A 72,089-nucleotide genomic window follows, 5' to 3' on the forward strand; every position below is an offset into this window, starting at 1 on the left:
GGCTATGCTTGAGGCAGTTTGGAAGCCACCAAAAGCTGGATTGAGCACTTGGGACACATGTTGCCTGACCCTCCTGGACAGTCAAGCAAGTTTCCCTGGGCAGGGAATATGCATGAATGAAAGCATGACCAGCGGACAGGGGCAGCAGCAGAGTAGAAGGGAGGGAGGACATGGGGAGAAAACTGTACCCTGTCAAGGCTGCCACTGCTTTGTAGCAGTCTTTGGGAATCATTAGGCAGATAGTTCAGGAAACACACTGACGTCTCTGATTAATCTGCTGATTAGTAACATCCGTAGTCTATTTCCTGGGCATGTCAGGACTGGACAGGGGAGAAATTCTGTTTGAGCAAACAGGCCTTTCCACAAAAGGAAGGGCAGGCTGGACCTCAGGATAACTGCTAGAAAAGAGAAAAACATTGCTTGCAGGGGATTTCCAGAAAGTTGCTTTGCTTTTAAGAGAACAGCTCGTTGTTCGGGGAATGCCAGAGGCAAACGCGTATGAAGAAGGAGACGGAAACAAAGAAGCAACTTTTATATAAAGATATTGATCTGCAATGAAGCGGCTTAAAGAAACATAGGGAGAGAGCTGTGATAGCAGCACAGAAGAGGCACAAGCGCTTCTCAGATGCTCAGAGCATTGTGCGTTCTTATGCACAGGGGAAGGCCTGTAGCTCACTGGAAGAACAGCTGCTTTGCATGCAGAAGGTTCTGAGTTTGATTCCTGGTATCTCCAGGTAGGGCTGGGAGGGACCCTGAAGAACTGCTTCCAGTCGAAGTAGACAATACTGAGCTAGAGAGACCAAAATCTTGACCCCATATATGGCAGCTTCCTGTGATCCTATGTGTAAGGGAATAATTCCCTTTCAAGACAATGGGGCTTACAGTACTTCTGAATAAACCTTGTGCTGCGTAATTCTTATGAAGCTGATTGTTCCATTTGTAAAAGAGAGAGAAGCTACATGTCTATGAGCAGGAGTTTGGACTTTGCATACCTTACTCAGCATTGGCAATATTGTGCAAAATTCCAGGTTTTCCTCAGGGCAAATTGGTCATCTGACCCATTCACTGGGAGCTGGGCTGTGAATAAAAAGACACACACACACACAAAAACCACCCACTATGAGTAGGATAGTCATGTGCACTTTGAGGACCTGGAGCAACACACTAAACAAGGACCTGGAGCAACACACTAAACAACTATTCAGATAATCATTTGCTACAGCTCTTTCTAGCTGTACCAATGAAAGGCTGCACATTTGAATGGTCTCCCAAATAATGATGATGATAACGATGGTTCACTGAACATAGAAAACGACTAAGACCATGAAGTTAGCCTTAGCATGCTAACTTCCTGTGTGCATGTTATATTTATGTGGGGAGCATTCAAACACGCAACCCCACCACCACCACCTCTTGTTTGTTGTTGTTGAGTCGTTTAGTCGTGTCCAACTCTTCGTGACCCCATGGACTAGAGCACGCCGGGCACTTCTGTCTTCCACTGCCTCCCGCAGTTTGGTCAAAACCAACACCTCTAGCAGAGTCCAACTGCTACCATATGCCTCTGCGGATTGTGTGCAATCACCATGCAATAAAATAAAATGAAATTGCCGGTTCTGCTCATGGCAGACAAGTTAGACAACCAATTCATGTAGTCCATTTACATTCAGGCCCTCCTCTAGGCAGCATGCATGGATTCATTTGCTCTTCACAACAACCTTCTGAGGTGGATTGTGCTGAAAGATCAGTGGCCACCACAAGATCAGTTGGTGAACTTGACAGCTGATCTGGGAATCTGGACCCAGGAGTCTCTGCTTTGAGGCCCCCAACCACTCTTTCCACTCTACCACACTAGTCATCAGCCAAGGCAGCATGACTGCATGTAGCATTGTGCAGCCCATCCCTAATTTGGGAGGGGGGTTTCATTGCCCCGCTGTTTCTTCTCATTGGTCAAGGTGAATGTTTAACTTGGGGTGTTTACAGAGCCGTCTCTACAGAGACTCAGTCTGGACAGTAGGATTGGCTGGAGACATTAACAAGCAAGGACCCTTGTTTCTGAAGTGCGGGATTGTGTGTGTATTGGAGCGAGGGAGTGAAAGCTCCTGAAGGACCCACTTCAGGGCTCATATTGGATATTTGATTTCTTCAACAGCTAGTTTTTCTACAGCTAAATGCAATGTTTATTTCCAACAAGTGGCTGAGGGAGGGGAGGAAAAGGGAAAGGAAGGAAGGACAGTTATTTAATAATTGTGCAACCTTCAAGAAAAGCCATAAATTACCCAGCTCTATCTGTCACTATAATTTCCAGCCGAAGTCCTAATGAATCTTTCCAAACAATAGTGTAAGGACAGGTCGGGAAATGTATTGGACCTTATAAGCACTTGGGTAAGCAAAGCAGAAACATTAATAATAAGCGAAAGTCGCTGAAAACCAAAACTGTGCCAACAGAGGGGGCCGGGCCGGGCTGCCAAACACAGTTAAAAAACAAAACAGAAAGCCCCAATTTCACTTAGTAACTGCCAGCCGAATTCTCCCCAGGGAATGCTGGAAAATCAAAGGAAAGAATTGGGAAGGGAGCTGGGTTCTAAAGACCAGCCATGCAAGGAGGGGAGCCTATCAGGTTCACTGCTGAGCAAACCTGGGGGACACCATTTTGCAAAGCCTTCTGTGGAAAGTAGGAATCCGTTTCCAGAAACCTGGGGACCATGAAAAACACAGGTGAGCTCCAGCAGCATATCTCTATTTCCTCACATCCAGAAATGCAAGAAGGGCTTTTACTCTTGCTAGAAGCTTGGCCTTGCCCTCACTGGTTCTGGAAGGCTCCTATAGACGGGTCCCGTACGCACAGAAACTTTGTGCCTGCCCATTAGGGGAAATAGAAAGCCTCGAACATATATTTTTTAGATGTCCTTTTTATGTTGAGATTCGTAGAGACACCATTGATCCTTTGCTGAAGAGGCTCGCCAATCTTTCAGACAAGTCTAAACTTAATTCTCTCCTCTTAGGCAAAGATCATAAGACGACCTGGCTGGTCGCCAGATTCTGCGCCCAGATTTGTAGGCACAAATCATCCTCTAGAATAAAATAGTTTACTAGGGAAATGCTGAAGTAGCCCTTTGGGGCACCTCAGGGTCAATTTTTTATGGTAGCCCAAATCTCAGTTGTACGGGTGTATGTATATATCTCAATTTTAACTCATGAGCTATTGCTGCAATCTGCTCCGATTGTATATTTTATCTTTATGAATGTTGTTTTTATTGTGTTACATTATGTGAGCTCGTCTTTGACCATAATAAATTATCTATCTATCTAACACAGGTGAGCATGGTAACTGCTACTTTTGAGGGGGTAAGCCTTAATGTGACTATTAGTGTGGATGCACCCCATAAGTGGGGGGGGGGACTCATGAAAGAATAGGTGCTTAGCATGCAGAAGATTCCACATTCAATTCCTGGCATCTTCATTTTGGGAGAGGGGGAGGTTCAGCTAACAGGTGATGGGAAAGACCTCAGCTTTACACACAGGAAAGCCACTGTAGCTGACCTGGCAAAGTCAGGGATTTGCTAGTATCCCAAGGACACAAGAAGATCCACTACTCTAACTATGCCATCACTCTCACTCTCCATAGGCGCCCAAGAAGACCAGACACTTCCTAAACGAACTAAATGCTCAGGTTTCAATTCAAAGTGTTGACGTTGACCTTTAAAGCCCTAAACGGCCTCAGCCCAGTATACCTGAAGGAGCGTCTCCACCCCCATCGTTCTGCCCGGACTCTGAGGTCCAGCGCTGAGGGCCTTCTGGCGGTTCCCTCATTGTGAGAAGCAAAGTTACAGGGAACCAGGCAGAGGGCCTTCTTGGTAGTGGCGCCTGCCCTGTGGAACGCCCTCCCATCAGATGTCAAAGAGATAAACAACTACCTGACATTCAGAAGACATCTTAAGGCAGCCCTGTTCAGGGAAGTTTTTAATGTGTGACATCTTAGTGTATTTTTGGTCTTTGTGGAAGCCGCCCAGAGTGGCTGGGGAAACCAAATAATAAATTATTATTAAATTATTATTCATCCTTCCTATAGGTTAAAGAGTTCCAATGAGGTGCCAAGTCTGGTGACTCCCAGATTCCTGGAATTAGCACTTGCTGCCAATTCCAGAGGAGACCAAATTTGGCTAAAAGACTCAATAGTCTTGCCTGATAAAACGCGTGCTTCCTTGCTTGGCAACTTGGCTGGCCCAGTTGACGAGACTGGCAATTCAGTCTTGCGTAAACACGGACAATGGGACTGTGTCCTCAAGTGCGCCCAAATGCATACCCTCCAACATTCCTCAGACGAAAATAGGTACATTCCTCACCCCCCAACTGACCCTCCTTGACCTCCCATTTTTTGTTGCTGCCCACCCCCCGAGCATTTCCTATCAAATGAAGGGCAAGTGCCACCAGCACTTGGGACACAGCACACACAACCACCGTCCGGCGAAAACCCCTTCATCCCAATTTTATTTTATTCTTTGGTAGATTTACAAAAAGAAAAAACACACGGCAATAAATAAATTTTAGAAAGGGACAAGATTAGGGGCAACACTTCACTGCACAGCCACTCCCCATCTTCCACCAGCTGTTACCTGAGGCAGGTGTTGCACTATACCTAATGATAGAACCGGCCCTGCATGGCAAATAAATTTGCTGACAGGGTGGAATGCAGATTGCGTGGCGATTCCCGCCCCCTCCCACAGATGGAGTAAATAAAGACACCGGACACCAGAATTAAGGTTAATGGGCGAAAATGGCCACAACTTTATTGATTACAGTATTGTAATCAATACTGGTATTGTAATCAATACTGGTTTTGGCTTTAGGCATTGGCCCTAACATACTATCCGGTCTAACCGGGAAGGGTTAAGCACCAACAGGGGGAGCCCCCCGAGATGCACATCCGTAGGTGCTCCCCAAGGGGTTACCGCTCGGGAGCGCGCTTTAGGCCCTAGCCTCCGTAGGTTTCGGATGAGGCGACGCCCCCCGGAGTCCTTTAATGAACTACCCTTCAAGATGTGGGGGAGGTGATGGCGTTCCTCCCCCCTGACCTCATTTGCATAACAATACCCCTGCCAATGCCTAACCGCCAAAACCAAGGAGTTGTAACATTTTGCTACGAGGTAGGTGGAAAAAACCAAGTGGCTTCAAATCACAGCCTATTAGCCAAATGGAAAAACTCCTACCAGGCCCCTTGCGGCGACCAGCCGAAGCCCATAGCAAAGTCCGGATGCAGCCTAGAGGGAGGGTGGGTGGGAAACCGCTGCTGCTGTAGAGAAGAAAAGGGGCGAGCCAGGGCTGCCCCGACCTTAAGAGCACCTAGGTAAGCCCGCCCCTACCGCCAGCTGATTGGCTGGCCCGAGGGTGATGAATATTAATGAGACTGGGGAATCCCTGAGTCCCGCGGGGCTGCCGCCAGCCCCGCGAGAATGTAGACGGGGGCGTGAGCCCGCAACCCCCCCTCCTTAGGTCGGGAGTGGCTTTGTGCAGCCATTAGCCTTGTTAGCATAGCTTTTGCCAACTTTTAAAAGGGGTTGTGTGTGTGACACACACGGCATCATCCCTCTCTTGAAAAGCACTTTGCCCAGAAACGGAGAGGTGGCACTTTGTGGTTTCCCCCAAAAAACATGTTATTTTCCACAAAGGGTGGCTTGTGGGTTCCCTTTTTCATTTCTTTTTTAAAATAGTTTTTATTAAAGGTTTTCTTGTGTTAGAAAACAAACAAGGAAACAAGGAAACAAAGAAACAAGGAAAAGTACATATAGTGTCTCTATTTTTGATTCGCAGACTCTTTTCCACAGTTTGTTTATGTTTGGTATGAGACACTATTGTCATAGATATTGTGCGGTTGGAAGGAAAGGGAAGCCGAGGGAGAGAGGGAGGAATAAAGTTATTTCATTCCATTGCATTTTGTTCAGACACCGTTTTAAGCTAGACTTAAGTATGTCTTTGTAACCGAATTACCATTTTAAGCCTGCCTGAACGAAGCTGCTGTATCTGTTGCTCTTCGGCAAGCATTCTGAGTGAGTAAATGCTATTTTTACCTTTTACAGGACTGTGCAGTTGTTGTTTTAAGGAGGAGAGAATGGGGGAATACCAGGAGAATCCAGTCTGCCTTAAAGAATCCTGGATTACTTAAACTAAAAGGCTAAAACTAGCCTATCAAAGCTTCCCTTTTCAGTTGCATAGGGATGGCGCTCTGCTGAACACACAAATGTGAGGAAGGAAGGATAATATCTAATAAATATATCCTCTCCTAGTTCCTATTCACTACACTATTGGCTTCCTGTCCTGCATGTCGGGTTCTCAGAGGGAGCTGACTAGGGTGGTGGTATTATTATTATTATTATTATTATTATTATTATTATTATTAGAAACAGAATCTCCTATACTAGGCAGTGCATTGATCCTGCAGGGCTCTTTTTATTTACTCCCGCAATCATGTGCTGAAATTTACTGCTTGCTCCATTGCTCTCTGACCTGGGGGCTCCGTTCCATCTAATCTCCCAAATGAGTGCGAAATCAGAAATATTCTTCAGGTTTTGAGTTTTTCATTTGGCCAGCAAGACTTCTGCTATCTCTCAGAAACCACATTAGGGTGCAACGCCAGCCTTATATTTATTGAGGCTGTGACATACCATCCAGCTGAATTTCCACTCCCACGTCGACTCGCAGCAATAAAAGCAATGAAAACAAAACAATAAAACATTGCAGCCACTTTGAAACCCAGCTGAAACAGCAGAGTACTTTAAACATAAGGACATAGCTGCAGGGGAATAAATCTGCCTTAAACAGTATTTAAAAGGCCTGACTAAATAAAAAGGTGTTTGTCTGGTGCACAAAAGGCATCGGAGTGGATGCCATGGGAGACTGGAGAGAGCTTCTGTAGATGAGGCACCACAACTTAAAAGGCCCTGCCTGTGGTTACTCAATGGTAGGGGAAAGCACTCTGGACATACTCAGTTATTAGGGCTTACCTAGGGTTGCCATATTTCAATAACGTAATTTTTGAGCTATTTTAAAGGAAACGCTCCAAAAACTACACTTCCAACATGGGTTGCCATACATCCGGATTTTCCCCGGACATTTCAGCAATTTCTGCCCTGACGCTGTTTCCAACGTCCAAATCCCAGCTATGTCTGGGAAATTCTGGACGTATGGTAGCCCTAGCTTGCCCCATTTTCTAAAACTGACCTGATACTGGTATTGAATCCTGAGTGAACCCTTATCAACGGCACTCAGTCCCTGTTCAGTCAAAACTAACTCCATTGATGATGGCTGGTTAGTCCCATCCCTAAGCTTAATGTATTCTGCCAAGTCTTGTTCCAGAGTCTATGTCCAAAGACCAAAAGTGGGGAACCAAGGGCCATATTCCCTTCTGGATAGCCTTCCAGGGGCCACGTGTCAGTGGTGGGTGAGGCTAGAGGCAACAATTCCAAGCTTTGCCTTTGTACAGTAGGATAGTTTCTCTACATACTCACACATCCTTCTTTGTCATTCATCCAGGCAAACAAGAAGCATTTTCAGATTTCAAAGAGACTTTCTGGTAACCTCTAGGTTGGATTACTGCAATTCGTAATACGCAGGGCTGCATTTGAAGACGGTTCAGAAACTTCAGCTGGTGCAAAATTCATTGGCCAGATTGCTCACCAGCATGAGACAGTCTGAGCATATAATGTCGATCCTGGCCCAGCTGGCTGGCGTTTGGTTTCCGGGCTCAACTCAAAGTGCTGGTGCTGACCCATAAAGCCTTCCATGGTTCAGGACCTCAATGCCTTTAGGACCACTTCTCCCCATAGGAACCAATACGGACCTTCGCTTATCATCCAAGGCCCTTCTCTTTCCCCTCTCATACCTGAGAGGTTCGGAGAACGGGCCTTTTCTGTGGTGGCTCCCCATCTGTGGAATGCTCTCCCCAGAGAGGCCCACCTGGTGCCATCATTCCATTCCTTTTTACGCAGGCCTTTGGCCATTCAGTAATCTATGGCCTGGTACAGCTGTGTGGGGACAACTGTTATTATGCTGATTTTATTATGATGCTGTCCATTATGATGCTTTTTTTTAATTCTTATTTTTATGCTCCACAAAATGTGTTCTTAATGTAGTACACTGCCCTGGGATCTTTTGATAAAGGGCAGTATATAAACTGAATTATCAACAAGTGTTGGCTTTTTGCAGTATAGTAACGCTGCAGAGAGCTTGCTGGGGAGACCATGCATTAAAAAGGACTCAAAAATAACTTAAACAAGGTTTTAATAACGAAAACAAAAACTCCTTAAACACTAAATACATCAACAACAAACCAGACCCAACCACCAACCCATCCCCCAGAGGTAATGGGAGAGCTAGGTGCTGCTCCTTATATACTACACCCAATTACCAACACAGCTTAATCAATACAACTCAACAGCACCTGCTATGTTTCACAGCTGTAAAGCTGGGTCTCATTATCTTGCTCTGGCCCTTGCTCTGGCCCCTTAAAGACATACACATCGGGTGGAACAATGATGAACCTTTACATTTAAAGAAACAATTCAACAACAAGAACAACTTAATAATATTAATTTCTACCCAGGCAAAAACATTCAAAATCTGAACCCATGGTGTGACAAGTAGGGATGGGTGGTCTGCCAATTTTGATTTCTTGTTTTTCTGGTCTTAAATTTCCACCAGTTTGTGTATTTTATTTTATTTTGAAGAACATGATCTTGAAAATTCATCACCATTATAGTGCAAATTTCTCCAATTATACACCTATATATATTCACCTCCTATATATTCTCATTATTATCAAGTGCTGGGAGGGGGGTGGTGAAGGGTGCTGTGAGCCTTTTGCCTTCCCTCCCAGCCAGAAAGACGAGACAACTTCTAGCTAAGAGTTAAACTGTGTGCCCATCCAACCATTTTATGCTGTGTGTGTGTTTGTGTGTCAGTAACCACTAGTGCGTGATCACAAGGAGGCTATATAAATATATGTCAGAAACATTTACAAATCCCGAAAGTCTGACTTATGCCAACAAGATAAAGGATTTATATGAAAAATTCATCCATCATTCATTATTATCCTGCTTTAAATAAAATTGCACAGGCTTCCAATCAGAGGGTAGGGACGAGACCACGGGACATCTGTGACAAATTGCAAGCTGTGACTATAATGAATAGATTAGTGGACCTTGTTGAATAAGCCATTGGATGGGATTCATTTGCATAAGGCAGCCAGAGAATAAATACATATTTTTATTAGCATTAGTGCTACCGGAGTATCATCTCTGGTAAACCAGCACCTGAGGGGCCTTCCTACAGTAGGAGCAAAGTGGCTTTTGATGGGATTGTTTCGGAGACCCATCATCTAGTGGCAAAGAGAAAGGGCCTGCAGCAGGGTGGGAAAGAGAGGGGGGAGGGAGAGAAGAGAAGAGATCTACACAGAGTCCACTGAAAGCTACAGGCGGAAAGATAAGACAATTAAAGAGGAGCATGACTTACTGTGAATAAAAAGGTCTCAGGGAATGCAAGGGCTTTTTATGGGTGCCAAGGGGGGAAAGGAAGGCCACGGAGAGAGCAGGGTATTAACAAACGAGCCTGGTCTGGAGTGGATGAATAGCTTTTTAAACGGCTGTTACCCAATTGCTTTTTTGTTTTGTTTTTAATAAATTGCTCTTTAGGAAGATAACTAAAGAGAAGAGGCAGCGGACAATTAGGAAGTAATGAAGACCTTGTAAATACACTTACTGATAAAAACGCACGTAGGAGAATGCTTGAGAAAGCAAACATATACATATCGGCAGTTGGTCTAGGCAAGAGGCTGCGGGAATTATTAAAGGAGTTGACTGGGAGAGCCAAGTTTCTTTTATCCTCACTCTCTCTTGCATTAAGCTGTAAGTATTGCTGGTGAGAGCTTAGCATGATTTTGTGAACCTCAGTCAAGATTTAGGTTCACAAAAGACAGACACCGGTGGCTTGAGAGGACGAGACCAATAGTGGGTCCAGTGATCAAGTAGGGTTGTTTTGAATTCCTTTTGGGAATTAATAGGGACTTCTTGTTGTTTAGTTGTTTAGTCGTGTCCGATTATTCGTGACCCGATGGACCAGAGCACGCCAGGCACTCCTGTCTTCCACTGCCTCCCGCAGTTTGGTCAAACTCATGCTAGTAGCTTCAAGAACACTGTCCAACCATCTCATCCTCTGTCGTCCCCTTCTTCTTGTGCCCTCCATCTTTACCAGCATCAGGGTCTTTTCCAGGGAGTCTTCTCTTCTCATGAGGTGGCCAAGTATTGGAGCCTCAGCTTCAGGATCTGTCCTTCCAGTGAGCACTCAGGGCTGATTTCCTTAAGAATGGATAGGTTTGATCTTCTTGCAGTCCATGGGACTCTCAAGAGTCTCCTCCAGCACCATAATTCAAAAGCATCAATTCTTCGGCGATCAGCCTTCTTTATGGTCCAGCTCTCACTTAACAGGGACAGAACTACCCAAACGGTACAGAAACTTATTCATGTATGGTACTACAGTGGCAAGAATATTACTTGCCCCAAAACGGGAAGAAGTAGAAGTCCCAGCAAAGGAAGAATGGATACAAAAACTTATGGAATATGCAGAAATGGTGAAACTTACCAGAAGAATAAGAAAATACAATAAAAAAGTTTTTTATAAAAGAATGGAAATGGTTTATGGAATATTTACAAGCGCTTCTGCGCATGCATAAGTGAGGAAACCCAGAAAAATACTTCCGGGTTTGCCGGTTTTGCAACCCAAAGTTTACATTACCTGAGGGTAACGTAAGCTGGGGGTCCACTGTACATGAATTGCATTGCCCTTGCATTATTGCACCCCGTTCATTTCAACACAATGGGAATGCACTGCAAATGGTGTGGGTGGGAATAATTTATTATGCATTGCTTACTGACGGAAAGAAACAACTACAGCAAATACTGTTTGCATTTCCGTTCTGGACATGGGATGCATAAGCAAACACCAGCGATTTCTGCTCCCATTTCAGCTGGAATTCTCCGGCATCTGTAACCAGAGTGCATTGAGTTGTTTGGGCACAGATGTGTGTTCAAAGAAGTTAGCCATAGAGGAGGACCACCGATAAGGCAGGGTGAAGGACCCACCTCAGGTAGCGGGACTGCAAGAAGCTGTGTCCTGCCCACCACTCCCGACATTGCCAGAACACCTCCCTCGTGCCAGCAAGAGGAGGGCATTGCTGCATGCTGCGTTGCCGCTTGTCTTCCCTGTCTGTGATGGAGAATACAAGCAACAATGCCTTGCAGAGCACTCCGACTCTCACCATGGTTGGCGAGAATGTGGAGTTCCTGCATGAAGCATTGCTGCCTGTCTTCTCCACCCTGGGGAGCTGAAGACAGGCTGCAATGTCTTGTGGAGTGCCCCAGCCACTCTTACTGAGTTTGGGAGGGTGGGTATTCCAGCGGTGTCAGTGAGGGGCACATTTCCCTTTCGCTTCAGCTGGCAAAACGGGATCCCCCCCCCCCAGTTAGTCATCAGGCTCAATAACAATAAGAACCACCATGCAAGAACATCCCATGGACACTAATAATAATAATAATAATAATAATAATAATAATAATAATAATAAATTTTATTTATACCCTGCCCTCCCCGGCCAGAACCAGGCTCAGGGCGGCTAACAACAGTAAAATTACAGTAAAAACATAATGGGGGGGGGGAGAAAAAAAACGAATTTAAAATACAGCTTAAAATGCAATTTAAAATGCAGCCTCATCAAACCATAAGGGGAGGGAAACATAAGGGTCAGACTGAGTCCGAACTGAAAGCCAGGCAGAACAGCTCTGTCTTGCAGGCCTTGCGGAAAGATGTCAAGTCCCGCAGGGCCCTAGTCTCTTGTGACAGAGCGTGCCACCAAGTCGGGGCCAATACTGAAAAGGCCCTGGCCCTAGTTGAGACCAATCTAACCACCTTGCGACCTGGGACCTCCAAAGTGTTGTCATTTGTGGACCTTAAGGTCCTCCGCAGGGCATACCAGGAGAGGCGGTCCCATAGGTACGAGGGTCCTAGGCCGTGAAGGGCTTTAAAGGTCAAAACCAGCACCTTAAATCTGACCCTGTACTTCACCGGGAGCCAGTGCAGCTTGAAAAGCACTGGGTGAATATGCTCCCATGGCAGAGACCCCGTGAGGAGCCTCGCTGCAGCATTCTGCACCCGCTGGAGTTTCTGGGTCAGCTTCAAGGGCAGCCCCACGTAGAGCTAGTCCACCACCTCTTTCATACAATATCCAGCCAAACCTCTGACATGCCCACAAACCAAGGAACAAAGTGCAGCAGCCCTCCACCTGGTATTTAGAGGGAGAATGGCCTCTGGACATGGGGAATATGTCAATTTATTTATTATGGTGATGAACTGTTGACAGACCTTACCAAAACAAAACAAAAACCCCAAAGCGATCTGCTCCTGATACTCAAGGGCAGGGCAGGAGGCCGGGGGGGGGGGGGAATCACCTCCACAATTTAGAAATCCATTTGTGGTCTTGGTGAAGTTTGCCACCTTAAACCCTGTACTTCATTACAGAAGCAGCAATTATCCTGGATGGCTCTGGGCAGGATTCTTGTCTAAATTGCACCCAAGGCAGTCTCCTCTTGTTTACACCATCCAGCTCTCCTCCAGGACAAAAGGTTAACCCTTTCTACTACACCGCGGGCGGGTGTGGGGGACTCCCTGGTCCTGAATGGGGTAGCTGTCCCCTGAAGGACCAGGTGTGCAGCCTGGGGGACATTTTGGACTCACAGCTGTCCATGGAGGCACAGGTCAATTCTGTGTCCAGGGCAGCTGTCTACCAGCTCCATCTGGTACACAAGCTGAGACCCTACCTGCCCGCAGACTGTCTCGCCAGAGTGGTGCATGCTCTAGTTATGTCCCGCTTAGACTACTGCAATGCTCTCTACATGGGGCTACCTTTGAAACTGCAATTAATCCAGAATGTGGCAGCTAGACTGGTGACTGGGAGTGGCCGCTCCCAGTACGTTTCCGAGCACAATTCAGAGTGTTGGTGCTGACCTTGAAAGCCCTAAAAGTCCTCGGTCCTTTTTTTTTTTTTTTTTAAAGATATTTATTAAGATTTTCAAAATATTACAAAATGAAAAAAGGAAAAAGAAAAAATACAAAATAAAAATAGTTAAAAACAACTCAATCTTTCCATTACTTATCTTTCATTGGCTTGTTTCCCGGACCTCCTCGCGCCTCCCTTTTTTGTATTCCAGTTCAGTTTGTTAGTTCAGCAAATCCTTCCCCTCTTTGTTTATCTTAATCTTTAATCTTATAATATTGTGACATTGAATTTTAACCTATTAATAATCCATTTTTCATATTCCCTTATAATATTACAGCTAAAAACCACTTAATTTCTATCCAACATCATTCTAACATTCATTAATTTTGCAATATTTCTGTAGATAGTCTTTAAACTTTTTCCAATCTTCTTCCACCGACTCTTCTCCCTGGTCTCGGATTCTGCCAGTCATTTCCACCAATTCCATATAGTCCATCACCTTCATCTGCCATTCTTCCAGGGTGGGTAGATCTTGTGTCTTCCAGTACTTTGCAATAAGTATTCTTGCTGCTGTTGTGGCATACATAAAGAAAGTTCTGTCCTTCTTTGGCACCAATTGGCCGACTATGCCCAGGAGAAAGGCCTCTGGTTTCTTCAGGAAGGTATATTTAAATACCTTTTTCATTTCATTATATATCATCTCCCAGAAAGTCCTCGGTCCTGTATACCTGAAGGAGCATCTCCACCCCCATCGTCCAGCCTGGACAATGAAGTCCAGCGCCTAGGGCCTTCTGGCAGTTCCCTCCCTGCGAGAAGTGAGGTTACAGGGAAACAAGCAGAGGGCCTTCTCGGAAGTAGCGCCAGCCCTGTGGAATGCCCTCCCAGCAGATGTCAAGGCAATAAGCAACTATTTTACTTTTAAAAGACAACTGAAGGCAGCCCTGTTTAGGGAAGTTTTTAATGTTTGATGCCGTATTGTTTTTAATATTCGGTTGGAAGCAGCCCAGAGCGGCTAGGGAAACTCAGCTAGATGGGCGGGGTATAAATAAATTATTATTATTATTATTATTATTATTATTACTACTACTACTATTATTTTTATTATTTAAAATGATGCAAGACTAAGCCTGCCTCATCCACTGTCCTCAAATCTGGCTACTCTGTAAAGCCACTACAAGGTCCCTTCCCTTTTTCAATATCATATTTATTCTGGGCTGTATGGGGCACACAAATACAATGCATGTGCATTCAGCATAATTTTGGGTGATTCCCCCCCCCCCCTTTAACAAATGAGCCTGTAGTTCCAGCAGGCAGATGTGTGTATGTCTGTCCATGTGGAGATATAAATGTAGATTACATGCTTGAAAGTTACTTGCAGAACAGCAAGGGCTATGAAATGAAGCCAAGTGGTTGTTTAGATGCACCATTAGGTATCTGAGATGATAGCCTGGTGATAGATGGATTTAACAGATGACATACTTGCAATATATTTATAGCAATATGATACAGGATATGATCTACTGTCAGGGGTACCAGAGCTTGAATCAGGAACCTAATAAGACCCCATGAGACCTAATAAGACCCCAGAGCCTTATCCAGGGAGCAGAGGAGTGCAGCATCGCCCCCTATGATTGGCCACCAACATGAAGCTTCTGGATTGGTCATGCCGCCTGGTATAAATATTGGAGGAATGGCTGGGAATAATACCTTCTGTCTGTTTGCATGAACCCCCAGCTCCAGCAACTGACCTCAGGGCAACCTCCTGGGCAGGAAAAGTGTACCCTCATGGCCTAAATTCAGGTATAGCCACTCTGAAATTAAAACAGGCTTCACATCACTGCCCAATAGGTCAATATTGCCAGATCTATAAGTGAAGATAAGAGTCTTTCATTTTTTTTCAGCTGTTGGGAGGAGAGTTAAGTAGATAGAAGAAGAAGAGTTTGGATTTGATATCCCACATTATCACTACCCGAAGGAGTCTCAAAGCAGCTAACAATCTCCTTTCCCTTCCTCCCCCACAACAAACACTCTGTGAGGTGAGTGGGGCTGAGAGACTTTAGAGAAGTGTGACTAGCCCAAGGTCACCCAGCAGCTGCATGTGGTGGAGCGGAGACGCGAACCTGGTTCACCAGATTACGAGTCTACTGCTCTTAACCACTACACCACACTGGCTCTCATGATAGGTGCCCCCTAGGAACTTGGTGCTCCCCCAAAAACTTGGGACCTGAGAAGATGGCACTTGCCACCCACCATTGACAGAACAGATGTGCAGAACAGGTGACAGGGCACCAGGCAATAGGTCAGGGAGGAGGCCCGTCCTGTAATTTAAGCCTTTACAACCAGAACAAAGCAGGAATTTTACTGATTCGTTCTCAGATATGAAGGCCACTCCGATGAGACCTGCTTCAACAAATGGAATTCTCACAGGCATTTAATTAAGAAGGTGACCCAAGACCAAAGTTCAGGGAGGTGAAGCGGCCAATGTGACTTCTTGGAACGAGAACTAATCTGAAATTTCAATTGCTCATAATTTAGAGATACGAAAGCCTTGCCTGGTGTTCTGTGCGTGCAAACTTCGCAAGTGTAATTCTCATGGGCATTTAATTAAGAGAAATGGCCAGAGAAAACAGCAGAGTGGCCGAGCCGGGTGACTGCACGGAAACGTGTTTTGAAAAAGGAATTCAGCTTGGTTTGATACTATCACGTCACATGATGTCATACCCCAATTTGCGAGGAAACGAATCAAGGCGAGAGAGACAAAACAAAAGCAAAGAGACGTTCCCTGAGGGAGGGGGCAAGGAGGGGCACGAACCCCCCAGAACTGTCAAAGTGTTCCAAGAAGAAATGTGATTATTTCACTCAGTTTTGCCTCTCCCTCCGGAACTAAACAGCTCAGAGTTCAAGGGTTACAGTGGCAATGCATTTCTTCCTCGCCAACTGACCAACCTTTGGCTCAGCGGGAGAGGGACAAAGATCATAAAAGGAGAGTGATTTAGAAAATTAATAGCCTGTAAATTAGATTCAGGCTGCTTGTGGAGGGAAAACACAATGACCTGAGATTGTGAAAAGGAAATCATGCGGCCTCTACAGACTGCAGAATTGTAATTTTTTTTTTTAAAAAAAAAGATACGTTCAGAGGAACCCACACAAATCCAACGTAATTGCTGTTTTGTGTAGTATGTATCACAATCTCTCCAGAGGAAGGAAATGGGCAGATTGAAGATTGCTTGATTTCAGAAAAAGAATTTGTATCAGCATCTTTCAAAGCCTTCCTTTGGAAAGTTAATTGGCTTGGCTGTGACATCGTCACCCCAGCTGAATTGAGGATGGAGGGGAAACGGCAAAATATTCATAATGAGATAGGGGAGTGTGGGAGGTGATGCCCCTGGTGACTGAGTTGGGGACCGCTATCAGCTCCAATTTTATGCAAAGGGTGCATTAACGATTAAAGAAGGGGATAAATGGTGCAGCAGATTCATTTGCGGCAGAAACTCAGTTGAGACCTGTCACCAGTGTGACTGAGAACTGGTCTGCATGCAAAGAAAACCACCTCTAGAATATTCAAAACCTGGAGCTATTTGAAACACAAATGCCGAGTATAGTGGGACTGTGGAAGAGTTCGTGATCAACTTATCCTTGAATAAGAATCTGAATTCTCTCCCACCCCTGATTTGTTTACATGTTCAAAGGGTGAATCATTGGGCTGCTTTGGATGTTACTTAGAATTGGGACGAGGAAAGCCCACATGACTTTTATTTCATGTGTAAACAACACAAACTCACACATCTCCACTTATCTACAACTGGGGTGCTCCACCTGTCTCCTACTTCTGTTAAACCAGGCCAGTTCTGGGTTCTTGTGGACCCCCAAACACAAGACTTCCCAAGCCTTCCCAATGCAAGAAAGATGTTCAATGCCTGCCTTAAAAAAAAAGAGAGAGAAAATTGTCTTTGCAGTCCTTTGAGCTTCTCTACTAGTCTCCAAAGTACCTGGAAAGGAATTGGGGTCAGACTAGTTCCAAGGTTTAGACAGCTCTTCAAACACACAGGAAGTCCAGGCAGCTGCCCAAGTTTGACACACGCTAGTACTAGTACTAGCAGAGACATCACCTTGCCAACAAAGGTCCGTATAGTTAAAGCTATGGTTTTCCCAGTAGTGATGTATGGAAGTGAGAGCTGGACCATAAAGAAGGCTGATCGCCAAAGAATTGATGCTTTTGAATTATGGTGCTGGAGGAGACTCTTGAAAGTCCCATGGACTGCAAGAAGATCAAACCTATCCATTCTTAAGGAAATCAGCCCTGAGTGCTCACTGGAAGGACAGATTGTTAAGCTGAGGCTCCAATACTTTGGCCACCTCATGAGAAGAGAAGACTCCCTGGAAAAGACCCTGATGTTGGGAAGGATGGAGGGCACAAGGAGAAGGGGACGACAGAGGACGAGATGGTTGGATAGTGTTCTCAAAGCTACCAGCATGAGTTTGACCAAACTGCGGGAGGCAGTGGAAGACAGACGTGCCTGGTGTGCTCTGGTCCATGGGGTCACGAAGAGTCGGACACGACTAAACGACTAAACAACATCAACAGTACTAGTACTAGGTGCTGTCAGTCTTGAACCTTGAGTCCTGGATGTCTTCAACCTCTGGGATCCTCTTGCAACACCCATGCTACATTCTTCCAGCTTCTAAATACCTGATACTACAGAAGCTGTCATTTTACTGAAGGCAGGGGGAGGGGACTGGTTGTTTTTGGAAAGAGGAGGAGGTTATTTTGGGGGTAGTTGCTGAAAAAGCAATGTATGCAGGATTTGAAGTATAGCAACAGATGAGAATTTGTATTTTTGAAAAATTTAGAATGAATTTTTAAATTTAAGGGTAAAATATAAGTCACATAGCAGCTTTATAACGGAATAAAAGAACACCATGGAATGGTGGATGAGAAGTCAATGGATATGAGCGATTTGCTTTGATTGTATTTTAAAATAATTTGTAACATTTGAAAATTTAATTAAAAATATTGCAAAGAGAGAGAGAAACTCCTGATGATGCCACATCTGACCTGCGCACTGGTTAAATGGGACTAAGGGATGGGCACGTCTGCAAATTTTGGCTTCTCTTGGTTGCTCATTCTTCCAGTATTAAATTCAGTTATCCACATTTCCACACCAGTTTGTGATGGATATTATTTCCCCACCCCAAAAAGGTCCTCATGAAAATTCACCAGCATTTTAGTGCTGGATTTCCCATATACACATTTTTATGTTAAATTTTGCTTAATGTACACACTCCCCCTCCCATCAACTTTCCTAATATAATGCACCTTGCAGTATATTTTCCATGATATATTCATTTCTTTGTAGGCTTTGCCCTAGCACATGCAATTTTGTATGCTTTACTTGGCTGGAGAACAGCACTACAAAATTTGAAGACAAGTTGCCTGTGTTTCGGTTTGCATGTGGTTTAGGAAGGGATGAATTAGGTAAGCTCACCTTTGAAAAGTGAACTAGATCAGATTTATCTGCCGTCCCTAAAAGGGACAATTCTTCTGGTCACTGGAGTCCAGAGATTGCCATATATAGATTGGAATGTCCTTTGCCACAGGCTTAGGGCAGCAGGCAAGGGAGAATGACATTGGTTGACATTTAAAAGCAAAGCTACCCAATTCAAGCTTCTAAAAACTATATGTAGAGTGGAACACAGGCATCCTTCAAAATTCACACTTTTCCAAATCTTGCAGTTCTCGAGTCACGTAATGCATAAAGTGTGCTTTTAAATGCACATATTGGTGAAAAATAACATGCACTGCATTTGGGGAAACTGTTTTGCAAAAATGCCGATGAATTTTCATGAGGACTTAGAAAACCCCGCGAACTATGTGGAAATGTGGAGAACTTAAGAAAGGAAAAAGAAGCAACTGAGAGAAGCCAAGAGTGACGGGTTTAGCTTTCCTTATTTGCTGGCTGAGCTTAAATAATACCATTATTCTGTGTGAGCAAAAACTGCAGAATGTAGCTCCAATTTCTTTCTTTCTCTTTCTTTCTTTACTTTCTTTCTTGCTTTTTCTCTCTCTCATTTTAGTTCTCATTCTTTCCTTTCCTTTCCTTTTTAAAAACCATTCTCCTATCTCCATCAATTGTCACCTGGAAACAGTCATTACATCAGGCTGCAGCCGAGGTGGGAAGAGAAGGGATGCAGGGCCATTCAGTGGCAGCTTTTAGTGCCTCCTCTCCTTGAACTTTCCTTGAACTCCTGGTCATTAGAACAATTTTGTAACTAAGAGCTTGAACTAGAGCTTGCTTATCTCCTCCTCCTTCCCGATCCATTTTCCTTCTATGCTGTGCCTTTTAAGATTGCAAGGCTGATGGCGGGGACTATTTCTTTTTTTTTTTTTTTTTAAGTGATTTTTAAGCGACTCTGGGATCTTCTTTCTTTTTTCCTCTTTTGCCTGAATGAGCAGGATTAAAAAAACACACACTACTACTCCTTTAATTGAATGAATGAATGAATGCTAGTTTCTAATCCTTGCCTACCTTCATGCAGCCCTCACAGCCTAATTTTGAAATAAGAATAATGTCAGATGGCAGTGGTGGTTGCTCACGAGTAACCAGTCAGGACTCCGATCTGTCTTTTACAGGTTTTATTTTGGTGCAAAACTATTTACAGTGCAGAACCACAAGTTCATGTCTGCCTCAATCGCTAGCAGAATCCGGGAGTGGTCATTTCCGGGTCCTCCCCCAACATAAGAGCTTAGTCACCCCCAGCCTTTTCCTTCCTTCTTTGCATTTTACACCTCTGCGCAGAGTGGGCGACGGAAGACGTGTGCTTCCCTCCTGGCCGGCTTGGCCAGGAGCGGTGCTGAGGCTCCCAGCAGCATCCTCTGGTCCTTTCCCCACTGGAGGTGTGGCTTTCCCCACCGCAGGAAGAGGAACTGCTTCGCAAGATTTTAGGAGGTTCCCTGTATCCCAACTGCCCCTCTGCCTCCTTTCCCTGTTCCCATGGCAGTCCCCTGACAAATAAGAATAAGAATTTCATTATTTATATCCTACCCTTCTGGTTGGGTTTCCCCAGGCTTATAGCATATATAAAAACATAGCAAAACATCAAACTTTAAAAACTTCCCGATACAGGGCTGCCTTCAGATATCTTCTAAAAGGTGTGTAGTTCTTTATCTCCTTGACATCTGAAGGGAGGGCATTCCACAGGGAGGGAAAGTCTTTGCAGGCAAAGTCTTTGGGGCCAATCTGTACCTCATGCAGCAGCTCACTGGGTGGGGAGGAAGAAGGAGAAAATGATGAAGTGACCTTACCCAATTTTGCCACCTCCACCACTGGTTTTTCTCTGTGGCTTGTGGCCCCCAGCAAAGAGAATGCGGTCCTCAGCAGAAAAAGGGGTTCCACTCCCCTGTTTTATGAAGTTGCCAAATGACCAAAACGGTCTGTGTGTATATGTAACCTGTCCTGATTTTGCCTCTGCCATTTAATGCCTGCAAGTTCTACAGAAATCAGCTCGGTGAAGCTTTCAACAGCATGAAGATAGAATTAACTGCAGGTCAAGCTGCTGCTTTAAAAGTCAGGGGAGCACAGCCTGATGGGGGGGGGGGAATATTGGCAATGCCAGATCTTAATGATGGTGATGTACCTGAAGACAGGTGGGGAACACCTGGAGAGCAGTTGGAAACCAGCAGAGTTGCCGAAGAAGGTTTCTGCAAGAGATGGGTGCATTCATGATGAAAGAAGGGGTTAAATGGTGCAGCAGATTCATTTGCAGCAGAAACTCAGTTGGGACATGTCACCAGTGTGATTGACAACTGGTCTGCATGCAAAGAAAACTACCTCAAGAACATTCAAAACCTGGAACTATTTGAAACGCAAATGCGGAGTATAGTGGGACTGTGGAAGAGTTCGTGATCGACTTATCCTTGGATAACAATCTGAATTCTCTCCCACCCCTGATTTGTTTACATGTTCAAAGAGTGAATCATTGGGCTGCTTTGAATGTTACTTAGAACTGGGACGAGGAAAGCCCATGTGACTTTTATTTCATGTGTAAACCACCAAAACACAAGCTCACACATCTCCATTTACCCACATCTGGGGTCCTCCACCCGTCTCCTCTTATTTCCATTCTTCAAGAATTTCTCTCTCTCATTTTGTTCTCTAATTCCCATGGTGAGTTTAGCCATCTCAGCATATTCCATCACCTTCATTACCCAGTCTTCTTTCGTTGGGACTTCTTCTTCTTTCCATTTTTGTGCCAAGGCTTGCAAGAGAAACTCAACTTGCCCTGGTACAGTGGTACAGGCCAGTTCTTTGCACAAGAATTTCTCCCACCACCTTCTGGGAAAGTACAAACAGATTTGTTTAGTGCACGAGAAAACCTTACCTCCAATCCAACAATAAACAGGGAAAGGGAAAATGAAACTTGCCCCAGCAGTGAGGGTCTTATTTGGGAGAGCTGTCAAACCTCTCACTCCCAAGGCGCCTCTGTTTCTCATCGGCCTGATGGAAGCTGACGTTGTGTGAACCTTGCTGAGCAAACCCAAATTATTTTAATTTCTAAATCCAAACAGTTCCAATTATATCATTTCCCTTGTGTGGAGTGGAAGGAGCCCATGAAACGCTCTCCCTTCGTTTCTTCTCTATCGGGATCAACATCTCCGAATGCCGAGCGGAGGAGAAAAGGAGGTCACCATGATGGCAGGTCCAGGAAAACCATCTAGGATTAACTCACAAAACGCTGTGGGATTAAAACCTTACGAAATACTTGGAGGGCACGCAAGATCTGAGGCATTCACTTGTGCAGAGGAAATCTAAAAAGCTCTTTTTTAAAAAGACTGGCAAACTAGCCATCCAGGGTATGCGGGGGGGGGGGGGGGTTCTCTCGCTTTATTTACTTTGACAATTTGTTGGATTCTAGCAACTGATTGGGAACCCTACAGCTGTGGTTCTCGACGGGGAAGGTAAAGTCTCCTTCATGAATATGCAGTGTTGCTAAAATTTCAAATACACAGAAAACTGGGCAAGTGTACACATCTCAAGAATGCCGGCATTGTTTGCATGAATCTGCAGAATTTGTTCTGAGCCTGGAACTTGAAACCTCTTGGCACGGAGACTATATCCAACCTTCATTTTCATCACTTGGTTCATTTTTGTTACTTAAGAAAATCAACACTGATCTTTTGACCCTCTTCCATTTCCCAAATCGCTGCAGCCTTCTAAAGAAATGCCCATTAAACTTTCCAGACCGGAGATACACCTTTAACCCCAACCTGCAACATGGACCAATTTCTCCTCTTCCTTTCCTTTTGTTAAAAAAACTCATATATTATTTTTACTAGGTCTGAGCAAAACTGCTTGCCTTGTTGCCTGTTTGGTTCTCATGTGAGCTGAAAAGTGGGGACCATTTCTTATATTCATCAGGAACATATTTGTGTTTTTCTGTGGTGTTACTGGAGTTTTTTCTTTCTTCTTCTTTGCTTTCATTGCTCTTCAGAGGTCTCCCAGCTTTTTGGCCCGGTGGGTACATTTAGAATTTTGAGAAAGTTCTGTGGGTGCAAAATGTCACAAAATGGTTGCCATGGGGTGTCCAGCTTAACATAAAATGGCTCCCATGGAGTTTGGCATAATCCAAAATGGCCACCACGTGAAAATGAATAGAAAAAGTGACAGAGCCTTAAAATGGTTTGGGCATTTCCCACTTTTCCAATCAGCCACTTATCTCCAATCAATGGGGATAAAGTTACCTATGGCAGCCATGCTCACCCATAGAGATAAGCCCTTTGCACCTCTTCTCTGTGCAGAAGGGAAGGGAGGGTGGATGCAAAATTTGAAATGTTAGCGTGTTTAAGTGTTGGGGTTTTTCAATGTACGGGAAGCTAAGCCGATTCAAAAGGAGCTGAGCCGGGAGAGGGAACAGTCTCCCAAACATTGTGGATTTTTAAAGGGGACATTTAACGAGACCTTCCCTGGGCAGCATAGGAAGTACTGGCAAGTATACTGTCACATTGGGTTAGCTTTCCTACCACAATGAAATTTGCTGCTGGAGTCACCCACGGCCATTTTGTTTATGGGCTATGGATGCCCATAAGCAAATTACAGCCAACTGGACAAAAACACAGTTTGGCCAACTTAGAGTTGCCATATTTCAAAAAGTGCAAATCCTGGCCAGTGTTTGTAAACTGCTGTTCCCCACCAACTACCAAGGCGGGTGAGGGGAAAGCCCCCCAAAAGCAGCCAGAAAGGGGCTGTAATCAGCATGTAAGTAACATGAATGGTCAGGGATTTGTTTCATGGGGGCTGAATTTTCAGCCATACCAAATATGCTAATTTCAAGGCAGATATCAAAACTCAGAAAAGACTTGCTGCAGTCCTAGAGGTCTTTCTTTCTTTCTTTCTTTCTTTCTTTCTTGGTCTCTACTTCACCATTCCCCTTTTCTCTTTTGATTCATCTCTCCATCTTCTCCCCCTCCTTCACTTTCTCCATCTCTCTCTCTCTCTAAAAGGTCATGGCAGGTTGGTGTGACCCATCTCTCACCGTAGGCCCACCAGCTGAAGAAGGTATGCTCTCAGAGCGTGTGCCGCGCTGCTATTATGTGATGATGTAATCACATGGCACCAAATGCGATTGGCTGGCTAATCGTTTCCATTTCCAGGGCTCCCTTCTTCAAAAGACCCCGGTCCAGCAAAGGCTTTTCTTCCCAGACAGAAAATGAGTGGAGCCCCCAGCAATTAAGAAGTATGCGCCAGACGAAATGGAATAAGCACAGCTCTCTTTCCTTCCTCCTCTCTTTCTCCGTCGCTCTGGCACCCTCCTCTCCTAAGGGTCTCGCTTGTTAAAGCCGGCTTGTCCACTTTCCGGATCTGGTTTCTTCTGGTGTCAGGATATCCTTGGTTCTGTTTCACTTCACTTTGTCTGGCCTTTGGCTTCACTTGGCTTCCTTCCTTCTGCCAAGGCCTCTAGTCTCTTGCTCCACCTCAAACTCCAGGCTACAGTCCCTTTGCTGGTTCTCATTTCATCTTTGCCCCTCCTTCCTTCCTCCTTCCCATTCAAAGGTCTCTGTTAAAAGCATGACTTTTAACACTGCCGCTTCCTTCTTCGTACAAAAGGCTTTCTCTGTCCACCTCATGGTATGGTTTTTGTTTGGCTGTTAAGCCTGAGAGACGGAGTTAGGTCTTCTTGGTTTTCTTCATGTGAGGCAGAAGACAACAGACACCATAAGAATGCAAGGAGAGCTTACTGGATCAAGCTAATGGCACAACTTGTCCAGAATCCTGTTCTCACAGGCGCCAACAAGATGACAGCAAGCAGGATCCAAGCACAAGAGCTCTCTCCTCTCCTGTGGTTTCCAACAACTGGCGTTCAGAAGCAATTCTGCCTCCAAGTGTGGAAGCAGACTGTAGGTAGCCATCATGGCTAGTAGTCCTCTCCTCTTTTAAAGTCTAATCCATCCTTACCATTCCCATTTCATAGATGGTAAAACTGAGACTCCAAGGATCATTGGTCAACACAGCAAGTCCACAGTAGAGGCAGAATTCGAACCCGGGTCTGCCAGTTCCTAGTTGAGCTCTCTTTCTGCACACCGGCTCTCATTTCATCATGACTGTTTTGTTTAAACTTCTTTCCCCTTTATCAAGTTACCAGAGGGAGCAGGGAATGCGGGCTTCACTGGGAATGGTTGCATTTCTTTAAATATGAAAAAAGAGGGAACAAAAAAAAAACAAAATCTCATTAAAGGAAATGGGGCGGGGGTGGGCATCATCCCCTAAAACTAATGAATTGCTATTGGCTTTCCTTGCAGCTGTTCTGGCTTCACAACAGGCAGGAAAAAAGGCTTGTTATTTGTAAACCGAAGACCTCTCTCTCTCTAGCACTGGGCCAATGAAACGGCAAGGAATCCGCCACATGATTCCAGAGGGGGGGAAACGGTGAGAACCCCTTCCCAGCAGCCCCGCTGTAGAAATGGAGGAGAAAGCGTCTGTGAGAAAGGACCTGGTTTGTTTTCCTTGGAACGGAGGGGAAACCCTCAGATAGGGGTAAAATCCTGGTTCCACAAGAAAACGAAGTGGTGTCGATTTCACTCGGGTCTGGCGGATGGTTTATTTCTCTTGAACGAGAGACCTCACATAAATCACGAGACTCTCCGAGGACTTTTCAAACTTGTGATGCAAAACAGAACCGCCAGTGTCCGAGGCCTCGTCATTGTCTGCGGAGAGCGTGGCAGCCGGAGAAGAGGGGTCCTCCTCTCAGCCTCGTGGCCTGAACTCCAAATCCCCTCCGGTTAACTCTTTCAGCCTCTCTCTCTCTCTTAAAGGCTTCCCCACAGTTTGGCTGAGTCACCTTGCCTTCCGAAGGAGAGCAGGAAGCATGGAAGCGCCTCCAAAGTTCCCCGACCGAAATAATTTTCCATAAGCCTTTCTGTTAACAGAGGAGGCTTGCAACCCAATCAACATATTGCAAAATAATCAATCAATAGAAGAGGGAGAGAAGAGGCAGCAGATAAAACACTTCAGCTAACATATCAGGGAGATTAACAACTTGGCAGGCCTAATGCCTGCCGGTTTGAGGGGGTGGGGATGAATTTGCACAAGGATGAAGGTTATTGGGGAGAGAGACTGTCCTCCTCTGACAAGAGGGTGCCCACTTAGGCACAGACCCTCCAAGTGTCCCTATTTTCCAGGGACAGTCCTGGATTTACAGAAGCTGCCCAGGTTCTGATTTGATCCAGGAATGTCCCGCTTTTCCTTAGGACGTCCCTATTTTCATCTGAGAAATGTTGGAGAGCATGGAATAGGGCATCTCCAGAGCTTTTTTTCAGCCAGAACTCACTGGAACTCAGTTCTGGCACCTCTCAGGTAGGCAACACTGCCATAGGATCCGACTCCTAGGGCTCTTTGCGCCCCCCCCCGCCATTAAATATTTGAGAGCGCCAGGGTCCCCCCAAAGTGGATGGGCATTGCTATTCAAATGATGTGCACGCACTACATTATGTGATCGATTATGTGGGATGGGGCTTACCTCCCCATCTTTTATTCAAGTTGGAACCCCTGGCCATTGTCATTCTAAGAGAACAAGGGAGGTGTTCATGGTGCGTTCTGGCGCCTCTTTTTATAGAAAAATAGCACCGGACATCCCTATTTTCATCGGAGAAATGTTGGAGGGTATTGTAGACCTCACAAAAATGAGGACGGGGGGGTGCTGTGCAGAAAAAATGCATGCACTGCTTTATAATAAAAGATGGAATTTTGTAACAATTACTATCAAAACATAGTACAGTGGGTGCTCGGGTTGCAAATGTGATCCGTGTGGGAGGCACATTCGCAACCCACAGCGTTCACAACCTTTAGCATCGTGTCTGTGCATGCACAGGTTGCGATTCGACGCTTCTGCACATGTGCAAAGTGCAATTTAGCGTTTTTGTGCCTGCGCAAGCACCGAAACCTGGAAGTAACCCATTCTGGTACTTCCGGGTTCGGTGCGGTGTGCAACCCGAAAACGCGCAACCTGAAGCATGTGTAACCCAAGGTATGACTACCTAATGGGAAGACAGTGCCCAGGTGACCTGACTGCTTGCTCAGGCAGCTTCAAAGCCCCACCTGCTCTCCCTTCTTAGGATTCTTCTGGTGGTATTTATTTGATTTATTAAGTAAATATTTCATACTCAGAGCAGAACAACTGAAATCAATGGATCTAACTTAGTCAAGTCTATTCATTTAAATAGGTCTACTCTGATCAGAACTTAATAGAACACCAACCCCGCTTTTGTCTTTAACTCGGTTAAAGTCCTTCGACTGGAGGCTAACTTTCCAGTCCTTCGACTGGAGGCTAACTTTCCAATTAAGAACTGGGACATAGGATATATGGCCGCTCTGTCTGGCAGAGGTTTGAAGGTCACCTACCATGTCCAAGCAAAATGTAAAGTGGATGCTGGTGGAACATGGAGAAAACCCCATAGGGTGGGCAGCTTCCTATGGGAAAGTCGCCTGGTCCCAGAATGTTTCCAGGGGTGCAGCCTGGGCGGTCCAGGGCCCTGCCCAGCAAAATGAGCAACAGTGCTGGCTTGCCACAGTCTGAAGCAAGGGAAGTCATGCACTTTGTAACCTAAAGAGGGAGATAAAGACACACACCCCGCGTAAAATTACCTCTAAGTGCACTGCTATTTGAGGCTTTAAACCTGGAGCCAGTGAATCTGTTGTAATAAATGAGTTCCACCACAGGCTCCCTAAAACCAGCTCCAGTTGGCAGCTTGGAGGCAAGCTTTGATAGTATGATTGTCAAAGTACGATGCAAACCCTGATATCTTTTGAGGAAGGGAGGTATATAAATCTAATAAACAAGAAACGTAAAACTCCCAGTTAAGTGCCTTATCTATCCTGGAGTAACTGGCTGGGGGGAGCAGTGGTGTACACCTGGTCTCCTGGCACCAGTGATGCCTTCACTTACTGGGATGGGGAAAGTGGCAAGGAGGTTAGTATTGCCACCCTCCTTACCATTAGTAGACCTTGCAGCTTAGGAGAATTAGGTTAAAATAATTACTTACAGTTTCCGGGCTTCAAAGGCTTTATTCATGCAGGCACTATTTACAGGATAAGTAGAGATGAAAAGAGAGAAATAGCAGACATTTTGTCTTAACAAGAACAACAAACAAATTAACTCAGCTTATAGGGGTGACGTTAACTTAGAGAGCTACAAACAAGTGCTGGCTAGATTGATAAGTAACACATATATTAATAATGATCTCAAGAGAAAGTAATGTGTTTGGTTTTCTCCAACACCTACTGCAATGCCACTCCTGGGAAACCACAGCACTGCTGGGGCCATGAGGCCCACTGACCACCCCTGTATTTCCTATCTATTAATTTGTTCATTAGTTTATTTAAACTTTTTATTCTGCTTTTTGTCTCAAAGTCCAAAAACAGTGACAATAAATAATTATTAGCTGCCTGCTGAAAGGCCACTGCAAGAACAGGATGCTGGACAAGATGGGCCATGGTGGCTATGCTATGCCCTACCTTCACTGTCAGAGGCTGCATGCCTATTTATACCAGTTGCTGGAAATCTCAAGTGAGGAGAGTCCTATTGCGCTCAGTTTCTGCTTGCAAGCTTCCCCCAGGCGTCTGGTTGGCCAATGTAAGAACAGGATGCTGAACTAGACAGACCTTTGGGCTGATCCAACAGGCTCTTCCCTTTCTCTTGTGTTCTTGGGTAAGGAGTGGTGGCAGTAAACATCCTTAGGCAAGGCATTCCATTGCCTCGGGGCCAACACCAAAAAGGTCTTCTCCTTCGTGCCCACCTCCCTCACACCCCGATCTAATTAGGTGCATCTTGCTCTTCCTCCGAGAACTCAGTCAGCACTGTATCTTACACCAATGTAAAATAACTCCAGCCAAGAGACAGCAAACTGTAACAAAGCATCAAGGAGCTTCACACTGGCAGCAATTTGTTGCCTATTCACCTTCTAGGCCGACTGCTAGAAAGGGAGGCTGCAATCTGTGTTGCGGGAGATCAGCATGCCCATTCTTGCAGTTTTGTTTGCATGCATGCCGGCGCTGTCATAGCTCATAGCTGAGAAGTAAGGTGTCACGGGTAGGTGTCACATTTGTAACACACTGCGGAAGCTGGGCATTGGGAATACAAATGTCTGCCCAGGGAGCTCTGCATATAAATAAGGAGGAGGAGATGGAAGTGTCTGGCACCATTTTACAACAAAGAGACGTATGTGTGTTGATCTCCCAGCTGCTTTGCAGATCAATCGCCCATCCCAGAGTGGATCCTGAAGCAACTGAGTGACTGCCTACCGCCTCGCCCAGCCACAGCACCTGGGTCCGCCACCACCACCCTGGGCAGCTCAGCTGGGGGTCCAGGTGCAAGACAGCAGATCTCACAGAACAGCTTTGCAGAGGTACCTCTGGTTAAGAACTTAATTCGTTCTGGAGGTCCGTTCTTAACCTGAAACTGTTCTTAACCTGAGGTACCACTTTAGCTAATGGGGCCTCCTGCTGCTGCCGTGCCGCCGCCGCACGATTTCTGTTCTCATCCTGAAGCAAAGTTCTTAACCTGAGGTACTATTTCTGGGTTAGCAGAGTCTGTAACCCGAGGTACCACTGTATATAGTTCAGCCCTGCAAGGAAGAATTCTGTTCTTAAGTAAAGACCACAGTTATCTATGCTCATGGGCTCTTTGCAGAATATCTGAAGGGAATTCACACATTTCTAACTCTGTATATAATGGGAGACCCAATCCAGTCCTGGGTTTACCTGCTGCCTCCAATGGAGGTCTTACTTCTCCTAGGACAAAACCTAGCTGAACCTGCCTTCATATTCCCTCCTCCTCTCTTGCCTTGTCTCACATCACAAACCCCTGCTCCATATATTGATTGCTTACCTGGCCTGTGCTTGCAAATTGATGTTCCCACCACCAAGGATGTCATTTCAAGATTGTCAATTGGAGAAAAGCTCCAATAACAGCTGAGGTTAAGGAGGGCACATAGCAAAGTTCTCAGCAGCATATAAACTATGTACACGCAACACCTCTGCAAACATTCAAAGCACATCCTGTCACTCAAAGAATTCTGGGTGCTGTAGTTTAATCCTCACAGAGTTACAAGCAGCAGCCCATAACAGACTACAATGCCCAGAATTCTTGGAGAGGGAGAAATTGTTTGGTGGTGCTTTGAAAGTATAGTGTGTACACAGTCTTAATAACCCATATCTGGATATATTACAAACCAACAGGACATTCTAGGTGGTGATGTAAGAGGGCTCTTTTGTTTTGCATCACATTGCCTCAGAAATAAAACAATGGTAAAGGTAAAGGGACCCCTGGCCGTTAGGTCCAGTCGCGAACGACTCTGGGGTTGCAGCGCTCATCTCGCTTTATTGGCCAAGGGAGCCGGCGTACAGCTTCCGGGTCATGTGGCCAGCATGACTAAGCTGCTTCTGGCAAACCAGAGCAGTGCACGGAAATGCCGTTTACCTTCCCGCCAGAGTGGTACCTATTTATCTACTTGGACTTTAACGTGCTTTCGAACTGCTAGGTTGGCAGGAGCAGGGACTGAGCAACGGGAGCTCACCCCGTCGTGGGGATTAGAACCGCCAATCTTCTGATCGGCAAGTCCTAGGCTCTGTGGTTTAACCCACAGCGCCACCCGTGTCCCAAACAATGGTAATTCCCCCAAAATTAAGGAATAAGTCCATTTACTTCCAAGGAGAAATTTAGTTTAGCTTGCATTTTGAGGCAAACACACCAATGGTCCAACTTGGAACAATACATTTTCCTGTGTTCCTCCTAGCACAGTTGAGAAGCCCAACCCTGAGACCCTGAGAGCAGCTGGCAGCCAAAACATTTGGCACTCTGAGAAACCATCACATATCTGATGTAGTGCAAAGACATCACACACACATGCCAGGCACTCCACAATGTTGGGTGGAACCCCATGCGCCTGCTACAGTGACATTAAATGTCATTACAAAATAGTTCTTTAAATTTATTTTTCCCTTTTTTAAAAGCTGTTCTTATTTTTATCTTTAAGCTGCCTTGAGTTCCTATCAGGGGGCGAAAGCAGGGTGTAAAACAACAACAGCAACAATTACCCCCCTTCACCCTATCGTCCTAGGTCAGAAATTCAAAATACATTACAAACCATTTAAGAACTTACAATTAAAAAAGCACAACCACCCCAGGTTTGGAAACAGCAGCAATTACCAACAGTAGAAGAATGGTGACAGAAGGTAATGGAATATGCAGAAATAGCCAAACTAACAGGGAAAATTCAACAACATGGCAAGGAAACATTTCAAAAAGAATGGGAAAAATTCATGTTGTATATAGGAAAGATAAGATGAAACAGTGAAACCAGTAGAATTGGAAACAAACCTCATAACGGGAAAGATTAAGAAAAGTGATGGATAATGAAAATAATAAGAACCAAAAAGTATAAGGAAACTAATATAACTAACAGTAGTGGTAAATGAATACAGACAGACAACAAGAATTGTATAAACATGAGGACTTATTTGTTTATGGATGCACCATGGACAAATATGGAAAATGAATAACAAAATATAAAATGGAAGAAAATAATGCGATAAAATTATATGTGATATAAAAAACCAGAAGAAGGAAGGAGGGAAGTCAGCTCTGAAGAATGTAAAATGTAATACAATATGTGTATGTGGGGTATCTAATTGAAAAACTAATAAAGATTATTTGGAGGGGGGGGAAACACAACCACCCCAAATAGGGTGGTACTTTGAAACAAAGCATCTCAAGTTTCAGAGGCTATGGGTAAGGAGGTTTGTCCTCCGAAGTTCCTTAAGTTTTCAAGGCACATTTCGGCTCCTCCCACACATTATTTAGGATTCTGTGTCATGATCACTGTAGTAATATTATCGCCCATGCAGGCCACTCTTGGTTCATTAGCAAATGGATTTGGGTCTTTGGCATGCATGACTGATACCTGGCCCCTTGGAATTGTTCATGAGAGCAGCCACTCAGGGTGTGGAGCCAGCAAGGAGGGATGTGTGTTAATGTACAGCAGGGAGTTCATCCAAATGTGGGTCAGGGGAACCCGGGGAGATGATACCTTCTCCCCTCCGGCCACACTAAGCCAATGTCCCTGGATGTAACATCACATGGTTTACATGCTCTGAACATTGCACCAAACCTCGCAGACCGAGCTCCCCTCATCCCCACCCACTGAAAGGTGCTCCGCTTCAGTGGATCAGGAAATCTTATGACTCTGACATTGAGGCTATTGTGCACGAAAAAGGTAGCTTGCAGCTGTGGTGTATTTTCTCGGTTCTGCTTGGTGCACTTGTGAAAAATCTCCATAATGAGAACATACCAAGGACATGATGAAATGTCTATAAAACAAAGTATACGGTGAAACACTTGAATCTTTTTTTGTTGTTCTTCGTTAAAAAGGAAAATGGGGGGGGGGAGAGAAGCCCTGTAAATATCAACTCTTACTGATGAATTTTAAGACAATCATTCTAATTATTAGCAAATCATGGAATCCAATACTTCTAAACTAATGCTCCCCCACTTAAAATGCCAATATCCAAGATTGTCCGTCTTTAAACATATCCAGCTTCTTTGCACAACATCAGATAAGCACTGGTTTCTCAGAGTACCAACTGTTTTGGCTGACAGCTGCTCGCCAGGTCTCAGGTTTTTTCCACCCAGCTCTGCTTTTGCAGAGTTTCCCAGCTCTGCTGGTGTGCTGGACCCGGGGGGGGGGGGGGGGTTACTGAGAGGCGTGATCAGAGTCTGGTCCTGGGTCGAGGGTCTGGAGTCTGTCCACCAAGGGTGAAGCGGGGTCCAAAGCAGGAAGCCGGGCGTGGTCAGGAACTCCGGAAGAACAGGTCTGGGTGCTGGCAGAAACAGGTTTCCAACAACGTTGCTCCCGCAACTTGGGACCAGGCTGACTGGCCTTTATCTTCTCCTGGTCCTGGCCCACAGGTGACCAGCCTCTCCTGTCCTTAAGGCGAGCACTCCTCCTGAGAGAACCCAGTTCCCTCCGCCTCTCTGCCCTGAGCCTCTGCAGCTCAGGAGAGGCTGGAGGGTTACTGGACCCAGGGGGAGGCTCACCTTCCCCTGACAGGGCTGGGAGAGGCGCACCTGCAGGCAATTGGCCCTCAATCACCTCCGGAGCCAGAGTGGATTCATCTGGTGTCTGCTCCTGAGGATCCGGCACAGGTGCAGGCGCTTCAGATTCAAGGCCCTGCCCCGGCTCAGCTGGCCCTGGAGGCGGGGACTCCTGTGCAGGCTGGGATTCCTCCGGTTCAGCCTCTGAATCAGACTCCCAGGCCATCACAGCTAGGAAAAGAGGAAGTTGCCTTGTGCCAAGTTGGACCATAGCTCCATCTAGCTCAGTGCTATTTGCATTGACTGGTCCTACCTGGAGATGATGGGGACTGAACCTGGGACCTCCAGTATCAAAGCAAATGCTCTTCCTCCTTCCCCCAATCCTGCTACCTGGGATTGTTCACCTGAGATGCCCAAGAACCTTTGGCAGCTTTGCCTTTTATCCTATGCCAACTGATTTGTATAAATGGCGGCTGGCAAATTTGCTTGTCTAAGACAGGGATGAGTGGATCTGACTTTTCCCCCTGATTTTTGTCACTTTTGTCTGGGTTAAGCCTGTGGTACAGGAGAGAATGGCAAGTGTGGCATGAAGATTCAAGGACAATCAATATTATATTTTGGGAATGATTCATGTTCTTATGTAGCTGTATTTTTTAATAGTTTCTGCATAATTATTATGAAGTAGTCATCTTCTATGTTATAAATCAAGCACTGCTTGGAGTTATTTCTATTGGTTTCCCAAAGTATTTCTTATCAATAAAACATTGGCTGTAGCGTGAGCAAATTTTTATTCTGCAAGTGTGGCCCAGAGAAAAAAGTTTGAAAACCACTGATTAGCCATAGGTCCACTCTGCCCTGTTTATGCATCGATCTGTTATCGTTGTTGTTGCTGCTGCTGTTTAGATTCCTAAACATATTTTCTCTCAAAATACACATTGAGGTTGGCCTAATTAAGGTATTGATTATATGGGTTCTGGAACATTTTAAAATAGGGGTGGAGAACCTCAGGTCCAGGACTCAAATGTGGCCCCTGGGTCTGTCCTCAGTCAAACACCCCTTCCCAGACACCCCCTCTTTTCTCAGGCCTCAACCCTCAGCTGCTTTCCTTAGCACCCTCCTGGAATGTTTTTGCCTAGTTTGGATGTGTTATTGACCTCCATACCCTCCAACACCTTGAAGACAAACTCTGGTTCACCATCTCCCCAGACGCCATCTTCCCATTTTTTTATTGTGCAAACATAGTGGCCATTTTGGTTACCACGTGATTTTGCACCATGGTTCTCCTCTCCACCCCTCAGCACCTTTTCATACACAGCACTATGTGAGACTGCAACCTCAGAATAAGTGATTTGGGGGTGGGGGAAGGCATCAGGCCTTGAAATCATGCGAGATCACAGCAACCAAAATGACTGCCCTTCTCTTGCGATTAAAAAATGGAAAGTCTCCCATTTTCTGGGGCACTTGCTGGGTATGGAACTGTGGTTCTGGTTCTTGAAGTTGGACTGTTGCTTGGAGGATAGAGAGGAGTAAGGGTCTGTGTAGAAACAGCCTATAGTTTAAGCCAAGGACTGATTGGAACATTTCTGTTGTTGTTTAGTCGTGTCACACTCTTCGTGACCCCATGGACCACAGCACGCCAGGCACTTCTGTCTTCCACTGCCTCCCGCAGTTTGGTCAAACTCATGCTGGTAGCTTTGAGAACACTGTCCAACCATCTCATCCTCTGTCGTCCCCTTCTCCTTGTGCCCTCCATCTTTCCCAACATCAGGGTTTTTTCCAGGGAGTCTTCTCTTCTTATGAGGTGGCCAAAGTATTGGAGCCTCAGCTTCACGATCTGTCCTTCCAGTGAGCACTCAGAGCTGATTTCCTTCAGAATGGATAGGTTTGATCTTCTTGCAGTCCATGGGACTCTCAAGAGTCTCCTCCAGCACCATAATTCAAAAGCATCAATTCTTCGGCGATCAGCCTTCTTTATGGTCCAGCTCTCACTTCCATACGTCACTATTGGGAAAACCATAGCTTTAACTATATGGGCCTTTGTTGGCAAGGTGATGTCTCTGCTTTTTAAGATGCTGTCTAGGTTTGAATCAGAACATTAGAGAAGTGCTAAAGCAGGGTGAACACCAAGTTCTGATTTGCATGTGAGCCTGAGAGGTGCAGGTCACTTCTGCTCACCCTGAAATTCGCAGCCATCAGATTTCTCAGACCATCCTCAGCTCAAAGCCATGAGACATGTCCACAAAGAAGTGGGGCTCTCTAGCCACTGGTTTGAGGAAGGGTGAAATCTTCCAACCTGGAAATGTTGAGCAGAAAAATCAAAGCAGGAGGCTTTGCATATCATTTTGTGTGTGTGTGTGTGTGTGTGAACAAATTCATTTCTTTCCTCCATCAACTTCATTTCAGTCCCACTTTGTGCAGTTAATCCAGCCTAATCCACCTTTGGGCCTGGAGAGAACCAAGGAGCAAATGGATTATAGAGAGTTGGGGGAACAGATTCAGTTGTGGTTGTTAACGGGAATATTCTGAACGATCCGTACCAGCGAAAATCAGACACAACCCAGGGAAGGTGCCTGAAATTAGAAGCTGCGTGGAAATGGTGTCTAGAAATTATCCATCCTATTTTTGGATAGAGGTATTTGGGGGGAGCATTTCACTGAATTTATCGGAGGAGAGGAAAAATCTTCCTATGCTTTCTGGAGCTCACCATTAACTGCAGCAGGACTAGAACAGCTTCTTCTTCTTCCATAAGGGGGCAGGGGTGGCATTTTGCAAAAGGGGGCGGCAGCAACAGCCACTGTGCATCCACCTCTCAAACCTCTCATCTGTGCTAGGTCCAGGGGTAACCCATGAAATGTGGTCCAGGACTGGTCCAGAATCCGGAGGTTCCTCTAGGAGTCAGTCCGACAGGGCCAAGGCAGGACACGAGGCAGGAAACCAGACAAGGACAGATACAGAATCTCAGGCAGGATTTAACATACAGCAATGTTGCTCCCACAACCTCGGGCAGGGTCCGACAGCCTTTTATCTTTATCGGGGTAGCGGCCGGTCCTGATCCCCCGGCAACTCACCTTCCTGTTTTGCCCAAAGGCGAGCTCTCCTCCTGCGAGTACTCAGGTCTCTCCTTCTTTCAGACCTTAGTCTCTGCAGCTCAGGAGACATCGGTGGGTTACTAGACCCAGGGGCCGCCTCAGCCTCCCCTGACCCAACCGGTAGTGGAGCAGCTGCAAGTGATGGCCCAGCTGAAGGCAACGAGGTAATCTAGAGCCAGGGCAGGCTCAGGCCCCTGACTCGGCCCAGCTGGTGCTTGTTGCAGGGGAACCTGTGCAGACTGGGACTCTTCAGGATCAGGCCCCAGCCTTGGTTCAGGTGATGCCTGAGGCAAAGGATTCGGTGCAGACTGAGTTTCCTCTGGTTCCGAGTCTGAGCCTGAGTCCCAGGCCATCACATCATCACCCCTTGGTCACTGGGAAGAAAATGGTGGTCACAAGTAAAAAGAAATGGTAGAGCAAAATGGTGAGGACAACTCTGACCAACAGGGTGTCTTCCACTTTCATTCTCAGGGCAGGCCCAAGACATTTTGTTTGTTGCCTCAGATGGAGCATCAAATGGCATCCCCACAGGTTAAGGTGCCTTGCACCCAAGACCACTGAAGTTTTTTTGACACACAAGGAAGAAAATCCCATGAACACACCTTCCACTTCCTTGGTGGTGCAGATACACGAATGAATATTGCCATAGTTTCATGACAACCCAAAGGAGGAGCATGAGGCAGTCACCTCACTCTGCCCAACAGCAGGATCGGCAACTAACATCTGAGAGAACTCCGGAAACCGGGGACGATGGTGTAATGGAAAAAGTTGTGTGGAAAAATCTAATTTAAAGGAAGGCCCCTTCTTCAGTGGAGAGGTGGGGGGTGGAGGGAGGGAGACAAACAACAAGGCCGACAGTCTCATAACTGTTCGTGCCCTTTGGGTAATAACAGACTCTTGCTAATATCCCGGGAATATCCTCGGAGCAAATGAAAGGCGGGGAAGTTAAGCAGCCGTGGTAATGCCAGTGTAAAGAAGAAGGGGCCACCAAAGAGACACTAATGGAAACTCAAATCCCCAGAACGAAAGTGGCATGTTTTGGAGTCGAAAGGCGGGGAGAGGTGAGAGAAGGGCTTGTGTGTGGTCTTCAGGGCGGCGACAGCAGCGGCGGGGTCTTTAGGTTTCCCAGCAGCTGACTTCTGAGAAACAGGCAGGGGGTTGTGAGGGGACAACGACGACTGCCACCAAGCTCCGAATACGGAAAGCAGATCCTGGAGAAAGGGAGTGTGGCGGCAGAGCGGGGAGGAGAGAGAAGGAGGAGGCAAAGGGCCCAGTGAGCTCAGAGCTTGACCCTTTCTGTTTTACGAAGGCATTTTTTTCCAGAAGTGCTGACTGCAAGCATTGCCTCCGTAATGAATTCAGCCACTGCTCCGAGAGAGAGAGCCCTCCCTGGCACTGACAGACCATTTCCCGTCAAGCAGCAGCGAGAAAATGGGATTTCAGGGTCTTCTCTCCCCCCCCCCTCCCTTCTTCATAGTAAATGTTTCTGATTTCAAAGGCTGGTGTGCTCACCTCTCGAGTTAATAGACAATAAGAGAAGCAGTGTGAGCCCCTTGTTAAGGAGACAGGATGGAGCCCCGCTTAAACGCAGCAGCAAAGGGGAGGAATTTGCCAGGCCGTGCCGAAAGGAAAATACCCCGACTGTCACCTTGGCATTTAGTTGGGATCAGGTAGACATGTGTGTCTGAAGGGGAGCAGGGAGCTGGGGGGGGGGAGAGAGAAATGAAAGCTCGCTTTCTCCCTTTCGCTGTGGAAAGAGTCGCAGAGGACAGCCAAATTATACCAGGAAAAGGGCTCCTTCTGAGATGCCCCCTTGAAAGAACCGGGATATTCTGCAACAAAATGAATTTTTTTAACAAAGGAAAGAAATGACACTACAGAATTGCGGAAGCCTTTCTTCAGCAAGCTGGGGGAGATTAGTCTTTTTGCGCTCTTTCTCTCTCACACACTCACACACATAGACTTGTTCACACAGTTGCCTCGCTTTGAGACCTAGCATTCTTAAACTGCCACAATGTTTTCGCACAGAGTGGAATTAATGTGGAGAGAGAGACCGCTAGCATCTTGGGGGCTGACCAGCCCAAGATACAGTGGTACCTCGAGTTAAGTACTTAATTCGTTCCAGAGGTCTGTTCTTAACCTGAAACTGTTCTTAACCTGAAGCACCACTTTAGTTAATGGGGCCTCCTGCTGCTGCTACACCGCCGGAGCACAATTTCTGTTCTCATCCTGAAGCAAAGTTCTTAACCTGAAGCACTATTTCTGGGTTAGTGGAGTCTGTAACCTGAAGTGTGTGTAACCTGAGGTACCACTGTATCTTGCAGCAAGTGCACCCCACACCCCTAAAAATCAATGCATTTAATACCCAAGGCCAGTCCATTTATTTTGGCACTGTGGCAGAAAATCTCTCTCCCTCTCTGGCAGTAAAAACACAACATTAATAACTTACATTTAAAACAAGAACACCAGTTCTATTTATTAGATTTTTATTGGATAGTGTAAGCTGCTTTGTGAAGGAAGTTCCTCAGAATGCGGGGTATAAATGTGCAGATAAATAAATACATACTTGCTGCTCTTTCCTGACACCCCCAAATCTGCTGCCTGAGGCAGCTGCCTCGCTCTACCTAATGGTAGGGCCGGCTGCGGGCATCTTTCCCTGTAGATACACTCAGGGCAAAGCAACCTGGTGTTCTCCAGAAGTTGTTCAGTTCCTATCAGCCCCAGCCAGCTTGGCCCTTGTATTCCAGCAATGTTTCGGGGGCACCATGTTGACTACCGCTGGACTAATATTTAGTAATACTTGAGAGTTTTGTCCTTTACAAAACCCGATACAAAATTACCCCATCTCCTCCCCTCAGACTCACATTGGAATTTAACTACACACTGAATTTCACACTTCTTCAGAGCTTGCCACACAACCAGAAATTTAAAATGTATCAAAATTATTATTATTTGTTGAATTTATATACCCCCCTATACCCGGAGGTCTCAGGGCGGTTCACATAAAAGGATCACAGTATATAAAATAAAAATAAAAGCAATAACCCAATAATTACCCCCCCCCCCAAAAAAGAGCCACGTTTTAAAAGGATATGGAATGTTGATCAAGTCAACCAAAGACCTGGTTAAAAAGGAACATTTTTGCCTGGCGCCTAAAGGTGTATAATGAAGGTGCCAGGCAAACTTCCCTGCATTCAGATACAGATATGCATTTAGATACAGACAGTGTGGAGGAAGGATGTGTTTTGAGAGAAATGTCTTTTTTTAAAAAAATGCGGATCAATGTGAAAACAGAACAGAATTATGGATAAAAGCATGCAAGCAAGAGAGGAAGGAGGCCAAGAGGCAGAGATGAGTCATGCTGTCTCTGACTCCTGCTGCAACCAGCTCCCCTCTTTCCTGGTCTCCCAGGACCAGAAGAGGCATGAAGAGGGTGAAGCAGAGACAGGCACACTGGTATAGTCTCATGTTGCTTGAGAAGGACCCAGGAGACATGGAGACTTAGGCAGCTGTGGGAAGGTGGGGACAACTTCTTCACAGGAGCAAGACCTACCGAGAAGAGTTGTTGTGCTCATTAGGCCGGGCACTCCTTGTTTCTCCCAATAAAGAATTAACTCCAAGTTACAGGGAACCAGGCAGAGGGCCTTCTCGGTAGTGGCACCCGCCCTGTAGAACGCCCTCCCACCAGATGTCAAAGAGAAAAACAACTACCAAACTTTTAGAAGACATCTGAAGGCAGCCCTGTTTAGGGAAGCTTTTAATGTTTAATAGGTTATTGTATTTTAGTGTTCTGTTGGAAGCCACCCAGAGTGGCTGGGTTTATTATTTATTTATTTATTATTATTATTATTATTATTATTATTATTAATAATAATAATAATAAATAAATTATTATTATTATTATTATTATTATTATTATTATGCCATGTGATTTATTCCTGGCACCCGCTCCTGACACATAGACAACAAAGAAGAAATTGCAGAACTGAGCGCTCCCTCACACAACCCCAGGAAAAGCCTACGCAGAGAAAACAAACATGCTAAGGAGAGCGTCTAATATTCAACAGGTGGGAAACATGTTTTTTTTTTAATTTGACACCTCACCTGCATTGTTGCCACCAAAGGACAGTTTTGCCACACGATCGGCTGTCACCCTGGAAAGCCTGCAAGAATTATTTGCGTCAGGTTCCTCCTCCTTTAGCTCACAAGCAGTCAAACGACGGCCTTGCAAGTTATAAATTGTGTCTCCCCAGAAAGGGACAAGCAAGAGGGACCGAAACTCATTGAAGCACCATCCATCTTTTCCTCAGCAACATTTGCAATGCCAACAGCCTGGCCTCAAATCAAACAAGGTGACTTGGGTAAAGAATGCCTTTCTCTACAAAACCCTTATTAATTATCCATGTAAAGATCTGTTTTTTTTTTTTCTTTTTTTGGAAAAACAATAATATAACCCACTTTCCTTGCAAACCGTCCTCTTGAGTGTTAGAAAACGAGCTAGCTGTTTTAAACCTTAGGGTTGATTCAAGCCCAGTGAAACAGCTTGCTTTGAATGATCCTTTATGCTCCCTTTAAAAAGAATTAATGGTTTATTATGTCTATACTCTTTGTAAATGTTTCTTGAAGCGGAGGGTGGGTGTGATTTTCTGGGAAACTCACAGGACCTGTAACATTTTATTATATTTTTTTAACAGGGGAGAAAGGGAAAACAAGAACACTTTTGAGAACCTAAGAGCACAAGAGCCCTGCTGGTAGAGTGGCCATGTGTCCTACTGTGCAGAGGACAATCCTCTATTTGAAGGAGGCCTCTGTATATGAAGGGCTGCTACCTGATCAACTCTTGTTTAAAGGTAAAGGACCCAAAGAAGGGATAGCAGACGGGGGGGCTTGAAAATGCCCATCACTATTTAGCACCTAGTAGCAAACAGAGCAGGAAGCACCAGTCACCTGGTCACACTCTCCCCCCAGATGCACTTCAGTTTAAATTTTAGCAATTATTTCCAAATAAGCACCTGTAGATATAAACTAGCACAGGCAAATTCTATGCACATGTGTGTCTTCCCCCCACCCCCACCCCACCCTTTTATGGCAATTCATTTCCTCTTTTCTGGCTATGTGCCAAGGGACCCATTGCCCCAGAATGAAGCTCCATATAGGCCAACCTTCAAATGTGGCCTACCAAATATTCCCAGGACAGAGCCGTCTTTCCCATTGGGCTTAGTGGTGCGTTGCGCCAGGGCGCCGGCCTCTCAGGGGCGCTCCAGTGAGTGGGGGAGCTGCGCGGCTTTGCCAGCGACCTTCCCTTTCCCTGCACGCCCGCCAGCTGTGCCCCATCAACCATAAGGCTGGCGGACATGCAGCTTCCTTCCCAAGCCTCTGCGGGAGGAGAGCGATCCCTGCAGAGGCTTGGGAAAAGGTCAACAACTCTGGGAAATGGGTGCTGGGGTGCACCGGAGGGATCTTTGCACCACGGCGCAGGATATGCTTAAGACGGCCCTGCCCAGGAAGAACCAAAAGTAAGGTAAAAGGCAAAAGCCTTTGCTGCTGTTGCCTCACAGGGAATAGTAATCAAAGATAGCCTGCCTCTGTATATGGAAGTTCCACAAAGCCATCGTGGCCAGTAGTCAGAGGTTTGAGATACCTGTCCTCTCCCATGAAATTGTTACAATCTCCCCCAAAGCCATGTAGGCTACCGGCCATTCGTGCATCCCGAAGAAACAAATTCCATCACGAAAAGGTGTCATCTGTACTATACATTTAAAGCATTGTCATGTCCTTTTAAACAGCCACGGCTTCTTACAAAGAATCTTGGGAACTGTGGTTTGGTTAGGAGACCTCCTACATTCCCCTCACAGAGCTACACTGCCCAGGGTGGTCTGGGAAGCAAGCCCCTCTTCCCAGGGAATTCTGGGAACTGTAGCTCTGTGAGGGGAATAGGGGTCTCTTAACAACACTTGGCATGGGACGCGGGTGGCGCTGTGGGTTAAATCACAGAGCCTAGAAGGTCGGTGGTTCGAATCCCCACAACAGGGCGAGCCCCCGTTGCTCAGTCCTGCCAACCTAGCAGTTCGAAAACATGTCAAAGTGCAAGTAGATAAATAGGTACCGCTCCGGCGGAAAGGTAAATGGCATTTCCGTGTGCTGCTCTGGTTCACCAGAAGCGGCTTAGTCATGCTGGCCACATGACCCGGAAGCTGTACGCCGGCTCCCTCGGACAATAAAGCAAGATGAGCACCGCAACCCCAGAGTCGGCCACGACTGGACCTAACAGTCAGGGGTCCCTTTACCTTTTAACAACACTTGGCACCCTTAACAAACTACCCAGGATTCTTTGGGGGATGCTATGACTGTTTAAAGTGCTTCGATACTCCTTTAGATGTGAAGTGCAGATGGGACCCAACTATTGTATTGTGTGAAGAAGTGGCTCTTTTTGTCTGTCCTGAAGCTATTTCTGATCCATTTTTATAGACTGACCCCAAGTTATGGTATCAAAAGAGAGGGAAATACAAATTCTTGCTATCCCATTTTTTGTGCTTTCTGCCGCTGCTCTGTGCTTGGGAGTTGTGGGGGCTGCCGTGTTGATTGTCCATGAGCAACAGGCGATTTAAAACTTGCACACATTTCATTGATCTGGCCTACCGAAGTGGTGGAATTAAGGAAATATTGGTCTTGAGAGAGAGGTGGCAACCCTGCTGATGAGCGCTGGAAATCTGCAAAACCACATATGGATTTAATAACTTTCCTGAGCTGATTCCCTTTGGCTGGAGAGAAGGTGTAGTACACAAAGAGGCAGCCTGGGTTCTGCCTCGCAAGGCAGAAACACGTGCCAATAAGCATGTCTGAGCAATATACGGACATTCAGAAAAGACGCATGCAGGGATGGTGTGCATTTTCTGCATCTAGACCGATAAATGATCGCTTCGTCAGGCATGCAAACGCCACAGGGAGGCTGAAGTTAATTTAGCTGAGTAATTAATGGTCTCCTTCCCTACTTCTAAGGAAGTTTCTGAACCCCTAATGCGTTACATGGGTAAATTAGCTTTGTAATTAACTGCCTCATCATCAGAACTGTGCTTAACGAAGACACAAGGCTCCTCGCTAGCAGAGCAACAGTACTATACTGAAATACAATGAAAGCCAGAAATGCCCAAGGGACAGGCATGATTAAATAAGATGCAGAAACCAACAGGGAGGATCAGAAAGGGGACAGTCATGCAACTGGCAACTGCAGCACAGGGGGTGGTTGGGCTTTGCTTGGGTAAGGATTAGACCCCAGGCAACCTCTCCCCAGGTTAACTTGGGAATGGTCTGAGATATTTCCAGAGAAAGACAAACTCGGATCACTTATCTGAGACAGTCTAAGGGCATGGGGAAATGTCCCCATTGTTGGTCATTGACAAGGTTCTACCACCCAGAGTACGCTCCCCTTTCACTTCACTTATTTTATAATAATAATAATAATAATAATAATAATAATAATAATAATAATTTATTATTTATACCCCGCCCATCTGGCTGAGTTTCCCCAGCCACTCTGGGCGGCTCCCAATCAAGTGTTAAAAACAATACAGCACTAAATATTAAAAACTTCCCTAAACAGGGCTGCCTTCAGATGTCTTTTAAAGATAAGATAGCTGCTTATTTCCCTCACATCTGAAGGGAGGGTGTTCCACAGGGCAGGTGCCACTACCGAGAAGGCCCTCTGTCTAGTTCCCTGTAACTTCACTTCTCTCAATGAGGGAACCGCCAGAAGGCCCTCGGTGCTGGATCTCAGTGTCCGGGCTGAACAATGGGGGTGGAGACGCTCCTTCAGGTATATTTTGCAAACAGCAGCATCAGAAAGGAAGCATGAGATGGAGATATGGCAAACTTGTCAGTTTTATGCCCTCTCTGTTTCTTCTTTTTCTGGACTCAAATCAGTTCTCCACATTTCTGCAACAATTTGTGGCTACAAAAAAACGTCATGAAAATTCGTCAGCGTTACACTGCAAATTTCTCCTCCCAAACACTGTGTGTGTGTGTGTGTGTGTGTGTGTGTGTGTGTGTATACAGCTTTGACTAACATATGCATTTTGGCAAGCAATTTTACCAAATCTGATGCTTTCCCCCCTGTAATTTTCACTAATATATGCATTTTTATGAACACTTTCCCACAATACATGAATGGTTGTTCAGTTTGTAAACCGCCTTGAGTATTGTAAAATAGAAAGACGGTATACAAATTAAAAGTGATGGTGATGATGACGATGACTCCAACTCCCACCAGCCCCAGCCAGCATGGCCAACAGTCAGGAATGATAGGAGCTATAGTCCAGGGTCACAGCTTAGCAACACTTTAAAGCTTTCTTCCTAAGGAAGATGCTCCAGCACTACACAGAGTATTCCAGTTGCCCTTTCTAAAACACCAATTATACATTTCACCGTTTTGTGTGTCTTTATTAGTCCCTCTTCACCCTGGGCCTGAGGCTACGACTTACTCCTTTCTTCTTTTCATTCAGAAGCCTTTCCTGAGCTCACATTTTCTAGTTTAACCGGTTTACACCTCCCCGCCTGCCTCTTCCTCCCCTCGGAGAGCCACGCGGATTCATCTTCCTCCCTCAAGCATCTTTCATGCCTATTTATAATTTACTACATTTATAAGTTTATTAAATGAGTTTCCAAAGCATGGTGAGCCTAATCTGCATACCACAGTGTGGGGACTGCGCACTGCACAACCCCACTGCGCACACTTCACAGCAAGCCGATCACATTTTAACTACAGTTTGTGTCATGCGGCTGCTAGGAGACTCAGCTCTGGAACAGGAAACCCAAAAATCCAGCCTCCCTTCTGCTTTGGGCTCACCAGATAGCCATAGGGAAGGCACTGTGTCCCTCAGCCTCAGTCCCAGCCCTGGTGCAATATGGGAAACATAATGAAACTGGCCTAGCTTATTTGGTTGTCGAGATACTCTATGTGAAAAATGACAGGAGCCAGAGACAGGTGAAAGTCAGCAAGAAAAAAACCCACCAGGGTCAGTGAAGTCCACTCTTTATTCAAAGAAATCAAAATAGTGCAAGCCTAGCAAGCCCAGCAACTCTTCCAGGTAGGTCTTCCCCCCAATCGGGTAGTTGCGAGGACTGGTGGTCCCTGCCTTCCCACAGCTGCCTAAGTCCCATCCCATTTTTCCCCAAGCAATACACAACCAATCCCTCTTCTGCACTTTTCATTTCCCTGTGTGTTCTAGGAGACCCGGGAGAAGGGAGGTCTGGTCACAGCAGGAGAAGGAGACTCCCTGGATTCTTCAGCAGCTTGCTTCATTGCTGCATCTTCAGCAGCCTGACTCCTCTCTAGCCTCCGCTTCTGCCTCTGCTTCTGGACTGCTCTCTGCCACAGAGTCTCCCTGCTCACTAAACCCTGTTGCCCCTTCAGTTTCTGACACCTCCTCCTCTTTTCCCGTTTCTCCCTCTGACCACTCATCATCTCCCCACTGTCAGTCCCCTGGCTCTGAGCCTTCTTCCCTTGGGAGTTCCCTTGAAGGTTCCCCAGCTGGTGTCTCCCACCACCCCTCAGCATCCAGCCAGTCCATGACAAAACGCTATGAACGCACTAAAACACTGCATACGTCCTAACCTTAATCCAGGACAGACTTGAACATCCCTAAGCCCTGAGACAGGCTGATCTCACTGAGTCCATCATGGATCCCTTTTTAGGAGAGATGTGATACATTTCAACAGTGGATTGAATTCCAGTGCATTTTCTTTTTTTCTTTTTTTTAAAAATAATTTTTATTTAAGTTTTAAACAACGAAGAAAGGAAAAGAAAAACATACACAATACATATCTCAAAAAAGAAAAGAAAAGAAAATGATTACAAAAACACACACAAAAAAGAAAAAAAACACAATTCAACAGTAAAAAAACAAAAAGCATAACAATTAAAAACCATTTCCGTTTTTTTAGTTTACTTATTTTCTGGACTTCCTCATACCTCCCTCTTTTGTATTCCAATCCAAATTGTTTGTCCAGCAATTTCTTTTCCCAGTGCATTTTCTTTTGAGCCAAGAAATGCACAGGACTTGTGGGGAGAGAAGAAGCAGATGGATCTCTAAGTTCTGATCCGCGCATTAATCCTGGAGGGGCAGATGAGCTCAGCAAATATGCAATTGCTCAGGTGTGCCTATTTGCATGGCGACTGTCTTTGGCACGGGTGGACTGGGTTTCCCATAGGCCTCTGGTTGGCCATTGTGAGAGCAGGATGGCTAGACAAGATGGGCCATTGGTCAGCGGGCTCATCTTATCTTCTTCTGAGACACGCTTAAGTATTCATTTGTAAAACAGGCAAGCATCTCTTTTCCTTTGCTTGTCCCCGGTCTAAAGTGGGAAAGAGAGAGCATCTATGGTTGCGAGTCCCTTCTCCATGGCACTATACTGGCTAGATGAACTCCTGACTCAGCAGAAGGCAAGTCCTATCCTCACAGTGCCAGCGCCCCACCACTCATGTGGCAATGGCTTTCCTTGAGTCAGCAGAAGGTGCTCTGATGGAGGTGGTGCTTTTGCAAAAGCTCCAAACAGAGAGGAAGAAAGTGCGTACAACCTGATGTTGACCTCAGGGACTAACTCACGCAGCAGCTGACTCGGGAGACTCCGCAGACAACCCAGTACAAGTCAAGTCTTCCCTGCTCCATCATGTAAGGGGCTGGGCTCCTTCTTGGGCATAGCAGCATGTTTGCTGTGCAGAGCTCACAGTTAGGAGGCAGCCATGGGCTTGGTGCTGCTGAGGCTCACTATTTTTCCTGCAGAAACAACATAGGAGCTTTGCATTCCCTGATTGCCTGCATTCACCTGAAACCCTCCTACAAGCAGCCTGAGTTCCACCTTGCTTTGCCGCAGCACAAATCACGACATGAGCAGGGTGGCCATTTACCCATGTCAAAAAGAAGAAAAGAAAGATATGCAGTGCCAAAATGGGAAAGACTGGGCATGATCTGTACATGCAGTGATGTACAGTATATGTATAGTCAGTCAGTTTGGTTTATTGTGTTTAGCAAGCAGCCATTATACACATCATAACAACAACAACAACAACAACAGGAATACTGCTACTAATAATAAATTCTACTCCCCAACCCCAGTGGATAAATAATTTCCCTTTCCCCTTTCAAATTTTGTTACCCGAATCTGTAAAGCCCTAACAAGAAATTTAGATAGGATGTATATCTCTCAACATTGACAGAAAGAAAGAAAAAGGTATTTGCAAGAGACGACCTTCCCTTCTGTAATCTTAGTAATGGGTGGATGTAATTGTTTCTGAGATCATCATAGAAAGGGCACTCAAGGAGTACATGAGTTATGTCTTCTATTGATACAGATGTATATGTATAAGATACAAATTCTAAAATTATTGCTTGTTTGGCACCCATCTAGTTCAGGAGAAAATGGAAGAGTGTGCCTTTAGGGTTGAAGTCAACCTTTTGGAGACTTACAGTGCCTGCGGTGGCTGTAGAGACCAATATGGGAGCTGGGGCAGATGAAGGCATCCAGTTGTGCTGTTGCAGGTACACCAGTGCAGGTGCACTTTTCACTGAGTTTCTGCCAGTGGGCATTCCTCCTCTGGTCACCACTGCCAATACATGACCTGACTGTCTGTCTCCAGGCACTGCAATTGTCTGCAAGGGATTCCCACATGGCGGGGGTGATGCTTCCAGCCTCCACGTCACGTTTGCAGACATCTTTGTGACGCAGAGTTGGCCTGGTGCCAGAAATCAGCTTGGGGATCCTGCCATCTTGGGCATGACCAAGCCAGTGTAGACATTGCTGAGACAGGAATGTGAACATGCTGGCAATGTGGGCTTGGGAGAGCACATCTTTGTTTGAGACTCTGCCCTGCCACGTGATGCCCAAAATCTTCCTGACACAGTGCTTGTAGTAGGTATTGAGGTGTCGATCCGATGTCGTCCCAAGTCCAGAACTTGGGCACAGCGCGAGAGAGAGAGAGACTCAAAGGCCCTGCCAGCTGGGTATTTGCCCTGGGTGTGGTGCCAAGCGCCGCTACTGGTCGGTTGGCACCACGCCCAGAGGCACACCCCTAAATTCCTGCCATCATTGGCCAATTTGGTGACAGGAGGACGATCTGGCCAGCAATAGTCCAGTTCACAGGGGAGACGCAGTGCCCACCCACAAAGCCGCCTGCCTGAGGAGGGCAAACGGACTTCTCCGATAGCTCTTGAAATAAAGAACTGCCCTCTGTAAAGCATGACTATACCAATTTGGAATAGAAGCTCTTAAAGTGGTTTAACAGCAGGTGGCTGGTTGGATACCCTCCAAAGGAGTACAACTCCTCCTCCTCTTCTTCTTCTTCCTCTTCCTCTCCTCCTCCTCCTTTTCTCCTCCTCCTCCTCCTCCTCCTCCTCCTCCTCCTCCTCCTCCTCCTCCTTTCTTTTCTTTTTAAAAAAGCACCCCTTCAGAATGAGAGCTAGGGGAACCACCACCCATCACGCTACAAGGTGCTGAACCACATGGGTCCTTGGTCTGATTCAGCTCTCCTTAAATCTTTACACTGCCTCTTGTAAATAGCTGTCCCTCGCCTCCAACCCACACGTGGCATTTTTGATTTATGGGGATGGCGGTAATGCCAGATAAACAGACCGCTTGGAGGTAGGAAGGGGGCAGAATTAATAGATTAATAGAGTGTGGTAAAATGCCTCATAATCACCCCCTGATTTCCTTGCAAAGTGGTTAAGGGTGCGTGTCTGTCTCCCGATATCTTCGCTTGACAAATGAATCCAAATTGGTTTGGCTGAAAGCCCTTGTCATACGGACCGAAAACCGGCAGAAGGGCCGTAAACCAGAAAGCAACAATAATATATTGAGATGGAGGGAGGCATCAGCTGGGAACGCAAGTTCTCTCCGTCAGGGCCCGGCTTTATCGCACGCCTCCAATTAATTATCCAGGAGAGGGAACAAACAGCACATTAATTAAATGTTCCGATGACATTAAATTGAGAGGTGTTACAGACACCAGCGAAAAAGAAAAGAAGATAAATAATGCAAAAGTGTGTGTGTGTGTTTGTGTGTGTGTGTATATATATATATATATATATATATATATATATATATGTATGGATGTGGGTGCCTGTAGAGGTTGCAAGTATTGGCAGGAAATCTTTGTGATAAAATGGGTTGCGGCCTACACAAACGCTGCTTGAAAGAAAGCTCAGCCTGCAATCTTTGTAAGAATGGAACCTCGCAAGCAGGAAGGGCGCAAAACAAGGGTGCTTAGTCAGAAGAAGTTGGGATGGGGAGAGCATGGGAAGAAGTATGTGGGAGGGAATTATTAATAGTGAGAGTTCTCTTGCAGTGCAGAAATGAGCTACTGAAGCAAATGGAGGCTTCTCAGGACCACAACACCTCAAGGTCTGCCTCTCTCCATATGAACCGACTTGGACCCTGAGATCATCTTCTGAGGCCCTTGTTGTGCTCCCCCTCCACAAGAGGTCCAGAGGGTAGCAACACAAGAACACACCTTTTCTGCAGTGGCTCCACACTGATGGAATGCTCTCCCCAGGGAGGTTTGCCTGGTGCCTTCATTACGTATTTTTAGGCGCCAGGCAAAAATGTTCCTCTTCAGCCAGGCCTTTGGCCGATTGACATCCAATTCCCGTTTAAATGTGTTGGTTTTGTTTTTATTATGCATTTTGTGTTTTTATGTTGTAACCACACAAATTTAATAAAAAATAAAACCACTATAAAACAATTCTCTGTTCGCCCCCATCTTCCCCAGCTGCAACCTGTGCGTGCTCTAATTGTTCCTATTTAGCAAGAACACTTCCTACTAGCCATGATGGCTAGGCTCTGCCTTGAGGTTCGGAGGCAGGTATGCTTCTGAAAACCAGCTGCTTTGCCGGGAGAGGGCTCTTGTGGTCGGGTCCTGCTTGCCGGTTCCCCATAGCTTGGCCACTGTGAGAACAGGATGCTGGACTAGATGGGCCATTGGCCTGATCCATCTGGCTATTATTATAAATTTATTTAATCATTTTTTTGATACAAACAAGAACCGCAAAAGACACATACAGTGGTACCTCTGGTTGTGAACGGGATCTGTTCCGGAGGCCCATTCACAACCTGAAAAGAACGCAACCCGCATCTGCACGTGCGCGGGTCGCAATTCGCCGCTTCTGCACATGACATCCTTTTGCGCATCTGCGGATGCACGAGTGGCAAAACCCAGATGTAATCCTTTCCGGTACTTCCGGGTCACCGCAGGATGCAACCTGAAAATGCGCAACCTGAAGCAAACATAACATGAGGTATGACTGTACAACAAAAACCATAATAACAATAATAACACAATTTGACAATTCAGATCTGAATACCCTGATATATCTATGACGACACCTTTTTAAACAATATTCTCCCACCTCTCTCTCCTCTCCCTACTTCCCACAACTATCCACCTTATCGCTTAAATATTCGTTCCAGATTTCTTCATATTTATCCATTCTTATTTTGCGTCGACATGCAATTTGTTCGTATGTAGCTAATCTGTCCGTATTATCAATCCATGTGCTCAAATGAATCTTTTTGCCGCTCTTCCAATTCATCAAAACAAGTTTTTTTGCTTCTAACATAACACGGTACATCGATTATTATTTTTTACCCCTTGAAATCTCCCACGTTTCTGGAATATAATTGAATATTATTCGTAGAATCATAGAATTGTAGGGTTGGAAGGCACCCCAAGGCTCATCTATGAAGTCCTACAAGGAGCAACACTGACACTGAAAGGGAGGAAGCTGACATCAGGGCCACAGGCTGAAACTAAGAAGGCAGGTGGGGATCAGCTGAGAGTGAGCTGAGATTGGTGGGACAGTGCCCCATTTGCCACTCCTTAGAACTTTTCAGATTTTTGATTTTTTAAACCCCTACCTTCCTAGTCGTGTTATTGTAGCGACAGCTTTCTTGGATTAGAACCCACAGCTTTTCTTTCTCCAGAAGTAAGGCTGGAGTCTGGAAGTGTGTGTGCTTTACTCACTTATTTTATTTCTAAAAATGCTTATGCGCCGCAATTTCATGCAAAATATCAAAGCGGTGCTCAACAAATATGTACACACTAATAAGCACACAGGAACCAAAATCATAGATCACCAGCAAACTGTAACAGAATTTCTTCCCCACGTTCCTCCCCTCCTTTAATTGTCTGCATAAGCCTGGCGGCACAGAAAAGTTTTCAGCAAACATTTAAAAATTAATACTGAAGATGTTTGCTGAATCTCTATCAGAAGAATGTTCCGCAAGGCTGGGCCAATAACACTGGCTGCTCCGTTTTGCATTGACGTCAGATGAGCCTCAGGGGGCAACCGAAGATGCTCCTACAGAAGACCTCAGTGATCAGGTGGTCCCTAAAGGACCCTGGATGGAAGTTGTTCAGGAAGTTGAAGACTGAATACAAAAACCATGAACCTGGCTCAGCAGGAGCTGGGCAGCTGAGGCAGATGCCTTAACCATGGTGTCACAAGTTGTCAGCTACATGCCCTCATCAGCAGATGAACCACTGCATTCTGCACCAACTGAAGTTCCCAGACCAGGCCCAAGAGCAGCCCCATGGAGAGAGCATTGCAGTAATCCAGCCTCAAGATTGCCAGGATATGGATTACAGTGGTCGGGTGGCTGACCATAGAAGGAAGAAGTGAACCTCCACCGAAAGCAATTTCTGTGTGCTCAGAACTTGTTAGATTTTGGTGACCTGAAGGAAGCTGCCTTATACTGAATCAGGCTGTTGGGTCCATCCAGTTCAGTATTGTCAACACTGACTGGCAGCACTTCTCTGGGGTTTCAGGCAGGGTTTTCTCCCAGGAGATGCTGGGAGTCATGTTTTGGAACTAGCGTTGCTGCACCCATAAAATGCCTCCTGAAGGAGGGAGGGTGAGAGAACCAGTGTGGTGAGAGAGAGGCCGAAAGGCCCCGCAGGCCGGGCGTTTAAATTTCCCCTGGGTGCAGTGCCAAGGGCTGCAATTGGTCAGTTGGTCCTGCCCACCACCTAACTCACTGAGGGTTTGAGACCCGTTGGCTACCCTCACCTGGCTTAGCTGGCCAGTCAAAGCCATTTCCCGGGGGGTGGCTACTGTGGCATGCTGACAGCTTCAAGGAACCACAGGTGAGAGTTGAACGCAGGGTGAGGACCAAAGGTAAACAAACTACCCCAGAAGGAGCATGGCCTGTGTGCCCCCCCCCCCGAGATACTTTGTTGTTGTTTAGTCATTTAGTGGTGTCCGACTCTTCGTGACCCTGTGGACCAGAGCACGCCAGGCACTCCTGTCTTCCACTGCCTCCTGCAGTTTGGTCAAACTCATGCTGGTAGCTTCGAGAACACCGTCCAACCATCTCGTCCTCTATTGTCCCCTTCTCCTTGTGCCCTACGTCTCCCCTAACACCCTATAATACTGCAGCCACAGGCCCTCTTGTATTTCAAAGAGATGGGCTGCAGGGTTGGGGAGAGGGTTCCTCCCTTCTTCTGCCAGCCCATAAAGTAAAGGTAAAGGTACCCCTGCCCGTACGGGCCAGTCGTGACCGACTCTGGGGTTGCGCGCCCATCTCACTTAAGAGGCCGGGGGCCAGCGCTGTCCGGAGACACTTCCAGGTCACGTGGCCAGCGTGATGAAGCTGCTCTGGCGAGCCGGCACCAGCGCAGCACACGGAAACGCCGTTTACCTTCCTGCTATAAAGCGGTACCTATTTATCTACTTGCACTTAGGGATGCTTTCGAACTGCTAGGTGGGCAGGAGCTGGGACCGAATGACGGGAGCTCACCCCGCCGCGGGGATTCGAACTGCCGACCATACGATCGGCAAGTCCTAGGCGCTGAGGTTTTACCCACAGCGCCACCCGCGTCCCTTCTGCCAGCCCATATCTTCCCCCAAACATGTCCAAACCACCTCTCACGCACACAGCTACATTTATCCCTTCACAGTTCCTGTGAGGTCCAAAACACTGGCAAGGCAAAAGCAGCTGAAAGAGGGATAATATGGAGAAGTGTTAATCATTCCCTTCCTCTGCCTCCTCTCTCAGGCATAGGGCACCCTCCTGAGGGTACTCAAAGAGGCTGTCAGGGCTTTGTTTCTTGTGGCTGACACGTAATGTGTGTTTTGCCCCTAAGGCTCTGGTGCTCAGGTCTCCTAGGAAAGGGAACGGATCCTTCAAAAAGCTGCTCTGAACACCCCGCCACTTTGGGAAAGAGTTGGTAAGCAGCCCAGAGATCATTTCCCTACATCTGTGTTGAAGGATCTATTTGGAATACGACACTCTGTTCTTTTTTGCCCTGTGGCCCCCAAGGTTTCCAGAGAGCCATAAAAAAGCAAATTTTGATTTAGAGCGGGGGGAAAGATGAACAGATGCAGCTCAGCTTCTTTTTCTTCAGTTGAGTTTCTGTGGACTGATCAGTCCCGCTGTCCGCGTTAGATGCGTGCTCTTGCTTCCCGAGGCTCCTGGAATCACTCCCAGACCCACAAGCTCATCCAGCATCCAGCCTCGCTCAGCATTGTTCCATTGGAACAGCCCTCAGCGACAAACCTCACGTTCAGAACATCATGCGCGGGTCACTGGGAATGGCCTCCGTGTAGGGATGGGGGTGGGAGGAACGTGACTCAGTTCACATCGGAAGAGGACCCTCCCAAGTTCAAAATGATATGAGAACCGAAACACGCTTCTCTGTATTTTGCCAATGCAGTTTTCAAGCCAAGTAAAGTGGACAAAAAATGCATACACATGGATAAAATGTGTGTGTGTGTGTGACATTTTTAAAAATACTGTATATTTTCAAAAATTGTTCATATCTTCACCAGTCCTCTGTGCATGTGGGGGCCTCGTCACAAATGCTAAACAAATTTTGCATGGTGGTTGTTGAGATCAAGAAGCAGGTGTTTGTCTATCTTTGGATACAACTGGACCTCCTTTTGAGACTGAATTTAAGGCTGGATAAATGAGGAATGGGAAGAAACCAAAACAGACAGATTCGCCTACCTCCATGAGCTGGCATGCTGTCCACAACATCATCATGTTGTTGCAACCATCATATTGTTCAAGCACATGTCACAGGGGTGATCTCCCACCAGGGCTACCACTTTTTCTGTGTCAGCTGTCAGAAGGTTGCACGTTAAGGTTGCAGTGGTCTTAGCATGGCATTTATAATGCATTCAGGTGTTATAAATGCCCAAATGTCCCTGCATGCTTTCTGCAAGGAGAATTGGCGTGAAAAGTCCAGCCCACCTCAAGAAGGTCTCTGTCCCCCAATTCTCTTCTCATGTGCACACCACAGCATGGGCCACAACCTAACGCATACCACAGAGGCAGGAGTGCTTGTTTTTGAAAGCAAAAGCAGACAGAGTCAGCATCTTGACATTTGTGGGACGTGCTTCTGCCTGGGGTTGTGAGGGAGGAAGTTAACTGTACCTCACTGTCCCCTAAAAGGGTTTTGATGTTCAAGGGAGCAGCTCAATGAGGCAAATGAAACCTCCTGTTCAACCTGCCTCATTAACACATGCTTCTGTTCTCAGGTTTTAAGGAGAAGTGGAGAGCAATTGCTTCTCTCATGGGGGCCAGTAATGCACCTCAGCATTTTCTGGAATATTTTGTTCCAACAGAGCCTAGTAACAGACATGGAAGCAAAGTTCAGCCATTTGCTTGAATTCATCCCCAAGATGTTTCAGGAGCAGAGCAGAACCCTGTTTTCACCATGAATAGAGCTCTCCATCATGATAACTTGCGAGTAGGAAGCTAAATAGCTCAGTGGGTAGATGATGAGACTCTTAATCTCAGGGTTGTGGGTTTGAGCCCCACGTTGGGTACAAAGAATCCTACATTGCAGGGGGTTGAACTAGATTACCTTTTGTAGTACCTTCCATGTCTATGATTCTATAATTCTGTGACCAGTGATCAGGCCGTGTTTTTTGTTTACCTTTGCTGCCTTAGAAATAACTATTGCACATTTCCTCTATGTATGTAAACCCTCTTTCTAGAGCTGTTCATTTTATAGCCCTACACATATCCCACTGGGTTCAAAGGGGATTGGGTGAGTGGGTAGATGGGTATCTGTGATGCTGATGATGGGGAGAGCTATAAGAAGGGCCTGTAGCAGCTGTCAGACCTGGTAGCTATGACAGTCACTTGGAGGCTTCTGAGACATTCTGCTGTGAGAATGAGGTCTAAGCTGCCAGTACCGCAACTCATGAATTCTTGGGTATCATTTAAGTACAGATTGTGTGAACGTCTTATCTGAATAGTTCTACTGCAGATACAGAGATACAAGTTCAGTACATTTGACATCCATTTGGCATAAGAGGCCTGAATTCTACTCCTGTGCCTTGCAGACCCCACCTAGCAAAACAGGCACCAGAGATAAGAGGCCCAAGTTATAATTGTGTCTTGGAATAAGATTAGGAAATTAGTTAAAACTCAAGGAGAGGCCTGATCTGTTGTGAAAGGCTTTCTATGTTTTGCCGTCCAACAATTGCTGAGTCCCTGTGGGCCTTGAGACCTTCAGGAACCTAATTTATACTCTTAATGTAATTTATGTGTCTTATTAAAATATGAAGGAAATTCCCAGCCAAAAACTTAATTAACTCAAGGTTAAGGATGCTCAGAGGAAGAAACAGAACCGTTAATAAAAATAAATACAAGACATTTTCCAGAAGAAGAAAATCCCCCTCATGATTTAAGTATGGAAACGAGAAGTTGAGATAATGCATATACGGGATTCAAATTTCCTCACAGGTCATACTAGGCGCATATATATATATATATATATATATATATATGAATATATATGAATATTGGAAAATGAGACGTTCCAATTGCAGCCTTAATCTTGATCTCCATTTCCCTCACTTTTCCAGGTACGTTAAAAGCATTGCTGAACAATCTGTACAATAAGTGTAGCACAAAGCATAAAGTTATTTATTTTAAACATGGGATGATTCATGCCCACATAATTTGCTCCTTAGGAAATTATGTACTTGTATAATGCAAGAAATGATGCAGGGAGATGAACATCAGCTACTTGCCAGGATCATTATCAAACACAAAGGAGGATTTCTGCCGCGATTCAATAGCTAATATCTTCGCATTCTGCAGCAAAGAGGGGGGAAAGTCATGTTCAGTGCACCTTGAAGGGTGTTTTTTAATAGTTTGCTCCAAGGCAGTTAATAATAATTTATTCATTCGTACTTACTCCATCTACTTTGAGCTAAACTTTAGACCTTTTAGAATGGATCTTCACTCAGAAGGCCAGGGAGCTGCCAGTGATGTATAATGTTTAAGAGTGTGAGGTGGCAAACCCTTGATTCACATCCCTTTCCCCAAAATTGTTAGATGGTCTTTGACCAGGGCCAGTTCAAAACTTTAAAAAGAGAAGAAAACCCCAAGCATTATTTCTTTTATTTAGTTCATAAAATCTACATACCGCTTGATAGTGGGGGGCCGGACCTCAAAGCAGTCTGAATTGGGTAATCAGTGGCTGATGTTATGCTATGTTTTGTTTTTTAAGAGATAAGAAAATCCTGAGCATAGTATTCAAGGATACAGTGGTACCTTGGTTCCCGAACGGTTTAGTTGTTGAACAAATCAGCTCCCGAATGCCGCAAACCCAGAAGTAAGTGTTCCAGTTTGCGAACGTTTTTCGGAAGCTAGCCGTACAACGCGGCTTCCACAGCTTCTGATTGAGTGCAAGATGTTCCTGCAGCCAATCAGAAGCCGCACCTTGGTTTTTGAATGGCTTCGGGAGTCGAATGGACTCCCGGAACAGATTAAGTTCGAGAACCAAGGTACCACTGTATATTTAATGAAATAACCAGTTTCGTCAATAGGCATTGTGATGTCTCTTTAGCATTCCTCTCTCACTAACTGCTCATTCCCTCACTTCTCCACCTATTCCCTCAACCTTCCCTCTGCCAGGCAATATGCCCTTATCTTCCCTGTTGCAACTGCTTTAACCTGCCTCACAATCTTCTGGTCTGCATGAGGTTTCAGTCCCAGATGAATTGAGAACATTCGCTTCCTTCGGAGAAGCTGGCTTGTAGGCAGCCAGACAGCTTTGTTCTCTGAGCAGCTGGAATATTTATGAACAATCCTTGCCATCACCAAACTGCTCAGGCAGTCTGTATTGGAGTCTTCACTGCTGTTACTGCAACCCGAAAGAGAAACATTCCATGGCTGAGGATCAGAGTTTATTGGAATCTAGAATATTGGGGTCCATTGATGATAATCTGATTGCCATCAGGGAAACTGACAGCCTTTGTTTAAACCTGCCGATTAAACCCAATGCATAGGAAATTAATTATGAATTATTGCATCAACCCTAGAAGATATTCAACTATGCCTCTCTGGATTTTGATCCGAGAATGAGGAGAGTGTTCAAATATTTATGTATATCTCTCATCATGTTTCTTACTTTGTCGGCGGGGGCTGCCTTAAAAATTTGCATCCCACAGAAGTTCAGTCACCCTTTCCCTCTATTCCCCAAACATAACAAAATGATTATCGTCACTTCCTGCTTCCATAATTTTAATAACAAAAGAGCTATCTCCCTTTAAGCCTCCTCTGTTTCATCCAAAATAAAATGAGATAGAACTAGCCAAATGACACAAGAGAAATCCCTTTATACCTGCAGATGCTTCTTCAGCCTGAGCATAGGAGGTCAAGGTAGAGATTGGGGAGGGGGGGGGATTCCCCTCCCTAGTTCCTATTCTGGTTCACATAATTCACACTTCTTGAAACAATGCACAGCAAGACTTCAAAAGTCATGACCTCTCTGAATTTTGCAAGACAGCTATCTGTCCAAAACATGGGTACAAAACCATGTTTATTGGGGGGAAACACACATTTTGGTGAAAATAACATTTTAAAAATGCATCACAGTAGGGGCAATTGCCTGGGGGGGGATGCAACTATTCAGGGAAACTGTGTGGAAGAACTATATATTAGAAGAAACAGGAAGCCTGGATATGTGTACAAATTTTCATGCAGAGTTTTTTATCCGAAAAATGCAAAGTGATCCAGAAATGGGGCAAACTGAACTCAATAGAAAGTGAAGTTGACAGATCCGTCCATCGCTACTTATAACTCATTACCACTGCTGAGAGCCATTTTGCATATCACACAGAGGAAAACATGGATTTGTCAGTAGGTGTGCTCTCAAATGCAGATGGAGTCAGTTATGGCTCCTTGACGACTATATGCACATGACACATGGGGTTACCACTTTGCACATCATACTCTTAAGCATTTACATGCCAGGAACTTCCAGAGCTAGAACCGATAACTTGTGTCTCTGTGTGTAGGTTCCCCCAGATGGGGAAGTAAGATGCAGTTATAGATGCAGTCTTATTAAGATTGTGTTTTTAGCAGGTTTTTAGCAGTGCATCATAATACAGATGGAAGGAGACGTGAAAGAAGAAACTGACATTTGTGATGATGGGAACACCACATGCAACGGTGCTCTGCAAAATTCAGTTCTAAAAAGTGGTACAACAGAGAATTTCTAATGCATCGGTGGTTCCACTTCAGGACCGGGTAATTCAGAACTCCAAATTTCAGGAGGAAATTTTCAGAGAATGTTGGAAGTATCTCTCCTTCTGGCTATGAGCTTGAAGGATCTGTGCCCAGTCCTGAGGTCAGCCAAATGACCAAGCTGAAGAAAGCTCCTGAGCCCAGAGGAGTAAAAGCAATTCCCAGTAAATCAGTGTTTGCATCAAACACTACAAATGCCATGATGCAGTGCAATCTCACACAAATACTAATTTTTTGGCAAATATTTTTTACTGAGTTTTACATTGCTAATTTAAATTCAAACATTAAACATCATCATTTAGGATTCCCTGAATCTTTCAACTCCCCTCCGCCCTTACATGGTTACCATTATCAATCTTTTTTCAATTGCTTCCCTTATTTTCTCTATTTTTGAAAGTAACTTCATATTGTTTTCCAAACCTTGAAATTTCCTTACTAAATCCATTTTTCTTATCTGTTTTAAACACATCATTTAATTGATGGTATTGCAACCAGTCTGTTACTAACTGTCTTTTTGTCCTCAAAACTTTTCAATTTCAGTTGTTGTTCTACTGTACTTCCATGCTCTACTTCCAACCTTTATAGGTTGCCCATTCACTTTTTGCATTAGTCTTTTTCAAGGGTATCGCTTCCAATGAGGAAAACCATCTCACACAAATACTAATGCAATGTAGCAACTGTTGGGATACTGCCAGGGAGACAAAGTCCATCATGGCCCCCAAGCCGTGTCCGGACGTCCGTCAATCTCCCGTAGGCACGCAGTATCAGCAATTAGCGACATGAGCTCCAGAAATAGCTTGCCACATTCCAGAACTCAATGCACGCTCTATCAGCAGATAATTCACAGCAGAAGTTGCACACAGGAGAGCGTTATTTACAAGTTTTATTCAGCGTTGATCAGAACAAAGAAAAACATGACTGCCTGCTTCAGTGTCTCCAGACACAGAGAGAGAAACGAAAGCAATAGAAAACATAAACTTCCTGTGAACAGGAAATGCGCAGACTCTGTGACTCACAAAGCCTGCTCCCTTTAAGGTGGAACGGAAATATCCTAACAGCAACTACATCATATACCATGATGCAGAAGATCAGTTGTCATACGCGGTTGTCAGGTATCCCAATTCAGCCCTTTTCATTATTCAAGCTCTCTGAATTTCTGGTTTGGCATCATGTTAGCCAGGTAACAGGCAGGAAAGTTGCCGTATGGACACACCTCAAGCTACCAAATGAAACTGAGCTTGTACATAATGTAGGTTCACACACTATCAGGATCTCAGGAGGACTTATTGTCAGTACGTTCCTAGAAACTTCCCTGCACCCGCCCCCCCATCCCCAGAAGACTGAATGCACAAATAAGAGAAAAACTAGACTCAACTTTAAACCAAAATTCAGGAAAGGATACAACGAGAAAGGAATCTCTGAGTTCCATTAATCACGAGCAATGTCCCGGCACAGCCAAAGAGAGTTAAAGATTTATCTCCCAACTGCCTGACTTGGCTCTTTTCCCTGAATATTTGGCAGTGAGGGCGGCGGAGAATCAGTGGCTGGTGGAAACCCAGGACATGCTTAGAATGTTCTTTCGGGTCTGGAGATGTATCAGAGAAACATGTTCTCCATTTTAACTTTTGGGGTGGACTGAATCAATCCCGAAATCATGCAAAAAGCACCTGAAGACTCATGAAGTATATCTCAGACAATGCTTAAGAGATATCCAGTGGCTTGGGTCTTATCTCCAGGGACGGCTACAGAAAGTAGCATTGGATGAGCGTTTCTCTGGCCACTGGCTCTTGAGCTATGGGGCATTGCAGGGCACTATATGGTCTCCAAGGCTGTTTAGCATCTACATGAAGCTGTCAGGAGTGATCACTAGGAGTTTTGGAGTGAGGTGTCATCTTCCATGTGACAACCCTTTAGGTATCTGAAGATGGTTATCATACCACCTCTCAGTCTTCTCTTTTCCAGGCTAAACATGTCCAGCTCCTTCAACCGCTCCTCATCAGGCTTGGTTTCCAGACCCTTGATCATATTTGTCACCCTCCTCTGCACACCTTCCAGCTTGTCAACATCCTTATTAAATTGTGGCACCCAGAATTGGACACAGTAGTCTAGGTGTGGTCTGACAAAGGCAGAATAGAGTGGTGCTATTACTTCCCTTGATCTGGACACTAGACCTGTTAAATTGTCGGAGCTCATAAATGGAATGATCCCATGAAAGCGTGATTTCTTTGGGCTTTCAAATTTCAGCAGCACCCTGTGCAACACCAAAACTCGGGGGTGCGCGCGCACACACACACACACACACACACAGACACACAGACATCGCCTCTCTCCTTCCATTCACTGTTGTGGCACCCCCTGCAGCACCCTCTTGGCTTGGCACCCAGTGACCCAGTGAGGGTGAACCAGTTGCATTCCCCCAAATCTGCCGGTGCACCAAGGACCATCCAGTTTTGGTTTTTGTATGCTACTAGCAGGCTGGAGCAGCATCTTAAAAAGTAGAGACATCACCTTGCCAACAAAGGTCCGTATAGTAAAAGCTATGGTTTTCCCAGTAGTGATGTATGGAAGTGAAAGCTGGCCCATAGAAAAGGCTGATCACCGAAGAATTGATGCTTTTGAATTATGGTGCTGGAGGAGACTCTTGAGAGTCCCATGGACTGCAAGAAGATCAAACCTATCCATTCTGAAGGAAATCAGCCCTGAGTGCTCACTGGAAGGACAGATCCTGAAGCTGAGGCTCCAATACTTTGGCCACCTCATGAGAAGAGAAGACTCCCTGGAAAAGACCCTGATGTTGGGAAAGATGGAGGACACAAGGAGAAGGGGACGACAGAGGATGAGATGGTTGGACAGTGTTCTCGAAACTACAAACATGAGCCTGACCAAACTGCGGGAGGCAGTGGAAGACAGGAGTGCCTGGCGTGCTCTGGTCCATGGGGTCACGAAGAGTCGGACACAATTAAACGACTAAACAACAACAGCAGGCTGGAGAGTGAGGGCAAGGTGAGAAAGATAGCCGTTTCCCCCTCTTCTCCTCTCGTGGCTGGAGTGTTGCTGCTACAGCCACCAGCCTGATGACTGGGGCTTGAAAATAAAAGAGGAGACATTTCAGAGAGAGGTGGGCTGGTTGGGTTGGCGTTAGGGCAGTGCGAGAGAGATTCAGGGTTGCCAAGTCACTCCTTCTGTCAGTGCCAGGATTGCTCCTTGCAAAAGAGAACATTCTTCCTCTCTCCTCTCCCAGCCACCATGGACTCCTTAAATCCCTTCTTGGGGGGCCCTTAACCTTCTGGAGCAGATTTGGTCATAATGTGGACATGTGGGGAGAGGAGGACGAGATCATCCTCTTGCACCAGCAGCAATCTTTGCTCAAATAAAAAAAATATGCTGACTCAGATACATAAACTGAGGTATTTCAGTGGGGGCTGTGGGGGTTCAGACTGGGAATAGCTCAGTTAATTTCCAGTCCAATCCATCGTGAGCTGAAGGGAGCTGGTCCATCTCTAGTGAAAACAGCTGCACAAATTGACCCTTAATGCTCTGCACTGTTGCTGCCTGATTTTTTTAAGAAGATCTAATGGGGCACAGAACCACCAAGAGTAAGGCTGTTTTAATCAATTAATCGGTTAGAAACGTTGGCTTAAAAACTTCCAATTCACTAAAAAAAGATTGGTCAGCAGGTTTTTTTTCAAAAAAGAAATGATGGGATTGCTTTTGAACACAAGCCCTTAACTACAGGTAGGAATCTCATTTTTAAAAGGGGCGTCTCCCCGCCCCAGTCGTTTCTTGCACACAGGGAAGGGAAGACCTCTTTTGAAATGATTCCTGCTAAAAACAAAAGGAAGCCTGCTTTTTTTCTCCTTTGGAACTATTGTTTTTGCAATTAAATATGCACATTTAACTGATTGATTAACCAGCTAAAAAACTCACATGATTAATTGACTGAGATTTCTTTAATTGGGTACAGCCCTAACCACGAGAGAAACTAATAACCTGATTGCTTCCCAATCAAGTTCCCTCCCTGTTTCTCTTCTCTGTTTCTCTCTGCCAGCTGCTCTTCGCCAGAGCTCTCGTGATGGTCCACCCAGAGCAGGTAGGTACACCAGTACTTTTCATCTCTCTCAGAAAACGATGGTCTTTCTCCAGAGACTTGAAAGCGGTTTGAGGAGGGCATCACTTCCTATGGCGTCTCTGTAGAAGTTTCTTCTGTAGAGAGCCAGTGTGGTGTAGTGGTTAAGAGCGGTAGTCTCGTAATATGGGGAACCGGGTTCGCGTCTCCGCTCCTCCACATGCAGCTGCTGGGTGACCTTGGGCCAGTCACACTTCTCTGAAGTCTCTCAGCCCCACTCACCTCACAGAGTGTTTGTTGTGGGGGAGGAAGGGAAAGGAGAATGTTAGCCGCTTTGAGACTCCTGAAGGGGAGTGAAAGGCGGGATATCAAATCCAAACTCTTCTTCTTCTTTCAACCTGCTGCCACCTCTGGTCAAAAGGGTCACGCAGGTTTCTTCAAAGCTATTCAAAGCCCCCCCCCCCATAGATACCTTTTTGGACCACAAGAAAAATTGCAGGGGGCATTCGTACCATGAGCAGCAGCACTCCTCTTTCAGGCTGTCTCTAGGTCCCTGGAAAAGCCGCCATCTGCCTCTTGCCTGTGACTCATAGGTATTGGATGTTTAATAAGGCAAACTTATTTCAAGTGAGTGGAAAGAGGCAAGAATGTGCATAAGTTTTTGACAAGACTCCTACACACACACACACACACACACACACACACAGCTGTTAGCAGATGAACTTCCCACCTTTCCCCAGATGGATCGAGCACACCGGTTTGTTCCCTTTTGATTTACAGCCCTAACCTACTCCCTTTTCCTTCCTGAGGTTTGGCTTTATTGATAGCTTATGTAATCACAACCAGCAGAAAATACAGCTCATGCCGTCTCCCGAAAAGTTTGGCTTCTCTCTGGATCCCCCATCTGGATGAGCTCTGTGCCGTATCATCCTCGTCCCCCTCCTGCCCTTGGAAGCAGCTGCAGGACTCCTTGGCTAGATCCATGTGGAAGCCACAAAGCAGACAGGAGAGGGAAGCCCCGCTAATCCAATGTGGTGTCTTAATTGAGCCTATCAAGATCCATCTGCTGGCGTGAGCTGATGCCCAGCCACTTGTACAGCCTCTCCATCTATCTCATTGGTGCTCTGTGGGATGGATGACACTGATCCTGCTTGTCAGAGGTTATGCAAGGCATGCTTATCTGCCTCCGCCAGCTGATTCCTCCTCCACCACCCTAGTGGTCTGCCGGCATTGACTGGTGCAGTTCCTAATTCCACATCTTGTCCTGAGCTTTATCACACACCACATCAAGATGCCCATTATTATGAGGGGTGGGATGGGGTGAGGAGTGAAAGTCTTACATCAAGGGTGGGGGCCTTCCAGTCCGTGGGCAAATGAAGTCTGCTGTCAGGAGCAGGTTGGCAATAAATCACACGGTGTCAGTGAAATTAACTATTCATTCAAGGAAACAAGGTTGATTCAGGGGGCCAGGCCTAGTGAGCACAGCAACTCATCCTGGTAGATCTTGCCTTTCTGAAGTCCCCTCTTCTCCTGGGTCCTTCCCAAGCAATGTGAGACTATGCCACTGTGCCTGCCTTTGGTCCTCTCTCTTCATACCTCTTTTGGTTCTGGGAAACCAGCAGGAAGTGGAGATACTCTTGCTTCTTCAGCAGCCTGACTCTTCTTGCTTCTTTGCCTCCCTCATTTTGTTTCTGGACTTCTCTCTGCCACAGACTCTCCCTGCTCACTAAACCCTGCTCCCTCTTCTGACACCTCCTCCCTGCAGTCCTCTCCCTCTTCTCCTTCTGACCACTCATTGTCATCCCACCAGCAATCCCGGGGCTCTAAGCCTTCTTCTCTTGGGGGTTCCCCAGCTGGTGCCTCCCACCATTCCTTTGCATCCAGCCAGTTCATAACACCTGCCAAATCTCCCTATTAGGCTTGCAAAGATTTTGGGGGCCAAGGCATGCCCACCTGCTCTACACCTGTCATTGTATATGATGTTGTGTGGAGCAGGTAAAGACACAGCCAAGAAGGCGTTTGCAGACACTGGTGATCAGAGGGATCTACAAAGCCCCATGCACAGCACATGGCAAGTGCTGGCAATCAGCTGATTGACGGGACTTGCATTGCTTAGTGCCTTTGATTTGAAACGGCACCGTGATGTAAGGAGGCTGGCAGGTGAGCTAGTTCCCCACCTCTGCCGCATGTTATAGAGATCACCATGTGGAGGGAGCAATGCGTGTTTGGGTACTCTCCAATTACAGCCACATATAAGACCACCTCTGCGAGTGGCTGTACCACCTTAACCAGTCATGACTTCCCCCAAAGAATCCTGGGAAATGTAGTTTGTTAAGGGTGCAGAGAGCTGTTAGGAGAGCCCTACTCCTCTCTACGGCCATACTACCCTGAACACTCCCAATCTCGTCCAATCTCGTCTGATCTCGGAAGCTAAGCAGGGTCAGGCCTGGTTAGTACTTGGATGGGAGACCGCCTGGGAATACCGGGTGCCATAGGCTTTATGAGACACGGGTGGCGCTGTAGGTTAAACCACAGAGCATAGGACTTGCCAATCAGAAGGTCGGCGGTTTGAATCCCTGCAACGGGGTGAGCTCCCGTTGCTCGGTCACTGCTCCTGCCAACCTAGCATGTCGAAAGCACATCAAAGTGCAAGTAGATAAATGTGTACCGCTCCGGCGGGAAGGTAAACGGCGCTTCCGTGCGCTGCTCTGGTTCACCAGAAGCGGCTTAGTCATGCTGGCCATATGACCCGGAAGCTGTACGCCGGCTCCCTCGGACAATAAAGCGAGATGAGCACCGCAACCCCAGAGTCGGTCACGACTGGACCTAATGGTCAGGGGTCCCTTTACCTTTACTCCTCTCACATAACAACATTTCCCAGAGTTCCCTGAAAAGAAGGGTTGGTCTCATAACCACTCCGGAAACTGTCGCTCTGTGAAGGGATTAGCCATCTCCTAAACTTCTGGTCCTGTGCTAGATTTGATTTTGACAATCTCCTGTGTGTTATTTTTTGAAGTCTCTTGGGGCTATAAAGTGGGATACATCAGTGACGGGACCACTATAAGGAAAACAAGGGGTTAACTCCATTTTGGCTTCATCCCACCTTCCCTGCCTTTTTAAAAAAAACATGGTTTTTTGGTGTTTTTTTAAAGCAACTCTTTGCTTCACTGTATTTTAAAAGAAAAATGTCATGATGATGGGGGAGGTAGAGAATATTTAAAGAGGGGGCCCCTCCCCTTGCCATCACCTAGCAAGAGTTAGTGCAATCATACCATAAGTGCCTTGGGCTAATTCTGAAACAATGGTACAAAATCTATTTCTGAAACCTGAACTTATTTCAGTGGAGAGATGATAGATGATAGATGGATGGACAGATGGATAGATAGATAGATAGATAGATAGATAGATAGATAGATAGATAGATATAGATGATAGATAGATCTCTTTTAATATATTTACATGACCAGCAACAAGAGTCAACTTTAGAATATATTTTTCTTGCACTAAGCACTAGCGAGCTAGAATGTTATAACAATTCTCAAATAAATTAATGCAAGGTGATAGCTTCACTTCCCCTCCGACCATAAGTACTGCCATATATTTTTTCCTGAAACTTCTTCCCCCCCCCCCCCAAAAAAGGTTCCTTTGCTTTTAACAGCTTCAGGGCAGGAAAGAATTATGTAAGTTTTTTAAAAAATAAGAGAGAGGGGGGGGGAGTACATTCTTGGGCCATGTTTCACCTGTTGAATTTTGGCCTGTTCAAAGAATCCTGCCCAGAAAGCAGATTGTGACCTTGTGGAGAGGATAGCAGTGGGTCTGCCAATAAAAAAAAACAAAAACTGCTGCAGGGGGAAGGAACTGGAAAAGCTACAAATGAGAGTTTCCATTCCCTAATCCAGGGATAGGCAACCTAAGGTCTGGGGGCCGGATGTGGCACAATCGCCTTCTCAATCCGGCCTGTGGAAGGTCCGGGAATCAGCATGTTTTTAAATGAGTAGAATGTGTCCTTTTATTTAAAATGCATCTCTGGGTTATTTGTGGGGCATAGGAATTCGTTCATACTTTTTTTTCAAAATATAGTCCAGCCCCCCCCCCCCCAGGTCTGAGGGACGGTGGACCGACCCCCTGCTGAAAAGGTTTGCCGACCTCTGCGGCCTAATCCAGTAAGGCATTGCTTGTTCACCCTCTTCTCTCTGCCTCTGAGCTACACAGGCAGGGCAGGCAGGGATGCCTCCAAAAGGAAGAGATGTTGTCCAGCTCTGCAACTGCGGAAGGACATAATGATGTGTCAATAACAAGGAGAGGAGTTCAAACTTGCCAGGTCCCTGTGTCCGGGGCACGATTTCCTTTTAAAGCACACAGCAGCAGCCCGCGAGATGATTTAATGGGGAACCACTTGAAAGGAGGCAAGATTGAGTGTGTGAACCATTGGCCAAGAACACAGCCTGGTGCCTGCTGTGAATCTCTTGCTAGGCACAAGACCTGTCTGATGGATGTGACTGTTCCAATGGACTATCCTTCAGCTGTCAGAGAAGAACTTGCTGGGTATATAGCAGCAGGCCAGGAGGCTGTGTTCATCCTGTGTTGCAGCAGCACAGAAATGCATTTCTCCCCAAGAACTCAGTTTTCTGGTCCTCATGACCAAGAAGGTAGCTTGGAAGCGCATGGACAATGACAAGCGAAAACTTAGAAGGCAGAGGGGGAGCTGAACAATTGTCTAGAAATTAAGGTGTTCAGGGTTTGCTGCTAGATCTTGGTGCCTTTCTACAGTGGTACCTCTGGCTGCGAACGGGATCCGTTCCGGAGGCCCGTTTGCAACATGAATAGAACGCAACCCACAGCGGCATGTCTGCGCACGCACGGGTAGTGATTCACCGCTTCTGCGCATGCGCATGATGTCATTTTGCATGTCTGCGCATGCGTGAGCAGCGAAACCCGGAAGTAACCCTTTCCGATACTTCCAGGTCGCCTCTGGACACAACCTGAAAAAACGTATCATGAAACAAACGTAACACGAGATATGACTATATATCTACCCAAAAGCATTATGCAAAACACATGCAAAGTACATGTGATTGCCTTATACAATGTGAATAGGTCAAAGGGTGAGCATGTTTGCTAAGATAAGAAGCATACCAGGTGGGGAAGGCCCATGGCATGTGTTGAAGAGGAAAGCACAGGGGAATTTAGAGTGGGATGCAAATAATTTAATTTACGTTCCCCACCAATTGTAGTATTTGTTTGTTTCTTCCATTTATGCACCACCTTTCCCCCCAAAGAGCTCAAACTGGTGCATGTGGTTCTCCCCATCCTCATCTAATCCACACAGCAACCCTGTGAGGTAGGTTAGGGTGAGAGAGGCAGTAACCAGCCCAAGGTCACCCAGTGAGTTTCGTGGCTGAGTGGGGATTTGAACCATGGTTTCCCAAGTCCCAGTCCAACGTTCTAACCACTACGCCACACTGACTTTAAAGGCCCAAAGAGTACTAAAGCATTGAGGGGGTGGTGGTGGCAGGAAACATGTGAGAAAATGAACTCAAAGATAAACTCGAAGTGGTCCAACCTTCTGTTCCCAAAACAACCTTAATTCACATTCAGCTCACTCGGTGATTATGGGAACTGCTTTTAGGAGTTGTTCGGAGATTTTTAAAACTGATTCCGTGAACTTTGTTCAGCTGAAGTGGTTCATTCCACCACTGGGAACACATTATGCAAATGTAAAGACTTACATAATTGTACGTGGGTTTGTTTTTTTAAGAAAAAATTGAATTATTTTTTTTAAAAAAAATTACAATACAACTTCTGTTCAACATCAACACCTGTAATGGTTTCAAGACTCTCTGCTTGATTAGCCAAACTGGCTCAAGCAAAGTTCTGAGTTGGCTTTAATCTGAATGCTTGCAGTGGGGTTAGACTCAGATGAATCTTCTCTGTGGGGAGGAGCAGCCAGAATTATGACATCAAATCCTTGACTCATTTCAGACCCCTCCCCCCAATCCTACAGCAATACAAGGAACCTGCTGGGAAAATCCATACCTCTCCCTGAGGTTGTTTCACTGTTGTTTTATGGGGGGGGGTTGGGGTGATGAACAGGTGCAATCCTTGTGGAACCCCATCTTTTTGGCACCCGGAAAGGATCATTTGTGCTAGGTCTGTGCCAAAAATGTCTCCTGTCTTTCCCCACCGGACCCTTTCCCAACAATTAATGAGAAAAACCATTGCGTTTGGAAATTATCAAAAACGGGAGAGAAAAAGTCAGTGAAATTCTCCTGGGAGGGATGCAAGGTTTTGGATGAACTTGCCAAAGACTGCTTATAAGACCCCCATCTGTGCTGTACATTTAAAGCAGTATTATACCACTTTAAGCAGTCATGGCTCCCCACCCACCCAAAAGAATCCTGGGAACCATAAGCTGTTAAGGGTACTGAAAGTTGTTAGGAGACTCCTATTAGGCTCACGGAACTACAGCTCCCAGAGTCCCCTAGGACTGATGGCGAAGATGCTCAAGGAATTGTGGTTCACATTTCTCGAACCAATACGTGTCACGAACCGGATCACAGCCATCCTTCGAAATTCACACATCTCTGATTTTTGTGATGCCGTCTTTCAAGAACAAAGAATCGCATCCCCAAAAAGTTATTATCAGGGGAAAGTGTACACAAAAATGGAAATAACATGCAAAAGTGCTTTTGATTAAGGGAAATTGCGTGCAAAAATGCAAAGATCAGAGGACATGAATACAACCATGTGTTTGAATTTCCATGAGGGTATGTTTTTTTAAAAAAATAAATAAATAAGGTTTGCAGGCTGATGTGAAAAAGGCGTAAGCTGAAATTAATATACCACTGGTATGTAAAGCCCTTAATGGTTTGAGACCAGTTTATTTGCAGGATTGCTTTATCCCATATGTGCCCACTCAACCGCTTCGATCTGCAGAACTAGCACTGTTACACATGCTACAAATACCCATTCCACACTTGTAAGAAATTGATCTTTTAGCGTGGCAGCTCCTGAACTTTGGAACTCCATGCTTATTGAAATCAGGCAGGCGCCTTCAATTAACTCTTTTTGGTGCCTGCTTAAAACATTTTTGGTTTAGCCAAGCCTAGCCAGGCACATCAATGTTGATGTGCATTAATCTCTTTACTGTTAATTGTCTTTTAAAAGTTTTAAACTGTGGTTTTTTTATTGGTAATGTTAATATTTCTTGTAGTATTTCCAACAAGCAGTATATAGGAAAAAGTAAAGGGACCCCTGACCATTAGGTCCAGCCGTGGCCGACTCTGGGGTTGCGGCGCTCATCTCGCTTTACTGGCCGAGGGAACCGGCGTACAGCTTCCGGGTCATGTGGCCAGCATGACTAAGCCGCTTCTGGTGAACCAGAGCAGCGCACGGAAACGCCGTTTACCTTCCCGCCGGAGCGGTACCTATTTATCTACTTGCACTTTGATGTGCTTTTGAACTGCTAGGTTGGCAGGAGCAGGGACCGAGCAATGGGAGCTCACCCTGTCATGGGGATTTGAAGCACCGACCTTCTGATCGGCAAGCCCTAGGCTCTGTGCTTTAACCCACAGCGCCACCCGTGTCCCTAAGCAGTATATACATTTTGCTAAATAAATAAGATTGGGGAAGAATGAGAAGCTGTGAGAAATCAAAGCAGACAGATTTATACAACCCTAGTTATCACAGTCTACATACACACACACACACACACACACACACACACACACACACCCTTGCACATGAGAGTTGGAATGAGTGAGCCTGTCTCGAACCCACATCATTTTCACATGTGTTAATTTATTACTCTTCCTATTCTATTTCCGCATAAATCTGCAGAGTAAAATGAAGTCATCTATCTCTGCATGAAATTTTCCATTTTGATATGTACTTTAAGAAACAACAACAACATTGTTTTTAATCTCAAAATATTGGTTGCTATCATGTCCCCCCCCCCCCCGCCCGCATAATACACATTTTGAAATACATTAGCATTGGGATTCTCGGAGATCAAATTCCTCAAGCATCCCTGGCAGGCCTTGCTGAAGGGTCTCCTCTACCTGCTGAGGGATTGCGCTCATTTGCTGTGCAGCTGATTCTCTGAAGCAGGGACGGCGAGTGAACTGACCAGAACAGTTTTCTGGAATAATTAATCTCCCAATGGATCTGGCTGTACTTATTATAGAATTGCTGCAGCCGGAACACATTCAGCAACGCTGATTATCTGGGTTGTGTGGGAGAGGTGGAAGAGATAGTGGCACACGGGCAAACTGTGGGCACGTGGAGAGATGCGCCTCCATCCATGTGCATGGGATGGGCACATGGCAACATGCATCTGCTCTCCCCCCAAAACACAAATGCACACATGCTGTTTTGGAGGATAAGCATGTCAGGAGTCAGAGTCCAATTACGGGGGTGGGATCCAGAGAACAGATTCACCCCACAGTCTGAAGTCAAATTGCACGGGGTGCAGTAAACAAGAGAGGGAAAGTCGAGCAGGATGTCTGAGTCCCATTTTCTGCCTGAGGTGAAACAGGAATGTCGCCCTGCCATTGCGGAAGCTTCCTTACCTGGGATGTGTGGCTGCTCCTGCTAAGCGGAAGCAGCAACGGCAGGTTCCGGTGAGATCTCATGATATAGTGAGATCTTGCGATATTTCAACAGAAGCTTTCAAGATCTTGCCAGACACTTCTCTGCTACTGGTCGAGGGCAGGGTGCCCACTGGATTTCTGCATCTTGGGCTTCCACTGCCTCAGCCCGCCTCATAGGTGAGCCGGCCCTGAAGTCAAGTAACAGTCCAGGGACATGCAGACAAGCAACTTAGGCTGACAGCAAAAAGGTATAGTATGCCAAGTTGCTGGAGTAAGCAAGTTCTTCGAGCAACTTTCCCCAGCGATGGAAGGGTTTTTATCTAAGTCATACCCTAGGCTGTTGGTCATCAGAGCTGTTCAAGGCATTGGATCTACTTATGAGAAAGCAGCTCCTCCTGAGTCACAGTGGCACTGTGGTCTAAACCACTGAGCCTCTTGGGCTTGCTGATCAGAAGGTCGGTGACGGAGTGAGCTCCCATTGCTCTGTCCCAGCTCCTGCCAACCTAGCAGTTTGAAAGCAGGCCAGTGCAAGTAGATAAATAGGTACCGCTATGGTGGGAAGATAAATAGCGTTTCCTTGTGCTCATGGTGTTCCGTTGCACCAGAAGTGGTTTAGTCATGCTAGCCACATGACCCGGAAATCTATCTGTGGACAAATGCTGGCTCCCTCAGCCTGAAGCAAGATGAGCGCCGCAACTCCATTGTCACCTTTGACTGGACTTAACCGCCCAGGGGTCCTTTACCTTATTTACCTTTTTACCTTTACCTGCTACTCAGCTATGCACCTTCATGTTCCAGGTCTCTCTTGTATTTTGAAGGTAGCTTGACTTGCATTCTCTCAGCCCAGGCTGTTAAGTTCTTATGTTCTTGCAGAAGTTGTAGTCTGGAGCTTCCAGAAAGCACTTCAAGGAGGCAATGATTGTATATGGCAAGTTCCTGCAGACAGTAAACAAGCGAAATGTGGAGACATGTACGCCTAAACATACACTTAGGGTGGGAGCTGACCTGCAACATGACCCTCAATCCTATTAAGTCACACACATTATGCACCTCAGCCACTTCCTATTTGAGCACATCACAAAACACAGCCAGAGACACTTTGACCTCAGTTGGTAGAGCTTGAGATCCTTAATTTCTATGATGTTTCCCCTTTCTTCAATATAAACAGCAACAGAGGCTTTAGCAAA

General features: G+C 45.8%; 1 long non-coding RNA gene across 1 annotated transcript; it reads left to right on the forward strand.

The window, feature by feature from the left end:
• The first annotated feature begins 5,890 nt into the window (after window positions 1–5,890).
• On the forward strand, window positions 5,891–49,341 carry LOC308478579. Its single transcript, XR_013987174.1, has 3 exons — window positions 5,891–6,044; window positions 40,404–40,559; window positions 49,046–49,341. It is a non-coding gene; the product is annotated as an uncharacterized lncRNA (long non-coding RNA).
• The last annotated feature ends 22,748 nt before the right edge of the window (window positions 49,342–72,089 follow it).

This window comes from Podarcis pityusensis, assembly GCF_964106645.2.
Source record: "Podarcis pityusensis genome assembly, chromosome: 5".
Taxonomy (NCBI): domain Eukaryota; kingdom Metazoa; phylum Chordata; class Lepidosauria; order Squamata; family Lacertidae; genus Podarcis; species Podarcis pityusensis.